Source organism: Falco punctatus (assembly GCF_963210335.1).
Source record: "Falco punctatus genome assembly, chromosome: 2".
In the NCBI taxonomy this organism is placed as follows: Eukaryota; Metazoa; Chordata; class Aves; order Falconiformes; family Falconidae; genus Falco; species Falco punctatus.
In genome coordinates, this window is record NC_137581.1 from 101,557,127 (window position 1) to 101,629,215 (window position 72,089).

The window sequence follows — 72,089 nt, forward strand, 5'->3', positions numbered from 1 at the left end:
AGTGGAGCCAGTGTGTGCAAAACTACTAGTTTGTGTATAGCAGTAGTATTGAAAATATACCGTATACTTTGAATTATGAAGCATTGGAATGTGATTCCAAACCTAATCCAAACATTTCCTTGTTCAGTTATCCTGACTTGGAAAAGTTAATCATAAGGAAACAACTCCCAAAATGGGCTCAGCCAGTAGCTGTCTTCTCAATAGGCTGTACAAATGGTGTGAGATGTGATGTTGGCAGCCCTGGCTTTATATGTCTTAGCATTATGACTTAAAGTAAATAACTCTCTCCTCCTTTTTTTGCTGGGTGGAACAGAAGAAAATGAAGCAAAAAGTGCTAAAAGCCACATTATATACATTTCAGATAAACATGCAAGGCAACCAATTTTTACTTTTAAGTTAATAAAATGAGCATAAAGGAATAATCTTCTCCAACAAAGTTCTTTAAGAGTAGTGTGCTTTCTCTTTTATGTTCTCCTCATCCTTCACATCTCTTTTTTCAATTTCTGCCACTCCACGGTACAGATAGGATTGCCCTTTGTTTTACTTATGTATTGACTAACCTTTTTATTCCTTCACTTACATCTTGATTCCCATTTTTTTCCTTCATTGGGAACTCTGGTTCTATTTCCTCTGGTCTCAATTTCTCTGGTTTTTCTTTTTTCCTGTTAATGGAACGTGTCTCACCGTCAGTGTTTGCCCATGCACTCATCCAGATCTGGCTTCAAATATTCTTTTTTTCCCCTGCTGAGGGCACAGAAGATCCCTAGGGACAGATTTATCTGTTTGGTTTTCCTGCAGATAGCATCCAATTTCTAGCTGTCCCCAGCTCTTTTCATGTTGTTAGGGCATGGTTTGTGCTATGCTCTTTGTGTCCATCTTAGATGGTTTTAAGGTCCCTGTGATCTTTGGCTTTACCTGCTTTCTTTGAACATAGCATTCCAGCATCCTGTATCCCATGCACTTTGGCCACCTTCCTGTAGAAGCAGCTGTTGGGGGAAAGCTGAGCTGTGCCAGCTCTGATACATTTTAGTTACAATGGGAACACTTTCAAGAAATGCATGGGAAGCATTTGAGAAATAAAGCTCTTTTCACCTTATTGCTTACAAATGCTGTTTTTCACTGCCAAGCAAATGGGAGCTGAAATCCAAAGCAGGTCTTTCGGGATCTTGGATCAGACCTTTTCCCAGTACTCTGAGAAGCAGCCATAATAATGCTCCACAATAATGTGGGGAAGTTACCCAGTTTGGCCCAGTGAGGTTAACTCCTTAAGGAGGTAAAAAAAGGATCTGTAAAGAGGCACTTGCATTTAACATGAACCCCACAGTGTTTCCTAAGTTAAAAAATGAAAAGTATCTTGGCTATGCATCTGAATGAGGGTGGGAGGAAGATAGTGTTTCAAGAGAAGTGTGGTTTTTTTTCTTTATTTCCCCGTCTGTGTTATAGTTATTAAATTCTAATAAACTGATCTCATTTGCACTGAATTTGGTTCTGTTGAAACTCTCATTTAAACAGTTAAACAGATTTTGTTTTGGCAGCAGTCATATAATTCCCAGAAAGAAGGATCTGAAGCAAAGCCCGATGTGTAATAATTTCAAGCAACTGTTTTAAGAAAACCCAATCTCCCTTCTAATCTATAAACCAGATTCCTTGTGACATTTTTATACATCTGAAGTTTCCTTTAAAAAAAATCTGGGAGTAAATTACCTTTTTCACCTTGAAGCAGAAATCACTCAGCATGAAAAGAGAGTGGGTATATTGTATGCTGCCGAAGTCAAATTTCTCTGTATGTACTTAGTCTCTTGGCTAAAAGTGCAAAAATAAGACGGTGGAAGCTTCTTTTCAGTTTTAGATTTAACTGTCCATTTGCACCTCTGTCACACATTTGCACTGTCATTAGAGGCAAATTCTCCTCCACAATGAAGGCAAATTCCAGCTCTCTGCAGGAGTCTAATCTAAGGCCTGTCACACAGCCTAAATCCTGTCTAAATCCACATTGTGAGCAAGGAATTTTTTTCAATAGACCTTTTATTTGCCCACTGAATTTTACCCTGAGTTGATACCATGGGCCCGGGACTGCGTTTTGATCTAAGTGTATAGTAGCTTAAAACTTTGTATGCCATGTACAAAGTGTGCTACAGCAAAGTGCATAAAAGTACAAATACAAATTCCACAAGATATTTACAATATTTACAGCATTTTCACGTATTCTTCCTGTAAAGTAGTGAGAACTGAGAAAAAAGGAAAATAATTCAGCTGCTTCTCAGCTGTTAACTCCAGTACATATAGACTATTATACATGTATTGGAAATGATCTTGAGGAGTTGTGCTAGCACTTTCATGATGTCCTTTTTGAATAGTTGCAAGGTAAGGATAGTTTCACAGAGAAGTTTTTTATTTAAATACCACCTTACTTGTTTGTTGTGCAGTTTAAGCTTAATGCTTCTCTCATGCACGGTATCTTTCTGATTTTGACAGCACTTGAAGCATACTCACTCTTTAGTGACAGAAATAACTCCTCTGCTTTATATCACAGATTTATGCACCATCCAGGTGCTCTGCTACACAAATTCAGTTATCTAGCCAGGTACTCCAGAGCACTATGATTGTAACATGCATTGACTGAAATGTTTATCCCAAGTTGAAGAAAACATGACAAATAAAAAACCATAAATGCCACAATGCAAATCCAGGTAAAGTCAATGGATTCTCTTTAGTTTCAAGATGTTTCAAATAAGAAGAAAAATGCAATCAGTGTATCTTAAATGAAATTATGACCAAAGCTATGTTGAAGGTATTGTTATAAACTGATTTTTAAAATAAAACCTTTGTGTTATGTAATACTGGGAGTGCTTTACACTTTATTGTGCTCATTTTTAATAGCAATTCTAGGCAGAAATTCATTGATGCAATAAGATTTTCTACAGTTAGTACAGTGTAATCCCATTTTTTGGAATACACAATCTACTTAGCAAACTGACTGACATCACCATTAAATTAACAATTTTACAACATAGGACCTTGACTGACACATATTGTCTCCCTCATATTTTAGAAAAGTAAAAGATTAGTAACTTTGCATGCTCATCAACAGGTTAATATAATTTATATGGGTACCACAAAGCTAAGAGGAACTAGTATGCCAAATTCCCTAAAATAAGAACTAAATCAAAATGCTGGCCCACATTCTTGGTAACTTTCATGTTGATGTTGTTGTTGCTGCTTTGATATTGAATTACATTATTTTGTTAATTTTTTCTCATCTCATAGGAACTCCTCAGGGCATTCCTTTTAGCCCAGTTTTATAAGGAAATTAAGATTTTTTTATGATTATGCTGTACACATGTTTGTGTATGACCCGTGTTTTTGTGTATCTATATGTGATTCATTCTCCATTGACTCCAGTTTCCATTGGTTAGTTTTTAATGAATTTGATGGATATGTTTCAAAACTGTTAACTGCTTCCAGGAAAAAGCAGGCTGTTAAGGTAGTGAAGGGACCTGCAAGCACAACCCACAGTGAGGGGAGGCTAACAAATGTACATTTTATAAGCACTGCCCAGAAATCTGCAGAATGTAAAACCTGCTGTTCTCACAATTGTTTTTCTTATTATAGCAATGACAGAAAAAGCTGATAAAAGCTATTTGCTGTATTTTCAGAATAAGAGACATCAGAAGGTTTTGTGGAGCTGAAAGTGGACAATACTAAGTCAGGTTTCTTCATATGCTGATGGATTTTGAGTGATGCAGGTGGTCCACTGGAAAAAAAAAGTCCAACAAATCTTTGTTGGGAAACTTTTAGTATGTGTTATCATGATGACACTTGTATTACAGTTTGATATGACTGAATTGTTCTAGTCCAGAGGAATCATACACAGGCTGCATGAACCCTTTGCTTCAGGATCTGAAGTTCATGAGATGTGTTAAGAATCTTTCCATTGACTTATCAGTCTTTGATTCAGGCCCTGTTTATATTATATATTCATAGATTAGATTCACATGTGGATTTTCAATAAATGGCAAAAATGAATACACGATCTGTTATGTTCCAGGAGTTAAAGTGCTATTATATCATGACAAAGAATGTCAAAATAGATGAACTACATACACCTAGCAATAGTACTGCAGTAATTTGTTTCCAGATAAAGATTACTTAGGTTTATTTTAAAGGTTATCAAAACTGAGTTTAAAGCTAAACCAACACCTTGTGTGGCTTTTGCAGTGACAATGGTGGCAGTGTCTGGGTAGCGTGGGGATCCATTCACCACCCAGGAGAGTATTCTTCAGCTCAAGTTTGGGAAAAGGTTAGATGTGTCAGATGGAAAAACTGACAACGGGAAGGACTGGGAGGAGGCGAAACTCATGGTGCAGGTCTTCCCACACTACCACAAGAAATTCATGGCAGAAGTCCTAAGGTGGTGGCGACAGCTCAATCCCCTCAAAGCTTTTGAAGAGGATGCAAAGATTGCGCTGTCCTTGAAGAAAAGCTTGCAAGGCTCGATTGCTGTGTCTCTCAGGAGGAGTTTCTGTAAGTGGCAGGGCCAGTCAGTCCCTGCCCTGACTCAAAGAGAGTCCATTCTTAGGCCACCCTTATTCTGTGACAGGTAGCGTATGTGTCTTCATTAGGGTTTTGGAAAAAAGGAATTGCTTGTGTGCAGATTGTAACTGAAAGGTTATAACAGAAACTATATATATATATAAATATATAAACCAGGAAATATGAATGTGTATATATATATATGTATATATATATATACATATATATATAAACTATAACTGAAAGATCATAACAGAAAGGTTTCATGTAGAACATGCAGAGACATCTTATCATTGACTGTTCTCAATGAGGCCTTGAACAATGCTGTCCCTTAGCAGACAGGTACCGATGATACAAATGTACCAGTCATTCCTAACACAGCAAAACACAGTGCATGTAAGTATGCTGGCATTTATGAACCAAAACCAGAAATGCACGAGCCCAGAATGCAGATGGGGCCAGGACTGAACTGCTTGAGGTCTGCCTGCATGCTCAGCTTTCCCCATGCTGGCATCCTGCTGTGTGCGCTGTGCCATTGCTGTAGCAATATAGACTTTCCCACTACTGGGATATTTCACATTTTTTCAGTATAAGGATTTCAGTACATCATACATATAGAGCCATGCAGCTAAGTCACATCTCATTTAACTCTTCCCTTTAAAAGGGGATAATTTATTAAGGATCTGTTTTGCCAGGCGATCAGAATCTCCTAGTTTTCAATTTTATATGTATTAATATAAAGTGTTATCCCAGTTGAGTAGTAAATTAGAAGTGATTATGGTATGTAAGTTGACAGGTACTGTCTAGAGAGAAAGACTGAGCTGACCAAAAGTGTATTTCATGCAATTTAACTAAAATGCAAAGAATCTCCTGTATAACTTTTTGGATCTGGTTTTCAGCCACTGAATTCATTCACAGTAAATCTACATAAAAAAGCTCTGTATAAGAGGAAGGTAATTTCCAAGTGACTAAACTGCATTTGTGCAGAAGTCTTTCTGTGTCTATGCCTGTAAAATGATAAAAAATATACACTGTTCAACATCAACACCTTGCATGTAGCTGGTGCACATTTGGTTTCACACCTGTTGGTATTCTACCAGATTCCTTAAAAAATAACTGAAAAGAACTCATGAAAACAGTGTTTGGGACCTACTGAAGCAGCTTCAAATTCACAGCTTTTAAAAATGTGAAAGAAAGAGTCCCATTTCCTTCTTTCTTCTATTAAGAACAGACTCAACTGAGAAAGAATTAAATTTCCTTTGTAATTTAAGAAGACATAAAAGTAATTCAATACCTGTATGCTAAAAAAAAATCTATGTATTAATATATATATTCATGTAAACGTATTTATGTATCTATTTAAATCTTTTTTCAGTTCTGTCCTGGTCAACCTTCTCCTGCTCTTCTTTGTTAACACTACTTTGTTTGAGGGCTTGCACAATTCCTTTTTTACCTCATGAATTTCTAATATGCATTCCCATACGTCATGTTTCTCTAGTAATAGTACATGAAAATGTTTTATCTCAATGGATATACTTTGTCCATCTTTGCTTTTCTGTCTCTGTTTGAAAACCACCTGGTAGAAAAATTACTAGAGATTATGATTTCTATCTTCTTTAACTGGACTTTTCACCACTAATCCTTGTATTTCAGATCTCAGGTGAAGTCACACAAATTTTTAGCCATCTGCACCTGGAGATGATCCCATAAGGCTTAAAAAACTATTCAACACAGAAATGTCAATACATGATCATGCTTTGAGAAGTTTGAAACTTATTTTAGTTCTTCTTGGTAAGTCATCAGGTAAATGATGAAAAATCATACAGGAAAAGATTAGATTCCTCTGCTGAAGATTGCCATAACATATTAGTAATATTTTCTGTTTAAGTTTACTCCTGTTCTGCGGCTGTAGTGCCATCTTTTGCTTCTACAGAAGAAAACCAGGATCAAGTTTATTCTTTGCCTTCTTTCCTGTGCTGGAAGATTTAGCATTGACATGTGTTAATTGAGTTTGTTTTACTTGTGCTGACTAGGCATGCTTTTCCCCCACAATGTAACAGTTTATGTTTCTTGTTATTGAAATAATAATGAGTAGTTCTAAAGCCAATACGTATTCTTTTTTGTAATAAAGAAGGATAATGAGAGCCTGATATAGCACATGGTCAGTGTGGGAAGAGTGGTGGAAGAATACAGCATGTTAGCTGGATTGTTCGAAAAACAGTGCTGTCCACACGTTCAGTTCTTTGCCTTTAGGGCATTTGGTCCATGGTATTGCTAGCTTAATATTATCATCAAACACTTTAAGTTTGATAAGCCCCTAGGTTGCAAATGAAAAGTCAGGTTTGAAATACTGTGCTATGGAAGTGAATTCATGCCATCTCCCAAATGTTAGGCAGTGATTGCTTCTCCTGTTTAAGAACTGAGAACCCTTGCAGAGCACCAGTGGCACAGTGGAAAATACTTCCCAATTGCTGCTGGATTTTTATTGTTTTTTTTGGTTGACTGGAAATAAATCCTGGGAAGGATAACAGCATCAACAGCAATTATACTTATTTAAAAACAAAATGGAAAAAAAATACATTTTTGAATTTTCAAGGAATTTGGAAAAGTCAACATGACCTTTTGTTTCATTGTATAACACATCTCTAAGGCTTACCAAGTAAGGAACTGGACAGTTGGAAGAGTGAGAGCTCCCAGGGATGCTGAGGCCATGGGCTCCAAGCAGTCTGCCTGGCATCCCTCCCGCAGCCTTCACATCCGGATGCCTGGGGAGCCTGGGATCCCAAATGTTAAGGATCCAGGAGCTTGGGACCTAGGTCTCCTAGAAAGAAGTATGCTGGAAGCCCAAGCTAGGCATCCCAATGTGCTTCTCCAACTTCAGGGTGCTGGAAAGCTGTAAACCCAGGAGACCTCATGGTCCTGAGAGGTCAAAAGCCACAATTTACAGACTCCCAGATCAGGCAGTGAAGGAAATGGGCACCAGGAGAGCTGGCCTGCTGGGGTGCAATGAGAATCTGAAAAATGTTCTGCTTTTGATGAATCCTCATTTGCTGATGGAAAAGTGCTTTTTGGAAAATTTCTGAGCAGCTGTAACTATTCTGCTGATGTTGTCATTTAAGATAATTTTATTTTGAGTTATAAAAGCTAAAAGCTGAACCTGTGTTGATTTTGGTCTGAAGGTTGCAAACTGGAACAGAGAAAGATTGGGAAACCTCATGAAAGAATGCATTTCTGCCTTGACCTTGTATATAGATGTCCCCACCAAAATCAGTTGGAAGTTTAGTGTTCAATGATATCAGCACTAAACTATCAATGGAATATATGTCTGCTGTGTATCAGTAAGGGTGGGACTGAAGGAAGGTGACCTGGGCTCACTATAGGAGAGGTTTGAAGAGTTGCTCCTGTTCCATTGCTGCAGTTACTTTTTTTGGTGACCACATGCTTACCTGTAGTTAAGCGTTACACTAATGAGGATGCTCACGTTGGATTTAAGCAAGTGTACTGTGTTTTCAGGTTTAAGGTTGTAAGGGGTATCCCAGTTTCTTTCAAGGAAACAGATTGTGTCAAGTCATGTCCATGAAGTGCTTTGAGATATTTCTATGGGACACTATAATCTATTTACTTTCTATTATTTAAAAACAAATGATGGAAAAAAATACATTTCTGAATTTTTCAAGAAATTTAGAAAACTCAGCATGATCTTTTGTTTCATTCTATAAAACATTTCCGAGGCTTACCAAGTAAGGAACTGGACAACTGGAAGAATGGGAGCCCCAGAGATGCCGAAGCCATGGACTTCATTTTATTTTGGTAATTATTAATTATTTTTCCGTTCTTCATTGTTGCACTGTCTTGAACAGAAAAATTACCTGAACTCATTTTAGCCACGGTCTTCATTTGTAATTAAAAGTATGTGTACATATAGTAGAGGGCACTGCTTGACCCATTTATGTCTAGAGGTCGTGCATTTTGATTCTGGGACATAGAGTCACTACATTCTATTTATTCTTTTGGTCTCTGGTATTTTTGCTGCTCCAGCTTATTTTTTAATTTTTATTATTTTTAAGTCTCCAGCGGACTGGGATACAAACTCTGCAAATTCACCAGTTTATAATGGATGGCCAAGAATGATTAATGTCATGTGTTAGTTTTGGAGTGGTTTTGGATGTAGATATACTGCAGACTGTGGTGTTTTGTGGAATTTTAGATTGAAGTGCAGCCTGTCCGTGTCCTCCACATATTGTTTGATGGTTGTGGCTGAGTAATCACATCTATTGCAGCTATCACATTAGGGGAATTTGAACAAATCATGGACTTCCCCCCACCCCCCCACCCCCTTTTTGTAGTGCCAAAATCCAAAAATATGTTAGAACAAAATGTTCATTTTGTCCCTTATGTGTCTTAGAAAGGTAAGGTTCATTGACTGTGTTTGCTATTAGTACATTTCAAGTTGGACAAGTCTAATAACTATGTTTATTCTGTAGGCTTTACCTATTCTATGAAGGGCAAAACCTGCAATCCTTATTTCCTCCTGAATCCCTATTCAACTTTATGGAGATACTGATGCAACTGAAGGAATTATATTAGATTTTTAGGCAGAACTGGGGGTAGAAATGGTGCCTATGTTTTGGGTGAAGCATTGTGTGCAAGCTGAGGTTCCCATTTTCGTATCTTCTAGATCTTCTTTGCTTTCTCTCTTACTGTATATTAGATGTGGTTGTTCTTCCTTTTCCAGTCATTACTGTTACTCTTGTTTGCCCAGTAAATGTTTATGTGGAGCCACAGGTGAATGCTTCTCACTATAGTTAGATCCTATTGTCCTTGAGGCAGGTGGGCAGGCATCTTCCGTGTGTCTACTCATAGCTTATCAGGTCAGAAGAACAGGCAGTGGAAGAATTTACTGCTCCTGTAGAACAAGGAAAAAGTATGGGTCAAAATTTCCATAACTTTACTTCTGGTAATTTCCTATTTCCATATTTAAACACCTTAACACCAGTGATCTTTTTCAGAGATATTGGGTCCCTTAGCTCCTATTGGCACCTATGGTACTATGGGGAGCTTTTATATATTGATACTTTTATATAATGAGTATACAACCTGAATTTTAGACACATTTTTTAAAACTCAGTGTCCATGATATTGATACTTCAAGAGAATTATTAAGGTAGGGCAGACATTAAGAAGTTTGTCAAATTAGTTCTTGCAATTAGGAGAAATTTTGTGAAGTCAGATTTTTGTTTGTTTCTCTGTATTTAATATTTCTGACTCTGACAATGCATCAATGCATTGCTTTGGTACACAACCCAGGACTTTTCTCATGGTCCATTCCTCCTGTTTGCTGTAAGCAGCGTAAATGATAAGGAGCACACAGAGCTTTATGATGTCTTCTCTAGTTGTCCCTGTTATTTTAAAATCCGGAAAAGGAATGTATTGTAAAAGACCTTAAAGGGTATTTGCACTCCTATAATCAAGAAGGTCTTGCTTTTTTTCTAGATTAGTGGCTTTATATAGATGCATCTAGAACTGTAGGGTGACATACTGTTTAATGTTCACATGGCTGTCAATGTGAACACATGCAAAAGGAAGGGGCAAACAAATAGTAGCAATTAAGACAATAAACTCCTTACATTCAGCGAAGGGTCTTACAATTACTATTGTTTTTCCATATATCTAGTTTTCACCCTACGTAAATTAACTAAAAAGACCTATTCTGGAATAAAATTAAGCATAGTTTTGCAGTACAGTCTTGCAGTACTAAATTTTGTCTAATGTACAGGTTATTGTTAACTTGCAGCAGAAAACGTAAAAATAATTTTTTTCATTTGAGATATTTTCACAAAATCTTCTTGGAGATATTTTTTTCCAAGTGGGAGACACATGACTTTGCGACCTTAAGTGCCTGGTAAGGTATTCTGAATGTCTTTTGATTCTACATATATAATTACTTGCTCGATCAAGCCCTTATATTTCTATATTACTTTGAAGTGATTCGTTCATGCATAGGCACCTTCTTGTCTTGAATCCCAAGATCCTTGTTATCCCATGAGCATGGTATAAGCAGAAACTGAATAGTGAACAGATTAATTTTCTTTCCTACTCTCAGGACACCTCTGCATTCCTAGTCTGTTCCTTGAATCATGTCTTAAGATATTTTTGACATAGCCTGTTCCTCCCATAATCCCCAAAATTCTATTTTTGGACCTCAGCATTGCTAAAGTTTAAGCAGAGTCATCACAAGTAACAGCAGTAGGATGTGGTATATATTGTTCTAAATTCAAGTGAAATCACATTTTTAAAATATTTTCCTTAGTTATTTTAGGTATTTCTATTTCACAAACAAAAGGCGATGGATGATATTTTAACTGGATGTGAAATGTCCTCCTCATAGAGTTTGGCTTTATGCCCTCTATTTGAATCAATTATTTTGAAAAGAATGATGAATGGTAGCAGTCCTATTTACTGATCTACCAGAGATTTTTAAATTTGGCTTCAGTTAAGATGTGTGAAATTAAATTTTAATGGCTTTTTAGATTAAAAGGGATATTGGAAAAGAACAGATTATTTGTACTGGAACAGCTTTACTCCTCTTTTCTGGGAAACACCCCCTCACCAATGCTCTCCAACACTGGATAAATCCTTTTTTTTCCTTCCCTGTTTTATGAACTACCTCCTACATATTAATGATTGCCTACACTTTTCTAAACTTGTGTGTTATATAAAGGCAGAGGTTTTGTATAGGTTATAGGCTGCTGTAAGGCTGAACGTTTTTAAGGCAAGTATTTCTTAGATACCAATATCCAAATGTAGGCATGGCTGTCAAGAAATTATCAGGTTGTCAAGAAATTATTAGGTTGTATAGAATGCTCAGCCTTTTAGTTGGTCAAAGACTTGAACGTATTGACTAGAATACATTCGAGCCGATAGGAATATGCAGTCACAAGCAAATATTTGGAAAGGTTAATTGGAATTATTTTGATTTTGAATGTCCTGTTTGACAACACTGGAGGGCCTCGATTTTCAGAAACTGCATTCTGTGGAAATGAGGCTTCTGTAAAAATGTTTCAAAAGGGCATGTGAGGTCCATTGTCAGCAGTGAAATTATTGGCTGTTGGTTTTGTCCAAGAAGTATTTTAAACTATTGTAAATGTAAAACAGTACTATGATATTTGTAAAGCTAGCATTTATTTCCATAAAGATTAATGACATAATTTGCATCTGCTCTTGCAAATGAAAACCAGCTCGCCTTTTGCCTTGAAAATCTCACTTTCTCTCTACATATGAAATCTTTGTAATGAAGGTAAAAGACAAAGAAAGAACATCATTAGTCAGAGTCTAAAGTATCAAGATGAGCAAATTATCTCCAAAGAAAGAACTTAAATAGTGTGATTTCTTTGGTCAGTTTATTTTGGCTTATTCTTTTGAAAATAATTCAGAGTTCGATGACGTCAGAGCAATTAACTGAATTAACTAAAAGCCTATGAGTATTTTTATGTTCATGTATGTATGTATATATGAGCTTAGGAATGGGGGTGGGGGGTGGGAAGGAAACTGATTTATTTTCATATTGTCATTAAATGCTGGATTTTTAAGACCTTAGAAGATTAGATCAATGCTTAGTTAAGATCTCAAAGATTAGCAGTGAGAAGTGTGAGTTACATTTTTCGGTTTTCTGCCCAATATAGTTGGAGTCAATTGCCAGTGGCCTGGCCTCATCCCTTTGTGGTTTTTGATCTATTTCCAAACCCACTCACTGCACAGCCCCACAGTCTTCGAACTATACCCAGCCCCAGACAGTATTAACTCCTGCTCCCGAGCAGTGAAGATGGTATTGTGTAAGAACATCTTGCTGCCTCCAGATAAACAATACCTCCTAAGTCCCCCAAAGAAGGATACGTTGTGATGACTGACGTAAGAAACAATACATTAAAGTTTTAAAACACCCCAGGGATTGCTGGAAACCCTCTGTGTGTAAATTCTAAAGCCCATTATACCTTACAGAAATGACAGCATTACTCTCTGTAAACTCAGGACTCTTGTTTATCCTTTAAATGCAATTGATGTGACCAAAGAAGGATTAAACGTGTCTTTACCTGTGTTACTGTTTCAGATGTTTTGGACTGAATTATCTTTTAGCAACATTGAGATATACTAGGACTCTCTGGTCTCATTTGTTTGATGATTCGCTTGGTACATACCTTTGTTCTTTTTTTTTTTTTTTCCACTGTGTGCTTCTTATTAAGTTGTCAACAACAGAACTCCAGGAGACATCTGAAGGCAAGGACTTTTTATTTTTTTGTCAACATAGTATTTCAGGGGAAAAGAAAGCTATATCTTTGTTTATGATTAATCTTTTTTCCCCCCATGATCAGCATTAAAATCCCTGCAATTTCAGAAAGAAAAAATGAGAAAAGTTTAGGCTTCATGTCATTATTCAATACCAAAATTGCCAGGGTTTAAATTAATGAATGAGAATCTTTAGGCTAGAAGTGGTTAGGAAATTCTGGTGAAACATTTTTCATTGGAAAATGCCATTTTAGAAATTTCTTCTTAAAGCCCCAAAGCTTTTCATGGAGATGTATCCTTGTAGATGAAGCTTTCATGGAGAAGATTTATGGATCAAATGAGAACAAGGAAGATTGCACACACCGTTACCATAACTTATTCAGTAGGCTAGTGACCTGAACGACACAGGCCCTAGAATATTTCAGTGTAAGACTCTCCTTCCCTCACTGAAAATGCATAGGGACTCCTGATTTTTTTTTTTTGTTTGTTTGTTTCTTATTTTCTTCCTTTTTTTCCCCCATAAAATTTGGAAATATCTCAATGTACATCTCAGTCATGGTTTCCATGACATTATCCTGATTTTTCCTCTCATGAGATTCCCTTCTCAGCCTGACTAATAAGCTTGAGTGAAACATTCCTCTAACAGGGACACACCACCTCCATTAATCATCCTGACTTCTTCAGCGGTAGCTGGGTAGCCTGTCTGTCAGTACCCTGTGCAGAACAGTCATGTCCTGAGAGTACAGTGCCTTTTCCAGCTCTGGACATCTCCTGGTCCTTTCCTGTCGTTGTGTGCAGCGGATGCAAGGCAAGTTCTGCTCACAGTATTTCTGTGTCAATGTATTTCAATATAATTTGGATGCTCATTTCTTGTTGTTGACTCTGTCATTGGCATATTTGAGATTCAAGTGTTTTGCAGTCTGGGTCAAGCTGGTTTCACAAGAGTGAACTCCAGCAGCAGCCAAGAGCTTGTGCAGCCATATCCTTCTTCCCTAACCTGGGTCCGATTAAGCCCAAAGTAGAGTTGTCAGATGCTATCAGTGAAGTCATCCTTTGCCATCATTCCGTGTCAGGGGAGGCAATGCCCTGGCAATGGCTCAGCTGTAGGTCATGTGGACATATTTGAACATGGGGGGCTGTTTCATTTTGTTGACATCAGGAAGAAGAGTCTGGCCACATGGTACGGGATGTAGCTCCCACCTGTTTGCTCTGCACCAGCACCACAGGAGGGATCCCTCCAGCACAGAGGCAAGGGGCACAGCACTTTTAAAGAGCTGAGTAATACAGTCCCCTCTGCCCCTCATCCTCCCTCCCATACCCCAGCAGCTCAGGATACTGCTCCTCTACCAGCAAAGCAACAGCTCTGGTGCTTAAAGCTGAAGCCTGTTTTTATGCTCAGAGGTAAGAAGATGAACAAAACAGTTCTGTGGGCAAAAAATTCCTTCTGTTCCCCCAGCTTTGTCCTGAGCTCATAGTTGAGGGATCAGTCTACCTGAGATGTAGGTGACTTATACAGTTGTATTAGGATAGCCATCCTTTGTGCTGTGTTAACTTGCTTTGCGGTTTGGCTTCTGACCACCTTTTTCTCCTATTGAGACTTGTTTTTTTCTGTTTCAGGATTGGGTGAGCATACACTGCAGACACTTAATCCCAGAAATACACATTTTAACATCTCTCTAATAAAACTGCCGCAATGGATGTTGTGCAGTACTTCAGGAGCACTCTGACAAGTGGATACATCTTACCTGCATATTGGAGTTGAATTAATGACTGTCTTCTTACTGCCCTCAGGGATTGCTGAGTGAGATATTAGCAGAATATGCACTTGTTCCCTAAAAAATTGTGACTTATACTTGTATGGCAGTATCTAAGGAGTAAACACTTGTGTTTTTATACAGTCTCTGTGTTACCCAAGAGGAACAGAGCCTCTGTATCCGACCTTGGGGTTCTGACATGAACTTCAGAAGAGACGTTCAGATGAAAGGGGGATACATCTTAGTCAACTAAGTTTAATGTTTAAATGTGTTTAATAAATATTTCTTGATCAGGAAAATCAGTTGATCTAGTTTTGTAGCTGGTATTGAAGAGGGTACATTACTGTGATACAGACAGATGAGGTAAATCAGAAACATAAAAGAACATGCAGTACAGAGAGTGAGTAGTTTTTTTACATTATGAAGTGAAGATGTACATCAAATTCACATCATTAAGATATTTATCTTTCTCCCTCTGTAAACTGAGTACTGACAAGTGCATGCTTATTATTATCTGAATATCAGTAGTATTCTCTCTTGAAATCCAAGTCCAAATATGTCTTTCTTCATTGCTGTCTTGTTCGCACTGCCGTGTCATGAACTGTCCTTTTAAAAGAGACATAGGGCTCACATGGGACGATATAAAGAAGTATATAAGGAAGCGCGTCTTTTTACATGACCTTTAATGATATAAATTTGGTAGGGCCTACATGTAGTGGGTCTCTTTACTCCAGGGATTAGTGACTTTCATTGTGCAAACAGTGCAATGCTGAGAATCTGAGTCATTGAGGAAATAGGGCAGGTTTTGAAAACTGATCCTTTGCCATTGACGTACATGTAGGAATAGAAATGTTTTTGTTTTACGGGAATAGAACATCTTAATGAAAGGATTCGGAAGGAAATCAAACACAATCAGTAGTACACATCACGTTCATTTTTGGTGTGGCTGTTCAAGGAACTCAACACATACCAGCTATTTTAATTATAAATCAAGTGCGCCATTCAGACCATACTCTGTTACTTACTGAAAACTGTATGTTCTGAGATGCACCCCTCCCACTTTCTTTCTTATGAAGGAGGAAAATTAGGTCACTAGGTAGCAAAGACCACAACCACATCTTCTTATCTGACTGCCTGTGAAAAATGCAGTCTTCTATGAAACTGCATTTCTACCAGTGAGGGTTTCACGTTTGCCAACAGGCTGGAAGCATAAACAGATTTTCTGGGAGGAGATAGTAATACACACAGCAGTTAGTAGACTCTTTTCTGAATGGGATAGCCAATATGATTTCAAAATATGAATATCAGACATTACAATACTAATTCCCCTTTCTGTATATACACTCTGAGGAACTTTGCAGCAAAAGAAAGGGAAACAAAATAGCAAAAGACTCTTAACAAAGCCACTGGGAAGATTCAACAGCTTTGAGTTTTTATCCCCAGTTCAATGGAGAACTTAAGCACATGCATCAAGTCCACATTTTTGGAGGAGGCAACTGGAAAGCATGGCATCCCTTTGCCCAGTTCTGGTCAGTCCTTCCCAAAAGTACATTCCCAGTTGCAGGATGTGTAGCAACAGTTTTCAGCTTCCCCAGCTAGACAGTGCTTGAGAATTTTGTGCCAGCACTTGCAGCAGCAGCAGTGTTTAGGTGCTGAATTGTCACTGGATGAAAGATACAGTTTAGACTGGCAGAAGTCTGCCATCAATATGCAAGTTAAGATAAAATATGCTTTACAAGAACAGCTAGGCAAAGAATAAGAGAAGAATCAGATACTCTGGATTCATTTGTTTAATGACATTAGACAACGGGCCTCTTTTGCTTCTTTCTTTTTTCCAAGGGCTTAATTTAAAAGCTTTTAAAATCATTGAAGGACTTTCAGGGATTATTTTTTTCCTTCATATGGTAGTGTGAAAAATGACCAAATTGTCTCAGTGGTTTGGTACAGTGAGACACAGCCTGAGACTGCTGCAAATACTTGCCAGAAGAAAAACATAATTTCCCCCCCCCAGTGCTTTGTACTCCTCATGTTTTGTTAAAAAAAAAAAAAAAGGATTTTTGCTTTTTTGCTTCCTTTTCTCTTTTGTAGAAATACAATACTTTCATTGTTATCTCTACCTTATTCTGTACTGTGCAGCATCCAAATCAGATGATTTTGGATTAAATCTTATTAAGATAGCTATCTGTTCCTGATGGTTTTGTCCAAGCTTGTGCAAAGGAATTTTTTTCTATTTTAGCTGCTCCAAAATATGATTTGGCTACTAAGTGAATAAGGTAGGGAAGCACTCCCAGTTTGCTTTAAGGACCTTGATGTGGGATATGCATGGCCAATGGAAAACTGAGATTGCAGATGTGACTTCATGGGGCTGGTAGACTTCACGTGGATTTCAAATCCTCTGTCACTTTGCAGACAGGCTGCAGCCTTTCAATCAGCTAGAAGGGCAGTGCCAGGCAATCCCTCTCTCCTTGCATGGGAATGGTCCTGGCTCTGTGGCTCTGGGAGAGGATCTGGCCGTGCTGGCAGACCTGCTTACCAGATCTCTGTATCCAGCAAGGCATGAAATAAAGGGGGACTTTTCACAAACAGTAGATCAGAACTGAATTAAAGCTATTTAGCTACTGTGGAACACAGGCAATGACGCTGACACCCATATGTTAAAACAATAAATATTTATAGACTTTTTACTGTGATCCCATTGACATTTCAGGTGCAAGATCTCTCATACTGATATTCAGAAAGGGCTTCCCAGAGCAGCCCAACCCATTGTTGGCTTTAATGACAACAGTTTATGGAAAGCTGAACTCTTTATTGTACTCTGAGAGCCTCATCCAAGGTCCATGGAAGTAATTTCTCTCCAAGGAATCATAGAATCACAGCATGGTTTGGGTTGGAAGTGGTCTTAAAGATCATCTAAAGATCATCACCCAACCTCCCTGCTGTGGTCAGGGACACCTTCCACTAGACCAGGTTGCTCAAAGCCTCATCCAACCAATGGAAGACCATTAAAAAAAAATAGTACCTTAGTTTCACCTTTTCCTCACTTTCCTTTTGGGTCTTGGCCTACATGATGTTCAGGTCCATTTCAGTAGAGGAACAGACTTGTTTTCTAGATCATGTGTGCAGAAGGAGCTTATGGTAAAGGTGACTTCTAATCTGTTGGTCCCTGTTTGCTAATTAGCTCTGAGGGATGGGTTTGAAAAGCAGATATGAAGCCAGTAAGTGGCTTTTGTAATTTTTTAAGTTGTCATGATAATTGAGAAGGAATTCAAGAATGGAGGGGTGTAATGGGAGAGAGAGGTTGTGCTCCTCTTAACATGAGAGCAGCAATAGCTGGCAGTTTCTACAGAGTATCTGGCTAAGCAGGGCTTGGTCTACACAGCTTGTGGCAATGTCTTCAAGTAAGATATTGTATTTTTTTAATAAAGACATTTATTACTAACATGAATTAGGGACAAGAAAGACCTTGGAAAAAGCGTAAGACTTTTAAATAAATTTTACTGCTAAGCCTTGCACTACGTAGGTGGACAGACTACATATTTATATATTTATTGCTTATTTTTAGTGATGTGAATCTGCATAATGTATCATGGAATAAGATTGTGAAAGTCTAGAATGATGGACACTAATTGTCTGCAGTCTGAGATAATGTACCCTGAAGAAACAGAAACCTTATCAGAAACAATCTATAGTGGAACTAGAGCATTTCTGAGACACACCACCCCCACCCCCCCCCAACAAACAACCTTGGCCTTGCAGTTGCTGCTGTAGGCTTTTACATTGTATAATATTTGTGTAATGTGTAAGGGATGCAGGTAAAGCTGATGGCTGTCATGCTAAGAGGACAATATATTTCTTCCAAACAGTGAAATACCTAGACACTGCCTCTAACCTGAACATAAAATCCTCTTCTTCAGTTATGAGTGTCTACAGAAGCATGTGACCTAAATTCCCCTTGAAAAAATCGTTTTCTCTTGAGATGGCTATGTTAATGTTATTTCACTACTCCACTCCAGTGATATCTCGTAAAAAAGATTTCTGCCTTACCGCATTATTTAAAAGCACATTATATTTTGTTGGTAAAAGCAAGCTCCTTCCTACCCTACAGGGAGGAAGGAGCTGTTACCTGCTTTTCCAGCCAAGATTCTTGAGCACTCAGCAGATGTTAATACTGCAGTTGGTTTTGCAAGCCACGTCCCGGGTGGACATGCAGGAGCTCTCTGCCATGCCGCTGCCCAGGAGGGTTGAACCAGCCACGGCTGCTGGGCTCCTGTGCTGCCTGGGAAGAGGCGGGTGCTGCTGGTTCCGTGCCGGCATCGAGCAGCCGTGGTGCTCATGGCTGGCGTGGCTGTAGCTGCAGCAAGCACTGTCTTGTGGGCTCAAAAAGGAATTGATCCTTTCATTTGTTTTGGCCTCCTGGAATGCAAAAGAATTAATTAATTGTAGTTTAAAAGTGCTGAGCTCTCCTGAGACTTACAGAATTTGCTTTTTCATCTGAATACTTTCCCCTTTAAAGCCTCTTTTTCCTGATAGCATACACATTTTTCAACAACTAATATTTTCCTTTGCATAGCTATATATACACTCTCTCTCCATGTGCTAAAGAAACACGTGCCCAAATGAAACCACACATACCATTTAACTCAAAATGCTCTCCTGTGTACATCTGTTTCTCATTAGTTTTTCCCTCTGCTTTATACATAGACTTTGCTTTAAGAAGTGTCATTACATTAGTTTGCATTACAGTATTATTTTTCACTCGGCTATGTACTAGTATAGTGGCCACATACTTCCCTTAGAATTGCATATGGTTTTTTGAGGGCAGAATATGACCATTGCATTTGTATACAGCATGTATACAAGTGTATATTCATTCATTAAAGAAACTAGAATTTTAAACCTACGTTTTATACAAATATCAGGAATAAAATATTCTAAACATAATGGATATGTGATGCGGTTTGTACCTGTGGGTATTTAGCATGCAAAAGGTTTCTTTGTGTATATGCAAGAGAGGGAAACAAGTACAGTACCTTCAAGCTGATGGGACATCTGTGTCTGCTTGAGCTCTGCATCTGCCCCCAGATTCCTCTTCATCAAAATTTAAGCACTGCAGTTCTGCAAACACCTGCACAATTGTGGCCACAAAAGAAACTACAAGAGCAGCATTTCCTCACTGTTCCTAATATAATAATTTTCTGAAATCCCATATGGCTTACCTAGAATGTGGAAAAAAAATTCCTGTATAACAGCAATGAGTTTAGAAAGGTGACCAGAGGACCACCTGACTAAGAAAATCAACATACTATTTGAGGGAATAACGGTAAATATCAAAATACAGTTATAGCTTACCAATTCTAAAATATTGCTTAGAGTCTGCAGGCCTTGTATGAAAATAAATATTGTATTTTATATTTATGCATGTACATTTTAATATACAGATGCTCATATGCAATTTAATTACATTTCTGCAAAATCTTGCTCATGATCATTTCCTTGTTTCTCCTTCATATATATAGACCATTCATACTCCTGTAACTAATTATGCTCTGAACCTGCGAGTTCTGATTTACATCATGATGATATAATATACAATCCTAGATTGCACAAATCCATGTGACAATTTTAACAGAAACATGCTAGCTTTATTCACCCGTGTGCCCAGTTCAGTGATGTGCTAACCCAGTGCTTGTGTTACCCATTTGTTTCCTGCAAACCTATCCTGGTACAGTCCCTGGAATACGCTCCAAATGGCTACGCACTGATTGCTGTACCAGGGGAGGAAGGGTGCTGGGGGATGCGCCTGTGCTTCCCCAGCCCTTATTCCTGCGGGGCTGTGGCTGCTCAGCAGCTCTCTCTTGGGCTACACCACAGCCTGGGGAGGAGCTCCCCTGGGGTTAGTTCTTTGAGTTTGGGGGTCCTTCCATAAATCTTTGCAAAGCCTCCATTGCCTGGCCTCGATTTCAAGAAGGCTCGGACCACAGGTGACTCAAGCTTTCACAGTCCCCGGGAAGCAGCCCCGGGGAAGGGAGGGAGAACAAAGGAGCTGATCCCCATTTACTGCATGCCTGGCCCATCCCAGATAAAAGCAGCAACGATGGGCATGTACATGGGTTAAGGACAGTTAGAACACAGTGTGCTAACTTTTCCCACCACGGCCATGCCTTATATGTCAAAAGACAAGAAAAGAAATTACAGGAAATAATTATGCTTGCCCTCCAGTCTCCCAGGACATAGTGAGGGAAGTCATGCTGCCTGAGTAACACAAGAGTGGAAGAAGGCAAGAATACACTCCAAACATGATTATTGAAAAAGCCCTGACCTTTGTGAATAATAAGTTGGCCTTTAAGCAGAAAAGTCAGGAAAGCCTTGATTTAAAACATCGTTAAAAAACTATAATATGGTAAGTAACAGTGTCAGGATGCGTGATGGCATTGTATGATTATATTCACTGATTATCTCATCATCTGCATAATTCATTATAGCATTGTTGCTTGTACATGAAATGGGAAAAGAAATTGTAAGAAGGCACATTTAGAAAATTTTTCTTTAAGGTAATTCTTTAGGCTTTTCTACCAACAGTAAGGATTTGATTACCATTTATGTTTGGATCTATATTTTCATGAAATCAAAGAGAACACTTTCTTATAAACAGTCCAGTGCAAATTTTGAATATAGTCCATTTCAATAGCTCCCTGCTCCTTAGGAAATAATTTGAATACAAGTTATTTCAGGTCATTTTGAGGTCTGCTTTAAAAAATAAAATTGTATAATGAAATTATTTTTTCTGATGTTATTGCTTAAATCTACTGAATGTACACATCAACCCAATGTGTTATTTGAGGATTTGCCTCAGGATTGTTAACTTGTTAAAAAAGAACATATTCTTAACAACACAACTGAAGTTTAAAAATAATGTTTGATGTTCGCTATGTATTTCTGCAAGAAAATAAATATATCTTTAAAACAATATAGTAAACTAGGGATGTATTTGCCAGTGTTTTCAGAGTGATTTATAATCTCTACCTTTTGCAGAAAAATGTTGCTGGTGAAGGTCAGCATATAAAATTTTAAAGCGAGACTTTTTTCCCAGTCATCTGAAGAGTTAATCCTTAAGTCAAATAACATTTTTATAACCACCGGACAAAGCAAACTGTTTTAGTTCTAAATGAAATTTCAACCTTTATTTATAAAATTTGCCACAGTCTACCTTTGCAAATTGAACACACGAAGCAGCAAGATAATTTCAACTAAATCTTAAACTGTTTTACATAATTTAAATATTTCAGTAGGTGGTGCCATAAAACCATGTACAATAGTGCTATGGCAAAATACAGTATAGTAAAAACTAATGGAACATTAAATCCAAATTTATTGTGCTCTGCAGTATAGATGTTTATGAAAAAACAAGTCCACAGAATTAATTTTTGTGGGGGCTTTTGATATGCAGAAACTGCAGGATCTTGTTAGGGTAGTAGTCATTAGCCTGCAGCCTAATGTAGTTTTACATAAATGTTTTAGAATGTTTCCAACTGTGCATGCAAATGCTTATTTATTTTGCTGAGTGAAGACATGAGACGGTAGCAGATTCAGCATTTGCTTAAAATGTGCTGGCTCAGAAGTCTAAAAGGTTTTGAACAAAGAGCATTCCTTGTTATAAAAAGTATATAAGAAGACCACATGGCTTTTTATGTATGGAAATAGAAGAAAATGATAGTATGGCACGGTTAAAGGAGGAATAAGACTATGTTTAAAAGGCAGTGAAGATCAGCAAGAGAATGGACTAAACAGGGTGCTCAGAAACTGCAGAGAAAGCAAGATGAATGAAGTATATGGATTTTCTTAGACATGTAGCTGGATATCTTGTCAAAAGCTCTTGAGCTGGCTTTAATAGTGTCAAAATCTAGTGGGTACTTGATACCTTTGAAAATTCTACTTCAGATGCAGAAGAGATGGTATGTCTATGCTCTATACTCTGTTTATTCCTGGACCCTTTTCTCCTGCATTCTACTAAATCTAGCCATCTACCTATCTGTCTATATTAATAGGTAGATGCATATATATATGTATGTATGTATCACATACAGGTATTTGTTGGGCTGTAAAGCATGCCTCTCATACTTGTGGAAGCTACTTCAGCCTCATGCGGGGTGTGTGGAGAGGAGTGCCTGCATGCTGCAGGGGATGGGTGTGAGTTAATGTATGGAAGGGGTTTGTTAACACATGTTTTTAACATCAGCTACCCAACAAACACCACTTGGTAAGATTTCTGTGTGTGACCCAAACTAGCATCAGCAGACCAGTAAGAGTACAAAATGAAGATGTTTAAGGATTTCTACTCTCAAGTTTGGCTTTCCATGCTGACCTGCAGGAGCTGTGAAGCTAATCTGTGGTTTTTTTTTGCTAGGACTTTCGTTAGTTTATTGCAGACCACTGTGAAGATCTCACTAGTTCAGTCCCCTGAGTAGGTGGGTGGAGAGTGTGCTATTATGTGGGCCACTTCCCAGCTTCAGGATGACAAAAATGGGTCCTCCAGCAGATTGGTTCTCATCCTCCTCAGAGGCTTAATCTGCTGGGAAAGATCTGAAGCCCATTTTCCCACGTATTTTTGTAGGTCCTCTGGGCATGATATACCCTCATCATGGCCCAGAAGCAGAACTCCTGTGTGTTCCAGTGTATATTTGGGGGAGGCAGGGAAGGTGAAATGTATATGTACTCTTACATATATTGGGGGAGTCAGCATATGGACTCTGGCAAATAAATGTAGAGGTTATGCAAGGCCAAGTACCCAGATAGTGGCTGCAAGTGCAAAGGACGTGGCAGATCAGAACCTTCTTGAGCATGTAACCCTCCCCAGCAGCTCCTTCTCAAGGGGCTGCTTCCTTAATCCCTTCATTTTCTGGAGAGCATTAGGTACCCCATGTAGTTACAAGTCGTGGAGACAAGCTCCACATCAGACACAACTGTTCTGCCCAGAAACTGAGTGCATAGTGGCCTCAGACATTGCAACACAGGCAAAACATGCTTGACTCATTAGCAATTTTTCAATTTACCGCCAGTCAGTTTAGCAGTCAGTAAAAAGGAACTGTGCCCCAAACAGGTCATTTCTGACACAGGAGAAAGAGAGAAGCTTCTTCTATCCTGCTGTTGGTCTTCTGTTTTCTTTTACGGGTAATCATCTGAATGCACATCCCAGCACCACGCAGGAGTGAAGTGCCCAGCTAAAAGCTGAAAGTCACAGCTGTCTAAGCAAGGCAGCATGACACCGAGGAATAAGGGTTATGCAGTTTTGTCCACAGTAGTTTTCAATCCTGGTGATGGTGATGCCTGTCTGTAGATGGGTTGTGAGTGCTAATTTAGGAGAATCAAGTATCTGAAGGCATCAACATTACAACCCTGTATTATGTTTTATATTAGCTAAGTGTCCCTGCTAGACCCCCAGGTCAAAGTTGCTGCAGTATGGTTACTCTTCCAGTTGCTGAGCTGTTGGAACACACAGCAAACTGTACAGCTGTCCCCTCCAGCCAGAGAAGCTGTACTCTGAAAAGCCCCCGGTGCTCTCTTTGGCCACAAATGGGACAGGCAATAAGCCTGGTGTCGGGACAGGTTTCTTTTACAGTTTTTCTGTGAGACCCCTGTGGACAGTGGACTTCTGCACTGAGATGCCTGTCTGCTGCACAACAGGTACATCAGCTGGTCACACTCCTGACGGGGTGACCGCATGCTTACAGCACCCAGGTGGCACAGGGCTGGGTGGGCTGCTGCAAAAGCGCAATGCAGGGCTCGTCAGCCAGGCTGTTTTTTTGAGAACAAACCAGAATATTTTGCTTTATGAGCTTTATTTTTGTTTTGAAGCATTTTTTTACTACAAAGTACCTTTTAATTTCATTTTTTTTTAAAAAGTAATTTTTAAAATTGTCAGGATGAAAATGAAACATTTTGTTCAATCCAAAAGTATTTATAAAGCTCTTTCCTTAGAAATTTTGAGAGTTCTGGTTGTGGTCCAACTAAAAATTATTTTCTTTCTGTTTTCTTAGAACTGCCAGGAAATCAAGAAGTGCACAGATATGCCAGTGCTTTGGATTTTTAAATAGTGTATACATGCCTGAAACAGAAAAGAAATTAGCATTTAATGAGATTACATGGAAATAAAAATGGCAAATCAATAAAATTCAGTGAATACCTGTATGCTTCACAGAGTATTTAATGAATAGTGAGTTTGTGCGCTGGAATGCTGCGGGATCAGAATTACATGTCCTTCCAGTGGCTGTAATGAGAAGGAAAAATTGGATGCTTTCTATTGCCTGGATATTTTTACATTCTTTATACTGACTTGCATCCTATTCTTCCATTGCATTGTCTAAGGAAAATAAATAAAGAAATAAAACCCCACAAAACCAAAACATAGCTACGATGAGCATGAATACAGAATGTTCCATCAATTAGAAAATATTTTTCTCGCTAACTACTTGCAGACACATGGACAGATCAGCAAATCTAAATAGCCTATTTTCAACTTGAGTCATATGCAGCAGTGGTGTAAATAGAGGAGCAGCTCAGTTGCTTCTGGATGTCAGTATTACAGATTGCAGTATTTCCTATGCCTTCATTGCTTAGTGTTTTATTTTTCTTAGTGTTTTTTCATTGCAATGCAATGATTTTTTTTTTCTGTAGGTAACTTTTGTTCAGGAGGTGAGGGTTTCTCTTCAAAGAAAGGAATAGAAGGGAGTCCTAGCTGGAAATTCTGTAGTGTGGGTACACCACAGATTTCCTATCATGAATCTCTCTTTTATTAAGTCTCCTCAAGGTGAGTCATGATGGCATTTCATTTACTACAACAGACAACTGGAGGTCTCCATCATCATCCTGCTGGAAAAAAAAGCAAATACTTTGGGTAATACTTATTTTTAAACCTTCTGTCCTTTATTCTTGCCATTTTTACATGTTGCTTCATTTTTGTTATCCAATTAAAAAAATAATTTTCCGGGCCTTATATGTCTCCAACATTGATACATGGATGTGTGTCATATGCTGTACTGATAATGTGGAAGTAGGCATTCACAATTTCTCCACAAAGTAATGTGAAAACAGAATTGCTTGCTACCTTAAACGTTTGTGAAATGTGTATTAGCCACAGTAATTTTTCTGTTTCATCAGTGAGCAGGAATTTTTGAAAGCTCTCCAACATACCTTTTTGCAAACAGGCTGTAAAGGGACTTTAAAAATACAGTTCATTCTGGATATAATGTTAATATATTTCTTTTTTGAATAAAATTTCTGGCCAGTTGTACTAAAGATTTGGTATCATTTTTTTTTTAACTGCAGAAAAAACTACCTTTGTGTGTAAGAAGTTGTGCATCATATCTCAGACTTCCAAACCTTCCCATAGCATCTTAGATTGGGTGGTGTTTTAACCAAGGTAAGCACCACTGTGGATAAATGAGCTGCCCATTCATTCAGCACAACCATCTCCATTTTATTTCATCCTGATGTTTTCTGAAGCTGTCAGTCACTCTCTCTTCTAGTAGTCTGGCTTGGTCCTGACAGGCCTGGTTTTAGCTATTTATGCATGAAACAAAGATTTTTGCTGTAGAAGCTTTTCCATTTTAGCAAAAAATGGCAAATGTCTGTCTGATTGTAGAGGGGAAATTTAACAGGATTTTAAGTAAGTTACTATTGGTGCTAAACCAATCATAAATTTTTTGGACAAGATTTGAAGTTAAGGACATCTGGGAGGATGGGTCTGTAGTTATGGTGCTGAGGTCCAAAGATACATATTTAGTTCCTTAATCTGACATGTATTTCAGAAATGATTTTGTGCAAATGCTTTTCTGTATAATTCAGCATCACGCTATGCTACACTAGAAACACTACAGATTAATTACTCTGAATCTCCAGCTTGCTAAATTATCCCCCTGAGTATATCCATTCTGGACTGCGTTATGCAGTGCAAGCGTTTTTTGTTTGTCATATCTGCAAAATTTGGAGAACGCTACTGCTCTGCCTCACATGGGCTCCCTAAAAATACCTGTATGAGTGACAAGATCACCACTGTTACGGCACTAGGGACCAGAAAATATCCATACTGCCTGCAATCCCATGCAGGTAGTTGGATCCACAAACATTTTTCAAGCTAGCTCCTAACAAGCATGGGTTTATGAAAGGCAAATCCTGCTTGATTAACCTGATCTCCTTCAATGACAAGGCAACCCACCCAGCTGATGAGGGAAAGGCTGTTGATGTTGTTTACTTGAACTTGTAAAGCCTTTGACACCACAGCATTCTGTTGGAGAAACTGACTGCTCGTGGCTTGGGCGGTTGTACTCCGTGCTGGGTTAAAAGCTGGCTGGATGACTGAGCCCAAAGAGTGGTGGTGGAGTTACATCCAGTTGGTGGCTGGGCATGAATTATGTTCCCCAGGGCTCAGCATTGGGGCTGGTTCTGTTTAAAAACTGTATCGATGATCTGGATGAGGGGATCAAGCGCACCCTCAGTAAGTTTGCAGGCGACACCAAGTTGGTAGGAGCGTTGACCTCCTTGAGGGCAGAAAGGCTCTGCAGAGGATCTGGACAGGCTGGATCGATGGGCTGAGGCCAATTGTACAAGGTTCAACAAGGGTCAGTGCCGGGTCCTGCCCCTGGGTCACAGCAGCCCCAAGCAATGCTGCTACAGGCCTGGGGCAGAGCGGCTGGGAAGCTGCCCAGTGGAAAAGGCCCTGGGGGTGCTGGTCGACAGCCAGCTGGACATGAGCCAGCAGTGTGCCCAGGTGGCCCAGAAGGCCAACAGCATCCTGGCTTGTACCCAAACAGCGTGGCCAGCAGGACGAGGGCAGTGACCATCCCCCTGCACTGGGCACCAGTGAGGCCGCAGCTGGAATGCCGTGTGCAGTGTCGGGCCCCTCACTGCAGGAAAGACACTGAGGGGCTGGAGCGTGTCCAGAGACGGGCAACGGGGCTGGGGAAGGGTCTGGAGCACAAGGCTTATGAGGAGCGGCTGAGGGAGCTGGGGTTGTTCAGCCTGGAGAGGAGGATGCTCGGGGAGACCTTATCGCTCTCTACAACTACCTGACAGGAGGTTGCAGGCAGGTGAGGGTCAGTCTCTTCTCCCAAGTAACAAGTGACAGCACAAGAGGAAACAATCTCAAGTTACACTAGGGGTGATTTAGATTGGATATTAGGAATAATTTCTTAACTGGAGGGGTGATCAAGCATAGGAACAGGCAGGCCACAGAGGTGGTGGAATCACCATCCCTGGAAGTGTTCAAAAACATGTAGATGTGGTGCTTTGAGGCATGATTTAGTGGTGGACCTGTCAGTGCTAGGTTAATGGTTTGATTGGTAGTGTTAAAGGACTTTTCCAACCTAAATGATTCTATGTTTCTAAGATTTTTCTGTTTTGTTGGCCCTCCAGTGCCCCTCTGTTCATCCAACCAAAAAGGACACCTGCCCATGGGCTCTGCAACTGGAAAAGAAGTAGATGAGAGAAGAAGGTCTCAGAACACCCTCAGAGAAAGTTCCTTCCTAGGGCTCATGGAAGATTAATATTGGCTACAGAGAAATACATGTCTAATGGAATTCTTCTCATATTGCTATTTGCATTTAAATCTATTCTCTTAGCTTGGAGTAGGAGAAACACCAGCTTTCTGGGTCTTTCAAGAATATTGAGTTTGGTTCTTAGTGAGGCTGTAACTAAACTTCTTTTTGCTGGCGGTCACTAAGTATGTGCTAGTCTGATGCCTGCATTTTGTCCTTTCTGTAATGTGATCTGTACATAGGTATTTTATCACATATGGTGTAAACATGTGCTTTTGTGTAGAAGTACAATCAACATTGTAAGAGTGCTAACAGCAAATTGCTTGGATTTGCCTAAGCATGTGCCTCTGACTCAGTCCAAATACTGACAGCGACAAAGCCATAATCATTTGCAGGCTTCAGTTCCGAGCAAAGGGAATTCCACTCTCTTGATTCTAAAATATAATGCTATTGGACACAGTGCACACAGAGAAAACACATTACAATTGGTTCTGACACCAAACAATTGAAAAAGCCTGTATCCACACGTTGGAGCTGAAATGGACATACTGGTTTGACAGGGGGGCTGGGGAAGAGCTGCTCCTTTGTACTGAGAATGCAGACTGCTGTTCATATGGAGGCTCCTTGACAGCTCTTTGATAGATAGAGTAATAAATAAATAAATAGTGTGTACACCAATAAATCTAACTCATATTTTCCTAGTAGAAATAAACCCAAACCTTATACATTCCTGTGCTACCACTGAAACAATAGTGAAACCTTTTATGTATTAAGCGTAAGGAGAGAATACAAGTCTCATTGTTTGCATACTTTGGCAGATAGGACATTGTTGTTCCATGCCCTGAATGTACCCATGTTTGCATGCAACCTGCTTGTGCAGTCTTGTTGCTAGCCAAGTGCCTGGTACCTGCTTATGAAATATTTTTGGAGTTGTCTTTATATGCAGGCAAATGATGCAATACTTTGATTTTTAATAATGAGAAGTGAATGACTGATAACTTTCATGCTCTGATAGTTGCTGGCACGGTAGTTGCCATTTCATCACAGCCTAGGATGAAAGTGTTACTGTCATTTTCTATAGTCTATATCTAAACTATATAAACAGCAGTTATCTAGCCTTTCTTCTGACATGAATAATTTTTGCACTTAACAAAGAAAAAAATGTATCATAATACATGAAACCTTTGGAACTACCTTTGAGTCAGTTTTCCTGGAGAGGCATAAGCCATATGAAGGCCATAACATCTCAGCCATTTTTTTTAAAAACTCTCTATTTAATCCTCTGAGAAGTCCTGCTTACAAGTAATTGGGGCAATATGTTCATAGTCCACAAGCCATTATTTACTGATAATTCTGTGACCATGGGCTAGGATTTTAAAGGAAAGATAAGAAACTTTGATTGCCAATTCCTGTTCAATTAGAGTGGAAGTTAGGCAACCAGATGGCTTGTTCCCATTGGAATGCTGAGTCTTGATACTTATGTTCAAATGTCTCTGAGTCACTATTCTCCCGTCAACTTCTCAGTCATAATAGAAAGCACCATGTCAGTATTCCTGCTGGCTCAGTAGTCTTCCTTAAAAATGTGGCTAAATCCTCTCCTTTCTGCTTCCTGCCCATTGGGTTGTTCATCCAGGTGTTTTCCTTTCTTATTTTCCTTCTTTTTTATTTAAGAAAAGTAACTTAAAAAAATGGGGTGGATTTTGCACAGCTAGATTTTAACTGGGAGCTCTGTCAAGTGTTAGAGAAACAGAGAAGCAAAAATTGCCAAAATTCGCCAGGTGCGTCACATGCATGATTTTGAATGGGATTGCAAGGAGTGTAATGATGACAGTTCTGCAGTTCTGTATTCACCAAACACTTGTAATAAACAAAAATGAGTGTTAGGCTTTTAAAAATTTTGTTAGATCTAGTATCAGAGCTATTTAAGCTCTAACAATCCACATCATGAGAAAAAAAAAAGGTCGAGAAAGAAAGATTGACTGTCAATATGAGTTGAGAGTGGTAGAACTAGTGAAGTCTAAATGTGACTTTAGAAATCAGAATCTGATTCTAATCAGAAAAAGTTGAAATCTCCGCACAGAACTCACAAAAATGATTGAGTTTTCCTGATACCAGGAGGGGCAAGTTTCATCTCATTTGACCTTGGCTGTTTACAAAGTAGATGTCAGCATCCTAACCAGTAACTCTAGGCTCATTTAATGTCAAAGGAGAGATCCAGGCAACTTTAGGATTTCTCTGCCCTATTTTAGACTTTTACTACAGGGTGAAATGAGTTGTGGCCAATACTGTGTTGACTGTATTACATCATCACTGTCTTCAAAGGTACCTTAGATTCTTTATTCATTTAATCAGTTTAATTTTCCTGGAGGTAATGGCTAATGAATTTTCCAGTGAATAAGGAGGTTTTGTTTCTAAATTTCAGTACAGAATTGCCTAGTGTAATGACTAAGCTAGTTAAGATTCCAGTTTGCCATAATTTTGTTTTTAACTCAGTTTTGGTAAGTAAGATAAAACCAGGATCAGTTTCACTAGATTGCTTTCATCAGTGGTGACCAGAAAGATCCCCCCAAAACAGGTAATAACTTGCTCTTATACAGAATTTCTTAATAACTGGTTCCATGTTCTGAAAACAATAATGGTACTCACATCTTTGGGGAAGACAGAGAAATGGAAATTGAAATAAAAATTAAAAAAAATATTATTTGCTGAATCCACTGATGGTTCTAGTTTCATCTGGTAGCAAGAAATCTGGAGGTGCTTCTGTTGATGGCCTAGGTGTTATTGATTCACAATGAACAATGAAGTCAACGGAAGAAACTTGACAGTACCCAAATATCCTGGATAGGTGGTGGAAAAATAGAAAGGGAAAGGCATTGAAAGCCAGTTATAGAGACTGGGAAAGCCAACGTACAGGGTCACATGGGCACACTCAGACTTGGCTTGTAAACTCTCCTGTCAATGCAACACCATAGGTTGGAAAACCATGCTAAGGTATCTAATATTGCAATGAACTAGAAAAGAACTATTGCTGAACAGATGCTAGGCTTGCCAAGCCTACCAACATCACCTGTATCATCAGCAAAATTGGGCTAGCTTCTGAAAAGTTACATGGGCTATTGAGATAGTCAAGTCTCCTGTAATGAGTGAGGGCGTCACCCTGAAGCAGAGAGCAGTTCAGGGTGTCTGCAAAGGGTAATGGGGATGCTGTGCCATGTAGGACTAGAGAAAGAATAAAGAAGTACCTTTATCTTGAATAACTGTCATGGCCACTAATTCTGGCTAAATGGTAGCAACTGGTAAGAAAAAACACCCAAGTCTGACCTCAGAGAATGAAATCCTTAGTACATCAATCTGTGATGAAATATTTTGATATGGATATTGCTTTTACACATGTATATAAACTGTATTTTCAACAGGGAATAAAGAGCATCCCTGTAAGGCACTCATAAATTGATTTTATAAGTTTGATCTGAGTTTGTTGGTGAACTATACTTCTGAGTCATAACAGAACAAAGGCATGGGAATGAAAACAGTTACTGACCATGCAGTAACTACGGAATTTGTTGTTCTCTTGAAGTTGCTTTTATTGCATACCACTGGACTCCTATTTTCTCCCTATGTCTCTTTTTTAGAGGAACAGTTGTAAACTTGTTTTTTCCACTAGCTGTACTTTAAAGCTCTCTGTGTTTGAAAATAAAACAATTCTTTCTTTCCTGACTAACACTGTGGCCCCTTGACTTCCTGAAAAGCATAAATAAAGCCTTTGGGCCGAATCATAAAGTAGTTCATTTAACAGGAGACATCGTTTTAGTGTTACTCAGGGTAAGGTATGTTTGAAAGAGGAGACATCTATGATATGGTTGGTCCCTGCTTGGTTGCCCTGATTGCAAAGTCATGTCTTCTAGCTCTTCTGAGGGGTGACCTTAGTCTCATGTCAGGGAATGAAGTCACATACAGTGCAAGTGACCAGCTATGCAGAGGGTTTCTTTCTCAGTCTTTTAATCCTTTTCAATGGATAATACACTAACTAACTTCTGATAGCTATGAAGCACTTGTTACTGACTCAGAGCATAATATTGCTTGTCACTTAAGCTGATTTTGAGCTCTTGCCCAATTTGATGTATTTGGCAAGACAGAGCCTTGTAGCATAAAAAGGATGGTTGGTGGACAAAGGTACCCAGTACCAGCTGTATCACTGCTGATACAGGGGAAGGACCTGAGGGAAAGCAGTAGGTTTTGTAAGTGCTGTTGATCTTTGATGTTCTAGTAAACTCACAGAGATCTTTCCATTTGAGCTGCCACATATATGTTAAGCCAAGCTGTAAATGGTACTTACTTTAAGTTTACTAATTAAATAGTTCTTTAGTCATTCTTTCCTTCGTGCTTAGAGCTGATGTATTCCTCTGATGAACCGTGTACGCAAGAAAAAAGCCAAGCAACAAAATCTGTACACAACAGTAAAATACAAAACAAAACAAACTAAACCAGATAAATGGATAGTGTACTTCAAATGAAGCATCAAGACGTAATTTTTACTCTGACGAAGTTTCATCAGGCTGCTCCTTGAATGGCAGGCCCTCTTGTCTAATGAGCAGGTCATTGTACAGATAGTTGCTTAGAGCGTTTGTACAGTATTGCTCATACTCACAGTTTCTTTCCAAAGGAAGTGAAGGTTTACATTCTAGCGTGAAAGAAGGATTATTGTCACTTTTAACCCTTTCTCTGTAATGGTGCTGCTCTATTGTATGAACATGGAAGGTAAAATAAAAGTTGGGAAATGCTTGCTTATGGACTTTTCATTTCTCATATCACTTCTTTCCCTTTATCTCCCAGACCTCTCAACTTCTTTGTAACTATATACATATGGATATATGTTTCTCACTATATCAGCTAAGGTATTAGAGATCACTGTGATGACAGTGCTTAGAAGACTGATGAATCAAGCCAGTTTTAAACTATAAAACACAATTTTATCAAATTCATTTATTAACAACACTGTTTTTGCTAATGGTTCGTTCTTACACATCAATATTCAACATTTCTACACATACAAAAAGCTCAGACTTTGTAACAGTCATATTTTGAATTGGCTGTAAATATACGGTACTGTGGAGATGATGCCATACAGCAAGTGCAGGCAGCTGCAGTCCTTGGTGTTTCTTAGTCCTGGAGGTCCAGGTCGTCAAGCTTGAGATCCCTCTGATGAACATCAAAGTGGGTTGTCTTCTGCCTTCTTTGTCTTTCCTCTATGAGCTTTAAGGTTTTAGTGTTTCCTTGCCTCCCTCCCCAAAAGGGTGGTCTCCTCTGCTCCTGATATTGTGTATTTTTTCATCATGCCAGTCATTCTTATTGTGCATTTGGCAGGATGTCCTGTTTATTTACACTCCCTTGTGCTTATCTTGTCCTTCAAGAACTTTTTGCGTCTTCTACATGCAGGTACACTCATTGCTTTTCCCTTTGGTGGGCAGGCTGCTCAGATATTTATGTGCCATCACAATATTATGAAGTGCTCATACACTGTGTTGGTCAAAGTATTTTACTATACTTATATTCAGATTCAAGATTAGGTAGTATTTACTATATCCTGACTAGTATACTTTGAATTTATAAGTGCCACCGTGTGTGTCAGCTATCAGCCCCATCAATTCAGCTGTAGGGATGGGTCACTCTGCCTCCTTGCCGAGGCAAAAACTGGATAGTCATACCTGAGTTTGCATAAGCCCTGTCCTACCACATTGCTTAAGGCAGCCCAAAACACAGTCTAATTTTGGATCTTTTGTATTGAGTCTTTTATGCTCCTTGGATTACAGAAAATACTTACAGCAAGGTGAAGGACTGGACTCCCTCCCTCCAGTGGAGGAGGGATGTGATGTGGGAGATACTCACTGGAAAATAAGAGGTAGCCCTTTATCATCTTTGTAGCTGCCTCCTCTTTCAAAAACTCCTTACAACACTTCTCCTAGGAAGGCGGGCATCCTCACTGCTGTTGAACTGAGATTCTGAATTTATCACCCACCTCAGGACAGAAGGAAAATATGTGGCTGGGGCAGGAGCGGGTGCCAGGTCTCCTGGGTCCCCAGAGCATCGCCATACAGCCCACACTTGCACAGGCCCAGTGGGCTGTGAGCATCTTCCCAGGGTGACATCTCCTATTGATGGACGACTCAGCTGACGGCAGAAGAAGTTGTGCAAGCACTGTAAACTTCTGGATGTCTGTGTCTGCAGATTGCTGCAGACTCCAGCATTTCCTGCTTACGTGCTGCACGTGCATGCGAGGATACTCTGAAGTTACGCTGATGCAAATAAAACCAGATTTGGTCTGGTATCTTCTGGGAAGGCTCTTATCCTGAAATAAATAACAAAGTTCCTTTTTGTGGTACTTTTCTGGACATTTTCTCGAGAGGTCTGTCTTTTGTGGCAGTTGAAATACCTGAAAAGATCGAACAAAACAAATCAAATGGAGATACAATGGCTGTTTATGTAGTGAAATTCAAGCTAGTATGGCCAGAAGTTGTGTGCTTTTGAAAACACTGGAAGGAGCCTCTTTCTTCCTTGTCACTGCATGTGCTCAAGGGTTACCCATTGTTTCCTCAGATCTGCCTGGGACAAGTGACACAAATGGGACTGCTCTGGCACTTCAAGTGAAGCTTGAGTTCAAGTGAGAAGCTGAGTTGGGTTTGGGTGCCCAGCTGGTGTAGACGAAAGCATGAAGGTGCCCAGTTTGTGGGCAAGAGGCTCAAAATCACTAGGAAGGACACTATAGAGGACTCATTTGTATGCTGCACGTTCAATTTCCAGTCAATGTACAGTATCTACTGTGCTTGGACATTTCTCCAAGGGTAAAATAGGCTGGCAGTCTAGCTTTGCTCTCTGTCAAAGATGGGTTCATGGCAGATTTTTGCTTTTAGAAGGGAAAACAACCAAAGAACTAATTTAGTGCATGCTAATGCTGTCAAGTTGACTGAGAAAGCAATGGAGAAAAAAATTTGGGAGTTTGCAATGGTGACCTACAGAAAAAAGTGCTAGAAAAATGCGATAACCCTTATCCCTGCTTCATCAGGAACCTTGACTGCCCAGAGCTGATCTTAAACAACAGTGTGGCCAGCTGCTCTGGCAGAAGACAACACAGTTGTGTCCCTTCAGATGAGGCTGGGTGAGAGTCTCAGCTGTTTGCTGGCTGTGTGCCTGTCCCTCTCAGGCAGGAAGCTGACCATTCAGTTCTCTGTTGCCTTCTTGCAGGCTTTGGCTTGTCCTGTGGCTGCAGACTGACATGTGTTTTGTTTTTGGTTTTTTTTTTTTGTGTGTGTGTGTGTGTTGGTTTTTTTTTTTTCTTTTTAATCTGTGATTTGTCCTCTGGAGCATGCAGGCATCACATGTACCAGATTAACGACAACGCAGTCATACCCTCACAGCTTGCGCTAGTGTTGGGGCTGATCATGTTGCAGCTCTGTCATGTGCCACTTTTAAACACCAGTGCATTTGTTAATCTCCTTCTCAGACAGGAACAAAGACATTAGGGAAAATATTAGAGTCCTGAAAGATGCAAAATTAAATAAAATCGATTATATTGCCTATGATACACCCCCTATCTCCAAATACTTACATCTATGTATAAATTATTAAACCCATGCCAGATTGTTTGCAGATTCTTCTGCAATTGGAAGAAAAATTTTCTAGTGCATGGCAATAGCTAGAAACTGTTTATTCAATTGGTGCTTGCCTTTTATTTTTTTTTATTGGACATTAGTAAGACATTTCAGTAAATATTGACACAAAAAAAGAACATTATCAACATTCCTCTTTACCCACATAAATCTGTCTTGCTAGTCTCCCTGAAATGGACAGCTTCTTAAATTATTCCTAAGCACCAAGTACACTTGATGTAAAATGTCATTATGTGTGACGCAAACTATGCATTAACAGAAAACTTTAAAAGAGCATTTGGCACTGAACTTACGTTCCAGAATAATTGAAGGACTGGTGAGAGAGATACACTTTCTTACCCCAAGAATCCTTAATAATCCATGCAGATCCCCAGGACTCAGTTGCATACACTGAAATATTTTTTCAAGGACTTCTGCTTTGGAGCCACTCACTTTTCAGTTTACTCTGCATTTCCTAGATACAAAGTAATAGCACATTAAGCTGATTGGCTTCCCTTGAAAGATCTTGTGAAGGCATGTGACAAAATATAATCAAAAATCTGAAGGAGGACTCCTTCTCACAGGCATCATTAATTAATTCAGCATCTAGGTTTGACTTGTGCCGGTTCGAATATATAAAATGAAAGTAATTTGTTTAGTCTGGGAAAGACATTCAACAGTTTGATCACACTGATATAAGGAACAGATGCTCATCCCTTTTCTGCACTTCCTGCAACCTGCATATACATTACACTTGGACATTTTAATGTCTCACCCTGAGACGTTGTGTACACAGTGACCCCAGAGCGATGCTCCCACCCACCCCAGCTCCAAACTGAGAAGAGTTCAGAGGGGGTTTGTATGTAGGAAGATGAGGTGGAGGAGTGTGTTCAAAGAAGAGGCCCAAGAGCAAGGTGCAATTCTATACCTACATCTTTCAAGAAAAAACAACCTGAGACAGACTAGTGCTACTGTGCCATGGAAGAGATCAAGGTGTCCAGTTGTGCCCCCATGTTACCTGTGTAATCTGGAAGGGGCTTAAAGGCTAGGAGAGATGATTAGTAAAATGGTTTTTTGTGCACTTGTCTCCTTTTGATCTCAACCAGCAACATTTTGGATTGTGGGGTCCTCATGCTATGCTGGCACATGGCAGGGAACAGTGACAGCCCAGCGCAGCACCTGCCTGGACTGGCAGGGTTAGCAATTCCTCCCTCCTTGGGCCATCAGTGGACAGAGTTGATCATTGGGTCCTGCACCCTAATTAAAATGAATCTTTTCCCATTGATTCCAGGAAGATTGCAAGTCATACCTAGCCTTCCAAGGTCCAAGTCAACTAACTTGGCTAGGCAAGGTAGAGTTAAGCCCAGCAACAGCTGGCCATATTTTAAAGCGGAGGTTGGGTGCCTTACAAATGGTACTGTTCTTTGCTGCCTCTGTTCCTTCTTGTAAGTTTTTTTGACCCCCTGGTGAACACTCAGCTGCATTAGCTTTCCTCTCCTCTTCTTGTCCTGACATTTAATTTTGCTGGAACACTGTAGAAGGCTGAGGGAAGATTTCGCAATACTTATTTTATAGCAGTTTATGGTAATTGTTCCCACTGAGACATTCCCAGCTGATAGGAAATATTTATTAGTTATTCAGCATTCTGTGCAGAGACAAAGGAAAAAAAAAACCCAACCCACAAACCTCATCTCTGACTTTGTAATTCATAGATGAAAGGTGTTTATCTCTCTAGTTGGTATCGATATTTCAGGCCAGTGGCAGCCATAGGCAGTGAAAATAGAGGTGGCAGTGGGAGCAGCTGCAGGGGCATGTATGTCACACTAGGCAGTACTAATGCTGAAGCTTTGGTTTCTTCTGTCATGTCCTCTGCATTCACTAGATGAATCCATGTCCTTTCACAATTTGCAGGTGGAAAGGAGAACTGGCTTGAGAAAATCTGCCTGACGAACAATAGCTAGTTTTGGCACCTCCAGTAACAGAGCTCACAATTTCCCTTAAGCCCAGCTTCTCAATTAAAGAAGCTTAGCAAAAGCTTAAAGGACAACTGAGCTCTTCTCTAGGTGGAGCCAAGCTCAGGAAACCGAGCTTTATGGAAAGAAAAGCATCTCTAAATAACCCAGCAGAATCTATGCTGTGTTCAGCAGCCAAGAAGCTCAGAGATCACAGATGTGTGTTCATACTTCGAACATCCACAGCTGCTGGGAACTTCATATGGGTTGAGTTTGCAAGAATAGTTTGCATTTTTCTTTTCTAGTCTGATTGCTGATCAAACACCTAGTCTGCATTGTTGCTTCCAGCAATGGCAAATTTACACAGATCTGAAAGGAAGATGAGCAACTTTCTGACTATGACAGGCTTCAGCCAAAGCTCAGGAAAATAAATACAAAATGCTTCATTAACAATGGTGGACTATGGATCAGACCCGCTGTCTATTCAATTATACAGTGTTATTAGGAGAAAAATTGCTTTGTGGCCTCCCTAGTAGGTAAAATTTAAGCCCTGCAGCATGAAGTTTTAGCCTCCTATTTTACCATAGTTTGCATAGCTTGCCAGAGCTTGCGTTACTTTTTATGTTATTGCTTTCCAAACATTCCAATCTGGTTCTTAAAAATCCTGCTTAAATAGTAGTGTTCCTGAACCTGTGGCTTCCAGGTTACATAAAGCACAAAGTAATCTTTATTTCAGGAGGACTTAGTATACATTCTCCAGGTGTTTTTTTGTTCTCATTCTGGAAATATAAAAAGAAAGAATGTTTATAATTTTACTGCTGTTGTTCTACATATTTCAAAATTGAAAAAAAAAAAAAAAAAAAGGCTCCTCTAACTAATTCACTTGCCTGGATTTATATGGTTGAAATCCAGACTGTGAGGTTTAACCTTCTTGGTCAAGTAAGCCACATAGCAGAGTTTACTCTTCAGATGTTTTCAGTGACATTGCATGTGTGAATGTAAAGGATTTTTAAATGATGTCATTGTAAGTAATTTTGCAGAAAAAATACTCTGGCAAAACTAAACAAAAAAAAACCGGTATGTGGGATATGTATGTGATCCTGCAAATATTACAGCTTAAAATAATCACTGTGTGTTTTTTCCCTGTTAGTCATTTGCCCATAGTAAGTTCAAATTCTTTCTTAGAATACAATCTCATTACAGAACTTGTACAGATGATCCACATGCTCCACTGATCAATTCCATTACCAGGATGCCAGGTATAAATGGGTTCCTTATTCTTCCCCTTTTTTAAACCTATTTACTTATGTTTCAATAACTTTATAGGAGTATTTAAATAGACATATGAGAGGGAAGCTTATTTTCTAGCTAGAAAAGCTACAGGCCACCTGGCACTTACTGGGTTTCTCAGTTTTGTCCACTGGACACAAAAAGACAGACTGATGGTGTGAGAATAAATATTTCAAAGATAGTGTAAACGACAGTGATAGATCTGTATGTCCTGTCTGTCCCCCTCCCACAGGCCCATTAACTACTGCAATACGTGTGCTCTTTTCTGAGTGGAAAGGAGACAATGCAGTGCTCACAATGACAACATGGAAATGGCCTCAGATATTTGCCTGGAGATCACAGAAGGCCTGGGCCAAATCTGGGAAGGGAGGTCTCTCAAAGAATTGTCTCCTGCTGTAGCCACTGGCTCATTCATGGTCCCCGCCAGCCTTGTGACTGTACAGCAAGGCAAACAGGAACAGTGTGGAGGAGGAAGGTGGGTGCAGGCAGGAAAAGCTTTTTCCTGCTTCAGCTCATCTTTATACTTTATTGATAGCTAACAGCTCTGGAAAAATAATTTCTGGAGAACATAAAGTAGCATGAACCACAGAGGTATTAGCAGTAATGTGTCCCCATTCAGGACTGGTGCACCGATGACAGTTCTTTGGCAAAACAGAGGACCCCACAGAAACCTGCATTGGCAGCTCATATTTTGTGTTACTACTGTGTCTCGATTTTCTGTGGTTTGCAAGTCCTTTTAAAAACTTTCAGGCAGAGTATCACTATATTGTGTTGTATTATAATATGAAGATCATGTGTATTATTTTGAGAAGAATTTAAAAGCTCAATCCACCAGTAATTAGTATGATTTCCCTAAAATATATGAATGCCAATCAAACTTTTATGGATGTGCGGTCTTAGTGGGTACATCTTCAGTGAGAACAAGGGAGTTCTACTGTTTCCTTCTGGACTCTCTCACTGTGGGTTTTACACTCTCATTGTATTTCTCTCACTGTATTTACATTATTTCACACTCACACGGGAAAGTATTTTCCAAGGCAGATGGTTTGCCAGTTAGCACAAGATAAAGCATGGTAGCAAAAAAAAAAAAAAAAAAAGAAAACACGAAGAGCTAGTAGTAGAATATAGTACAATATCACTGCTGACATCCTGCTCTGGCTTTGCAAATATTCATTTGCCTTCCCCTAGAGATACGAGTGAGATTGGATGTTTGTGTGTTACTCACAGTAGTGACTCAAAAATGGAGTGGATAAGTACAGTGATCAAGCTGGTAACAAGAGGAAGGAACTTCAGATCATTTCAGGGATGGCCTGGAAATAAAATTAATTTAGGGTATTTGTATTTTTTTATACTTACATACTTTAAGTACATTATAAAACTCTGAGTGTACAAAATCTTGGAACTAATCCTTGTCAAAATAAGACTTTTATTAAGCCATTTTAGTAGGCTAAAAGATTCTTAAGCTGGACAAGAATTATGATTATGTCCATCTACTGCTAGAGTTGACCTGAAGTGTACATAAGAGCTCAGGTCTGTATGTGGCTAAATACTGAGAAATAAAGGTTGCATTTTTCAGATAGTCATTACTAATTTTAAATAACATTGCAGAGAAGTCAGTGTTACTTTGCCCCATTGCAGAGAAGTCAGTGTTACTTTGCCCTGAAGGATCTAAAAAGCCTGTCAGGAACAAATTTGTAGTACACTCAAATGTGTATTGGCAGGCTTGTTTTCAGTAAGATTATAAATGTCAGTTGCTGGTCCAGAACAGGTGGCACTATAAAAAAATTGGCTATGGGAAATTAATACCGTTTACAAGGAAAATATCCACTTTCGCAGATTGGGAATAAGAAGTGTTGCACAGCTGATCTGTGAACTAGTGTACTTTTTAATGTGTTTTCCTTAAAATTGCTTTGAGAAGTAAATGGCTACAGATTTTCCCCTGTTACTGTTTGTTTTTATGTTTCTTTTATTCCATAGTTCAGTGTATCAAAGCTTAGAAAGTGAGACCTGAAATATTAAAAAGTCTTTGTGTGTGCCATCTTGGCACTTGGATCAATGATGGGAACAGTTTAATACTGCTATTACCCCGTTAATCACAGAGGAGTTACTGTGGCTTCAGATTGAAACAAACATGGGCAGGATGGGGTCTGCAGCCACACAGTACCTACGACAAATGATTTACTCATTGGTTCGCATCAGAGATCTCTCCTGGCCTTGTCCTTCTTGTTATTTTATATTAGTAATATATGAACAGTAATAGGCTGATTACTGAATTTTATTCATCCTCTTTTCCAGAATCAACGGTTTTTCTTTAAATTGGAGAAGGTGAATAATAAACCAAAGCCCTGTACTTACCATGATGGAAAGCCTCTCTTCCAGGAATTCTTCAGATCTCATAATTTTATTTTTAGTGGCAATTTACCAATATGGCACTGCCTTATGAAGGTCAGAGAAATGGTGTGTCCCCAGAGTGCTGCAGATGATGCCATTGCTCCCTTTCTATTATATGCTTCAGTCTGTGTAGCAGAAATTGTGCTCCAGAGGACACAGGTGAGTGAAATAGAAATAAACACATGAACACAATGAATGAGAAAACCATTAATGCTTTTTGCCATTTTTTTACTGCTGTGGAATCTGAGTTCCTTCTGCCCTAACTGATCGTCTCAGAGTATGATGCAGTTGCCCAGTTGAGACCAGTCTGCCTTCATATCAGTGAAAAATGACAAAAGGTTTACAAGACTCCTTAGCTTACTGAGATCTGAAAAAATGGCCACATATTTCCCTGGCAAAACAGGCCTGTTGTACCTTTCCAACCCAGAACTGCTCACTCCCTTAGCATCTGGGGGATATCTCTGTGTTGCTGTTACAAACAAGAATTCATGGTACCACAGCTGACTTTTTCTAGCATCCTAACAGTTCATAGCATTTCCTTTATGAATCAGAGGTGCCTTTTTTGAAGCTGTGACCAGGGATTAAGTGAGGGCAACTCATATAGCAGTTTCTCTATACCATTGCCATATTTCCCATGAGAATACTTCTTCAGGACCAGAGCAATCTCCCACACTGCTACAGAGTACATCACAAATCCATTTGTGATATAAGTAGTTACTTTTTCAGCATGAAGTAGGACAAATCCTAGATATTTGGACATTTAAATTACTGTCCTCTCCTCTTTTTCTTACCTGAAAAAAAATAAATTAAAAACCCCTTCAGTTGGTCATTCGGCCTTATACACTTGCCATAGCAATTCAACAGAAAGTGGCTCAGGGCTACAGAAGAAAGCTACTACTCACGCTTTGCCTGTTTCAGTTATGCATGGCTGGCAAGGAGTCTTGCTAATTGAAACAGCTAATTCATGTACGCTATTCTGCACCTTCCTTCCCTTCCTTCCTCCACGTCCTCTGGGGGTGAAATGACATCTGGGGTGTGGGTTCCGTGTCACTGCTGCCAGTGTGCTCCAACCTGCAGCAAGATTTAACCTTTATCAGGTGCCATGCTTGAGGTTAATAACAATAAAAAATAGTCCCGGCAGGAGCACTGGGAAAGCATGTATATAATAGACCTCAAAACACCCACAGTGGGCAAAGCTCAGGAAATTCCTGAACTTAAAAATGGCCTTCTCAGTTTCTTATAAAGAAAGAAAAAAAAATAATTCTCTCCCAGGCATTAAAAACAAGATTATGAAATTTAAGAGTAGATTGAGTTCTTTCCTTTCATTCAATTGCCTTTGTTGAGTAGTGATATATTCTGGTTCCTAGCAGCATACCACTGTTTACACTGGTTACTAAAGGAATAAATTGTTCTAAGGATGCAGATGTCCAAGTAGTTAACATTACAGCCTACAGTGATTGCCAAGGAAATAGGAAAACCTGAGTTACTCTCCTGCAGAACTACTTTGTTAAGCTATATTTCTTACTTATGTCATCCTTAGCTTTCTCCCTTTACGCAACATCCCTATGTGATGTTGATGGGTACTGAAACCTGTGTCCAGAGGTCACAGCTGGTGACAGAGCTTTTGTGTATTACAGGATGTAAGCAGAAGCTCTTGCCTAAGAGCTTCACAAATGACTGCCTGTAGAGGTCTCCATTTTTATTTGCCTGGCTTCAACACCTTAAAAACGGCTAGATTTTAAGTTTAGCTACAATTTCTGAAGGTGAAACGTGCAGCTGGGCACCCAAATCAGTACTTCTGTTGAAAATCACTGATGGTCATATAAAAATAATTTTAAAATCATACCACGTGAGGTTGGCCTCTCTATTCCAATGTTTTATTTAAAGGCTTCTGAGCTCAAAAATTATATAGAATTTAAATATGCTAATATCTTATATTTCTGTGCCTTTTAAACTTTTCAAGTGTATGAATTATTATTATTTTTTTAAAATGGAACCAGACACATTGTGAAGAAACAACAAAAAAAGATGCCAGTTGACTTCAGAGGATATTTTACTCACTTCTCAGGAAGTTTAGGAGCGTAACAGTTGAAAGGAGACATAAGATAAAGTGTACCATGAAAAAATATTCAACTTTTGTGGTTACACTGTGCCAGTTTGTGCAAAGGTCTTTGACATCCTCAGTTCAGTTTGTTTGATGGTTGTTTTCTGTGGATCACGTCAGGGTCACCAAATGTGGTGACGCAGGTCGAGGTGGACTGAAAAAACACTACGTCTGCGTGGCTGGGCTCGGACAAAATGGCCTTTATTGTTTATACAAATGATTTATATATCTTAGACAGTACATGTGTCAGACCCTGATAGGTTTTTGTGTTCTTCTTCTTGCTTACTATTTGCTGTTGCTGTAGGTGCCCGTGTGCTGCAACTCTAAGTTCCGGTTCTTCACATCCTGTTTACATACCTGACAATTTGTGGCTGTCTTAAAGGTACACGACTAAGTCTTTGAAGTCAACTAACTTGTCTGCAGACCTGCTGCAGACCCCAACAGTTTTCAGTTAATGTATATGATACATTGACATTATCTAGATTTTTCCAATTAATTCCAAGTTCATCTGGCTAAGAACCTCAGACACCATCAGCTGTTAATAATTAAAAAGTATTTACACTGATTTTTCTAATTTTTCCTTTTAACAGTTGCAAGAAGTTTGCAGAAGCCTTTGTATTTTTATTTTATAAATGTAATATTTACCAAGTATTTTAACTGATGTTTTATACATCAAAACTTTATTCACATGGTCACTCATTAATATGATGCTGTTATGCACTAGGAATGTTCCTTACCCTCTTCTGGTCACTGCGAGTAACATATTGTCAAAGGTAGGAAAGCACACAGCAGGTAGACTAAAACAAAGAAGAATTTTGTCTATTATAAAATACTGTAAAGGCAGGAAATTTAAAGTTGAGTCTAATATTAAAATATAAACAATCAGAAAGTTAATATAGGTTTGGATCTCTGTGAAGTGTATGTACTGTTGGAAATGAGGTATGAAAGGAGGTTTGATTCTACTCATTTCTATACCGTCAGAACCAGAAATGGTCTTGGTGTAATACTGGCAATGTAATAGGAAAATGGGATGAAAAAGACTAAAAATCCTAAGATCAAGACTCTTCAGGGGTGACCAGGAGAGAGACAGAAAGCTGGGAGTGCTCAGTGCTTCCCCTGCTGTGGTGGGCTCCTGGCTTGCATTCCCTCCTTGTGGAAAATAGACGTGCCTCCGTGCCATCTTTTGGATTCTCCTCATCACCTGGGCTCCCTAGAAGCTCATGCAGGATGAAGGCAAGGCTCTGATGTGTGCAGTTGAGCAGTCTGCCCATTCGATCACTGGCACCAGCATCTGCCCACCTTTGGTCAGTCACCATCTCTGACCCTTGATAACCTGGACTCTGACAGTGGCTCCCATTTAGGAGTCCAGAGATTCAGCTAGAGAGCTGGAAACCTTTCCCAAGAGATCTTTACTGTGTGGTACTGAGAGGACTTCTCCGGACAAAGCAGAATATGCTAATTCTTATCCTTTTAAACCAAGGCTGCCCTTTTAACACCATGGAGTCCCTTGTTGAGCTCTGGTCATTCGGCATCAGTGCCAGACTGCACGAAGGCCTCCAGGCCCAGTGATAAGACACTTAAAAAGGACATCCTACCTGTAAACTACTTCTGGGGTAAAGTTCAAGGGAAATATTGATTGAATTTACTTCAGAGACATTGTCAGAGGGTTTTCCAGCCCTCGCTGACAGCAACAACCTGTGGGAGAAGGAGAAGTCTCAGATGACGCAAAAGCCCAAGGATGTAGGCCTCCATAACAGTTTATTCATGGATGTGTCATTGCGGCCACTGGTGTCAATAGCTCATGACTTTCACAGAAATTTTTCTTCCAGTTCATCAGTAGTTTCCCTCCATTCCCATTTCTAACAAGGGAAGATTGAGCTGTTTTAATTGCAAAAAACACCCCACTTTGCTGCTACTCACAGCACCAAATAATTGCTGAAAAAAATTATTTACAAGATGGCTTATAAAGCCTGGGTGTGTTGCCAGATACCTGCTCAGATGGACTGTGCATACTTTCTCCCACAAGATGGAAGAGGTGCAGTCTTATTTATGTGCCATTTCCAGTTTGGGCTGGGATAGGCACAGTTGACTGGGTGCCTTTATTGCTTAGGAAGTCTTTTTTGCCTACTAGTGCTGAATTTTCTGTAGATGTACCTACCAGGTCACATACTCTGTATGGAAGAGCAGGCCAGTAACTGCTATTTCAATGGCACTTTGTCAATCACAAAATTAGACAAAGCATAAATTTTTTTAGAGAATGGAGGCTGACTGCCATAGCAGCTGGTTTTGCTGGCTTGGATCAAAACATGTTCTCCCTTACATTCCTTCTTTAGACTGATGGTCTTCTTAATGGAAGGGTCAACACCCACATATAAGGTGCAATGAAGGGGCTGTGAGGACTGAGGTATGATGTGTATGCAGTAACACAGAGACTTTGCTGTCTGGAGTTTCCAGGTCATGCATCAATGGTGCATTCTGGTAGATATATACAGACAACCATCTCTTAACAACCAGTTACTGTGCCTCTGGAGCCATGGTTATAATGCCAGCAACCTAATACTCTATTATTCCTCAGCATTAACTTCAGCTCAAAGCAGCCATTTTCTTTTATTTTATTGCTTTGGGGCTAGAATTACTTCATCCCAGACCACATGCTAAGAGCACTAACTTCCAAGGGCCTCTTCTGCTGTGAGTAGCTGAAAAATGAAGATCCAAGGCTTCAGGCCAGGTTTTGATTTCTGTTGTGCTGGCATGAATGGAGTCACTCCAGTTTTAATGAGCATAACTGAGGAAGGAGAACTTGTGTCTTCTCAGAGCAAATTTCTGAGTGTCACACTGGAAGAAAATGTCTGTCACTCTGCTCCCTATTCTTTTCTGGATTTGAATGGTCAGTCAGAATTTTGTAAACTTGTCATCACTGATTTTGAAATCCTGAACAAAAAGTTAATTTCTAGACTTCTGTAAATATAAGGAAAATTTACTGGCGTGAAAAATAGGTATAGAAGCTTCACTTAGGGTGCTCAGAGTAATGATGGACATGATAAAACATACTTATTAGGAAAACAATATTACCTCATGGGCTAAATATAATTAAAACCTGTTGAGTATCTTACTTGAGGATATGAGATGAAGGACACTGGCTAACTTTCACAACCAATGTTTGACATACCTTCTGCTGTAGACAACTGTTTTTGAATTCATCATCATTAAGTATTAGAGTAAATTTTGGGAGGTCACATAAGGGATATCATCCCATAGCTTCATGGCATAATGTATATGCTGTTGAAAAAGCTGACGGAATGGAGCTTGGATTATTCACAGGTCATTTCCCCTTAGGGAAAGGTTTTGGAGCTATGACTGTTACTTCAGATTCCTTCTTCCTGGTCATGTGGTTTTGCTTAACACATAGCTCATTTGTTTTGGTAGTGCCTTGGTTGGCAGAATATATCTTTGAGCAAATGTTATTTCCAAAGTGGAGGTCATGATCTTGGAAGTGCAAGTGGAAATGGGGTCATGGGAAAAGTTGAGAATTGCTGGAATGTGGTGAAAGCAAAGTAATCTATAAATGTTTATGTTGACAGCAACCACAGAATGGTTCCCTGGGGAACTCAGATGAAGTTATCACAGGGAGCAGCAAGGTAAAACTGACATTAAAAGCTCAAGGTTTGGGCTTGCTGTTCTTAAAAAACCTTTAGGTAGTTCAGCTCTCTTAAATCTAAACCATGTGCTGCGATACTCCTTTAATTTCAGAAATCAGGCTTTGTGGGGACATTTCCTTTGAATGTACATGGAATATCAATGCTTTCTGGCAAACAAGAAGCTTCCTCTCCCGACAGTGAGAAAACTTTCACATATCATGTGCCACAGACATCAAAGACAATTTTCATCTTTGTTTATTAGTAAAGTAAATATTTCCATATATGCATATGTTTGTTTACTTTTCAGCAGAGGGCTTTTCCAGGCCTCAAAGTTTACAGGTGGGAAGACTAAAACTAGAGGGGGACTTTTTTGTCAGAGGAGAAATCATGGGTTTGCTTGCTGTGTATAAAACCTTAGCAGAAAGTTTTTCACGGACATGGTTTTGTGTACGAGGAGCTTAGTGCAGTACAGAGTGAAGTGTCTATGTTGCTGCAGGACTGGAGCTGAGCTATGTGATTGCCTCAAAAAATCTGGCTGCTACAGGCACCTTGGCAACTGGCTTGAACACCTGGGTGCCAGATACGTTTGAAGGCAGCTGCTGTGTTTATCCTTCTGCATTGTATGACGCATGGCAATTACTCTGAAGGACTATTGGAGATCTTAAGGCAAATCCATAGCATCATTACAGCAGTTCTGTTTAGCTCTGTTCAGTTTGATATTCTCTATCCCGCACATGGCAGTGATTCTGCTGACTGACTGCGTATGATGGAGCCCTTGGCTCAACTCAGCAGTAACTTTCTGATCATTAATGAAAGTCCTAAACCCTTGATCAGTATTTTGTTCAGGTGGGATGCGTGCCTGAATTAAGTTTAGTATTAATATTTTAACTTTCCCATTTTGGTGTCTCTTCACCCTACTTATATGAATGGCATTAAACTTCTCAAACAAATCTTTGGTCAGTCCACTTAGTAAGTGGCTCCCTCTCCATTAGATTTTCAATGGATATCACGATTGAACATTAATGAGTAGTAAACAATACCTAAAATTAGAATTTCAGATGCAGACCACAGTTGTGAAAACAAGCCTGGGCTTGCTGAGTGTGTGAATCCTTTTGTGTTGCCTTTTGAGAAGAGAAATAACTGTACAATTCTGTTAAAGGCACTGATATTTGTCATTAAAAGGATATAATTTGGAGTTGGCATTTCTGTCTCATATGAGCCACATAGGAGGTAGCTCTATCAAGAAAACCTTTTCCTAACATTTAGAAGATTTTCTTCACAGGTAACCTTCAACCTCCCCTTTTAAGTGAAATGTACGTTTTGCTGAAGTCACTAACAATTCCCAAATAGGGCCAGAAATCCTCAAAACTTGCTGAATTTCTGTATGGACAGATTTTAGTGTGTAAAGGTGAGAGCTGCCACAACTATATCTCCTACCTCTGTGCTTTACAGTGCTGGGGAAGTAACAAATACAGGTAGGAATTGGGAAAACCTGAATAGCAAATGTAGTGGGTTTCTCCTTCCAAGTTTCAGGGAAAGCCTAGCAGAAATGTCACACAGCACTAAGCAAAAGCATCATGTACTTGTGGCTGTTGTTAATTTTCCTTTGCACTGTAGAAAACAGAAGGATGTCCTTAAAATGACCATGTTTCAGACCAAAAGAAGATGCTGAGCCCCAACAGGGCCCCATGATACTCCTGCAGTAGATTCCTCTTACCCTATTCTTGTCCAGATACCCTTGGTGGGATGCTTCTGGGTATGCTAGGCAGCATTGCCTGCTAGAGGACTGGGAGGTGATTGGGGTGTGGGGGGCAGAGGATGAGGAGGGGGAAAGAGGTTGGCAGTTTGTAATAGTTTGCAGGTTTTAGAGAAGTGCTTCAGGAACAGTGCAATGTTCCTGCTGAAGTGATCAGGTAAGGTTAATTAGCTATTACAATAGCATTATTATCCTATCAAATTAATGTTAGAGAGATTTAAGACACCTTGTTTTCCCTCTGATTGCTTTTTTCAAGTTATCTTACAGCCCTGTGACATAGGAATGCTGTTTCCAAATAAAAACTTATTTGACAGAGCAAACATTATTCAAAAGGAGGTGAGATTACATGATAGTCCAGATATTAGACTTTTTAAACTATACTATTCTTAATATCTTCCAGCTAAGAGAAAACGAGTGTCTAACAAAAAAGTGCAGTCATTCCTTTTGAAAATAAAAGTTCAATCCTTAGTTTTGTTACTTTAAAAATGCCTTTATTTTATTTCTGATAATATTAGAAATTTAACATAAACCCCCTCTATCTTGTATTTCCATTTAGATGTAATGATGTCCACAACAGGCAAAAAGACCCCATATTTCCTTTTTAAAACATTTTTTTTTTTAATTCTGATGTGCCAGACTGAAAAATCATCAGTAAGTCAAAAGTGCCTGCTTTAACCAAGTTACCTTGTGCTTTGTAGGACTGGCAAATACACATGGGGCACTGTTTAAACTGTAACCTTTTCTGCAGATTCAGCCTTGCAGCCCCAATAGGGAATTAAGCAACTGAAACTCAAATCTAACGCCCACAAGCTCCGGGAAGTCACATAAAGTGAAGTAAGTATCTGAGAGACTTTCATGGATAACATTGCCCTTGCCAGGGCAGGGGCTATATTTCAATTTTAAGCTGGCTAGCATGTGAAGTGGTCTGGAAAACAGTATGAGCAATAATATACGCAAAACGAAAATGCTGAACTCTGGTACTAACCCTATGAGGAAACTCAGCCAGTGCTTGCAAAAATTGTCAGCAATGGATTCCCATAAACTAGGCATGCTGGCCTGTGTCTATGGTAGCCATCTCCCTATCTCACGTTATCCAGGTGCTTCATCGGTTCTTCCACTGTGTGAAGCTGAAGTACAGGCAGTCATTTCCACCAGTATAATACAGGTCATGCCCATATTAAAGACAGATATACTTACCTTCAGTGTTCCCTTTCCCATGCATCAGTCAGGAGTACAAGGGAAGAAAAATCAGGATCATCATGAAGATCAAACATTGCTCCTTACTATTTCTGTAAATGTCATATGTCAAAATAAACTGAGGATTTTCTAACTCTCCTGAAATCCTGATGTTCATTCCTGAATTTGCATTGTCCTTGGCTATCCGTTCCTGCCCTGGCTTATATCTTGACTGCACTAAATCAAGCAAGGTCACATTCAGCGAAACCATGAGTTGAAGGCCAACGATGAAATTGTATCTTAGAAACAGACCAAATAGCAACATGACTGTTCCTCTCTGTTGTATGTAGCTCAATGTGTCTGACAGGAGATGTGACACATTCACACCTTTTCAAGCTATGGAGACCCGTTCAGTGGCATATAAGCAGGCTGGTGGTCCTCCCTGCCTGAACTGAGGTGCCAACCGAGTCCACAAAGCCTGCCATCTGCACCAAAGTCGAGAGGCAGCATACACAGTTCCAGATCAAGAAATGCACTTAAACCCAACTGTAACTTAACTGTATTAAACCCAGCTCTAGACACCAAGGACTTCACCGTGTGGAGAAGCAAGCACTGGAGGCAGGCTAGAGGAGAGGTCTCCACTGGATCCAAGCCCACGTAACCATGACATGTATTCTCGGAAAACTCTCACTTTTAAAGGGCAAAAAAAATCTGAATGCTTTTTTTGTTAGTATTTTAAAGCTTATCTCTGTGCTTGGCTGATTTGACCTTTCAGTTCCTAATTACATAATTAGTCTTTGAACTTGTATATCACTTCACAGCTCCTCGCTTTCCCAGAAAGGCACTGGTGCACAGTGGTATTTCGACCTCTTCCTACTTTTGTATGCACATTTGAGCCTCCTCAATACACAATAAACTCAGCCAACACAAGCATACTTTATACCAGCTGAGTGGGCTTCAGGTTAAAGCTGAGGAAGTGCTTTGATACAAAGTTATGATTTTAATAATTTTTAAAATATTTTGTGGGAAATACAATTCTTTTTCAGTTTTCCAGTTACACTTTGTAAACCAAAGGAGAATAGTTTAAACTGCTAAGGTATTCCATTTAAAACATGTTTCTTCTTGTGGAATAAGTACAAAATCACTCAAGGTTAATTGACTTCAGATCAGGTATCACGACTCAGAACAAAAATCTGGATACTTTTACTCAATCTTTCTTTTGGAGAAGAATTCAGTAGACATTGTGAATTTTTGTGAAAGAAGGTGTATGAATTACTTCCTCATGATTTTTATGAAAAATACAAGGGTAACTGTGACAGATGCTCAGAACCCTATGCATCCAGAAAGATAAGACAGTGCTATCTACAAAAAAACCATAATGATATACAAAAGGCATGCAAGAAAATAACCTGTCCTATCTTCTGAAACTTCTATTTATCTCCTAGATTAAAACATGGAGGTACAACCCTTCTCATAAAGGTCTGAGTGGTCATATGACAACAGACAAGGAATAAGGATTGGTTGAACAGTGCATTATTCAGAGGCTCCACATCAGGAAAGCTTTTAAAAATTGCTATTCAGGAAAATGTTAAACATAGGTACATACATAGTTGAAAGAAGCCACATATTAAAGGGAAGTTAATGAAGTTTTTGAACTTTTTTCAGATCTTGCCTGATCATAGACTCTGCAGAACAAGGCTGCTGTTGTCTAGCTACTCTGCAGCTCTCCTTTCTGCATGCCCTGACAGAGCAACAGCCTTTAGAGATCACACAAAAGAGTTGTTCTGGGTTTCTAAGACAAGAGGAGGCATTTTGTTGAATTTCAAACTTAACTCCTATCACATCTATGTGGTTTACTTTGGAGGTTGATTTTGTTTTAGTGGAGGAGGGAGAACCTGGATGACTAGTAAGTCATATAAGGTATTGCAAATATTGGCAACATACCAAAAAGATAGATGACACAGAGATGGTAGTTGTGACATTTTACACCAGAAGCTCTTTTAAGACTAACTCAGTGTTACCTTTGGAAATATCTATGTTGGCCCAACAGGAATGGTATGAGCTGTGCTCTATGGCTGGGTAAAAAGGAATCAAAATAAAGTTGTCTTCATAAGTGAGAACATACTCCCTGAATCCACTTCCTCTATGGTGAATTCTGACTGGATCACTGGACACAATGAACACTGTGATTCTGGATCTGCTCCATTACATCACCAAAAGCATCATGAGATAAGAGTAAAATGACACCCTGGAAGGTGCTGTTGACTCTCTTGAGGGACAAGAGGCCTTGCAGAGGGATCACTGGGCTATGATTAAAGGGATAAAATTTAACAAGTCCAAGTGCTGAGTTCTGCACCTAGGGTGGGGTAACACCGAGCACAAGTATAAACTAGGAAAAGAGTAGCTGGAGAGCAGCCGGGCAGAAAGACATCCAGGACTGCTGGGGTCAACAGCAGGCTCAATATGAGTCAGCAGTGTGCCCTGGCAGCCAAATGGGAAACCTCATCAAAACCAGTATAACCAGCTGATCAAGAGAGGTGATTATCCTGCTGTATTCAGCATTGGTGCAGCCTCACCTGGAGTACTGTGCGCAGTTCTGGGCCCCACATTTTAAGAAGGATGTGAAGGTCTTTGAATGTGTCCAGAGGGCAAAAGAGCTGGTGAAAGGGCTAGAAGAGATGTTCTATGATGAGTGGCCAAGGACTTTGGGCTTGTCTAACCTGGAGAAAAGGTGGCTGTGGGGTGACTTCATTGGTCTCTACAGATTCCTGAGGAGGGGAAGTGGAGAAGGGAGGTGCTGAGTTGTTCTCCCTGGTATCCAGTGATAGGGCACATGGGAACGGTTCAAAGCTGCACCAGGGCAGGTTTAGACCAGACATTAGGAAGCATTTCTTTACCGAGAGTGGTCAAACACTGCAACAGGCTTCCTAGAGAGGTGGTCAATGACCCAAGCTTGGCGGTGTTTAGGAGGTGTTTGGGCAATGCCCCAATATATAAGATGTTTTAACTTTTGGTCAGCCCTGAATTGGTCAGGCAGTTGGACTACATGATCTTTGTAGGTCCCTTCCAACTGAAATACTTTATCCTATTCTATTCTAAAAGCTCCTTCTATTCCAGATAGTTTCTGAGTCATTAACAGTATCTTGTATACTATGCTTCCCTCATGAACACATGGCCTCAATTTTATTGACCCTTCCTCCTGCTGAAAAAGATGTCTAAATTATTTTTAGTTATTTATTCTTTGAGAAGAATAAGTCACTTTCAGGAAAACTTGGTCTCATATTCTTTTCAGAATTCTTCACACCTAAGTGACCAAGAATTGAAGCTCATTAACAAAAATGTATATGCACAACGAATAAAATAAAAAGATAATTTTTTTGTTCTGTTTCCTTTTTATCAGGCTATATTTCTGATGATAGAAACAGACCAGTAGAAGCAGAATTATTAGCTCCGAACAATAAATCACAATTCCTTGTTACTATATCACTGGTTGATTAAGTCAATTCCTCCTGCTTTTTCTCTTACTAAGAAAGGTACCTCCATTTTTATGAGTAAATTTAAAAAATAATGGCATGTACTGGACATGTACAAGCACAAATAGTACTAAGCACTAATAGTTCTAAGCTATGCAAATGAAAATTCTTTGACATTGATAGCTAAAATCATACTTAAGATATATATAGCTTAAGATATATATTTGTGCAACAGAGAACATGCAGAGGAATGAAGCTGGGTTAATTAGCATTGATAATATACAACTGTGGGCTGGCTTCAGGGGTGTGTGGGGGTTGGCCAATGTAGATAAGGTGCAGCTGTGGCTGGTGCTGTTAAGAGGCAGAGTAGCCAAGGAAGAAAGTGGAGGAAGAAACAGAGAAAATGCATGTCTGGGTTGAGGTGAGATTAGGAGAAGGCAGCAGAGGGACTGGTGTGAAGAGTATGTTGGTATGAGATGGTGAAAGACCTTGCTGCAGCTTGATAGTTTGGAGAGTGTTGTGACAAGAATGGTTTCTGGTTTGTCTTATTTTGGGGGGTGGTTTTTTTTTGTTGTAATTGCTCTCATAAAAGTATGTTTAATTGAACAAACCAAGTTTTCCACCCAAAATGACAAATTCTAGATATAACTGCTACAATAGCCACAGTTTCAAACTTGGTGCCTCTAATAGATTTTCAAGTATGCAACATTTTTTGATGTGCTAACCCAACTGACATTTTGATTTAAGTGGCTCTTTCCATATTTTAGTACCTTTGAAAACAAAGCTACTTAATTAAGTCTTAAAATATGGCATAAGGAATCTAATTTTAAGCACAAAACCACTTACCTTTCAAGGGATTTGGCTCAGGACCTGATTCAGATCAGTTGGTATTTGTAGATTTAACCCCAAAAGTGTGGTGTGGTTCACATTTAAGTAATAAGAATTTCAAAAGAACCTTTCATTCCAGCATAGTTAGCATCAGAATGACTTTTTTTTTTTTTTTTTTTTTTTTTTTTTTCAGCTTGGCCTTTGAGCCAAAAAATCCTCATTTTTTCCTTGTTACTTCAGTGATTTCACTGCTTATAACTGTTTCATTTGTTTCTCTGTAAATAGGTTATTTATGAGTTTCTGTATCAGAATTCAAGAATAAGTCATGTTTGTGAGAAATGAGGGAAGTCAAAGGTACCTGTGGAATAACTGCCATGATTGTATGCTTATTCGTAGTATATAGTTTAACCACCCCATGTTTCTATGCCCTGTGGGATCTCGAGCTATGTGGAAGCCTATTTGCCACCACAGCTGTTATTTTACTGCTGTTTCCTGTTTATTATTCTATATATAGAACATATGATATATGAACATTTCCTGTTCTGTTAACAATTCATACTAATTTAGCAGTCTTTTATGAGCACACATGTTAAAACCCAAGCTACGGTTTAGCAAAGTATCTGAATACGTGTCTCAGTTTAAGAATGCAAGTAGCTTCAGTGCTGAGCTGCCTTAACTAATTATGGCAGATATAAGGAGAATCAGAACGATGAGAACATCCTTTAAGCAAAAGAAAGATTAGGGTTTTTATTGGAAGCTACTGTACCTCACAACAATTTCTGCAGACTGTTGGCAGTTGTTTAAAGTATTTAAAACCCAGCAATTTTTCAGTAATGGGATTTTACTTTGGAACACTTTATTTTAAATTAGCCATATCCCTATCAATAACAGCAAGCAACCTACAGTCATGATTCCAGCCTCTTTGGTTTATTTGAGAGCTATGTGCAATGTTTTTTTCTCACTTGCTGTCGCTCTCTTGTGGTTGTTCAAATTGTGCATTGACTGAAACAGGTGAGGCAGAATATACTTATTTCATTAACCTGCAGGCAAAATTGAAGTTGTAGTTTTAATATGTACAAAATGTGCATAAAGATCAATAATCACCTATGTGTTCAAAACTCGCTAAGTCCTCCTTTGGGATCTTGTTTGTTGATTAAAAATTTTAAAAACTCCAGATTTTTATAGATATGTATCTTTTGGTGTGGGTATAAAATAGGCTGTGTTTGAAGATATGCATACTTAAAACATATACATTATTGTTTAAAGTATAGCATATATAGGTGTATGTATATATATAATATTTATTACTTATAGAACATTGGCAGTCAGTATGTAGAATAAGTTGTCATTTGTAAGCCACCTCCAGTGCTAAGTTATAGTATTAATATATATGGGATTATAAAAACCTGTATTATATGATACTTATTATATTAAAGATAGTGCTATGTTTGACATAAACTTAAACAACTGAGTTGTATAGACATCAACATTAACTAGAATTACCATGATCATGAAAATGAATATTTAAAATAGACAAAAGAAATACAGAGAAGGTAGATGAGGCATCTTTAGGGGAAGAGTACTTTCCATTTCCAAGATCAGATCATCCCTTTTGCCAGGTCATATGAACAAGACATGAAAAGCCATAAAAAGTGTAAGCAGGTTTTGTTCTGCTGCTTAGTGCTTTAACCCCTGACAGGAAACAAATTCCAATGGAATAGTCGAAATACAGTTTAGATATCAGCTCTTACTTACTGACATTTTCACTATGTCAGGAGAGACAGTGAAAATAAAGTTTGCTGTCTTCTCAGCTGTCTGGATAGCCTCTAACAGTGTTTGTGTGAAAATCAGAGTATCCTTTCAGTGCATTACATCTTGCATGGGTTTTTGAAGCTTTTAATAAGACTATTACATCATCTGCCAAACATGATTCATTCCAAACTTTGCAGCCTTCTCCGTCAGGCTTATTCAGTTCAACAGTCCTACCAGGGACTTCAGCCTAAACTAGCACTTCATTGTGCTCCATGCCTCTGCTAAGCATGAGGCAGAGTTCATCTCCCTACACTGCAACCCACTGGACTGAAACAGTGCAAACGAGTTGGGGGGGGAGCTTATACTGGTTTTAGTGTCCCAAATGCTCACTATTTATATTTTTGCTACATATTCATTTTATTCATTATAACACAAGTATTCTAATTTGGGGATATATTTCACTTTGTTCCACATTCTGGAGTACGCATGGACAAATTGCTACCTCCCTCCTGCCTTCAGTGCCCTGGAAACAGACAGGAGCTGGACCGCACAACAAGGGGTGTATGTTAAATATGTGACGGCTTGTTAGTATGGTGCCAATAGGAGCACAAGACTTGAGTAATCTGCCTTTGTACCCCAAATCAAGCAGAAAAGATGGAGGGTGGTTTGTATGGTTTCCCAGCAAAGGAGAGACTCGCTGTAAATCAATGTGCAAACCTTTCCTTGTTTTCACTTGAAACAAAATACTATACTGTGTAACGTTGCAGTGGAAGACACTATGTAATAATCTGGTATTTGATGTTTAAAAATGCAGTGATCATTAATGACATATTCTACTAGAAGAGTGCGGTGCCATAGCAGTACTGCCAATTCTTGTAATTACCTACAATAACTTCTCTTTAAATACTGAGCAGCATTTTCACTAATGCAGAAAACTCAGTCATTTAACAGGTCTGTCTTTGTACTATGATTTTTAGACATATGTTAAATGAACTTGTCGTGACTATTTTCTTTAACAGCATTAATGACTTCTCTTAATTATTCTGCCTTGTTAAGAGAAGGCGAAAATTGTTGGTGTTTTCTGAATTAAATATTTTATGTCCTTAGTATCAGATTAGTAGCAATAACCTCAAAGCAGTGCCTAAAATCCTGCAAAAAAATCTCTCACTTTTATCAAGGAACTGGGAGCTACACAATAGAAAGAGAAAAACAGTCAGGCTTTCCCATCCTCTAGGAGTGGGGTTTCTTCATTTGTGTACTTCTAATTTGGTGCTGATACCCAGAAAGCACTGTAATATTCGGCTAATTCAACTCCTGGCCTCTTTAATATTGGTAAATTTATCTGTAAAATATGCAATCTACATCTTCAAGTAAAAATAAAATTTACCAAATGACTGTTTTTCTCATTTTTATAACAAAATTCCAATTCTCTAATCTATTGTATGACAGCATATAGTCCATGTAATAGACTCCATCTATTTTCATATATTTAAAAATGTACATATGAATAAGTATTTTGGTTTGTGTAGTTACTACTTATTTGTCCTCTTCCCTTTATTCAACCTTAATCTGTTTATCTTGTCTGGGAAATACTTCTTCCTGAAGGAGATGCATCAAATTTCTGCTAGTAAGTCTCTTTGCTTCTCTCTTGCTCTCTTTCTGCAGAGGAGGCTTCAGAATTCTAGTTAGCAGTGGGATTTTTTTAACCATAAATTAATAAAAATTAAAAGCTATGATTAATTTCAATCCTTGTCAGAAAGAGAGAAAATGAGAAAGAGGAAAAAAAACCCAAACCCAAAAAGTAAGAAATAAAACCAGACAGAAACAAAAAAGTCACATTCAAAAATTGAGACAGTTGAGAACACATAAAAAATGAAGTTAAACTCTAAAGCTCCAGTTACACATGCAACTGTTCCACCAATAAGCTAAAATTAAAAAAAAAAAAAAAAATAATTTGCTCTTTTCCCTACATTCTTTCAGTCATAAAAGATTGAGCTTAATTTTAAGCACATGAGTAGGCCTCTAAAACTATTGGGACTTCATAATGCTTTCAGCTAAGCATATGTGAACTGTTTGCAGAATTATGGGTTAATAACACATTTTTACAGAGAGGTGTCAGTCCTATTGGTGAGATGAAAAAAGTATTTCACCGCAGTCTTGGGAAGTTTTCCTTTATTATAAATATTCTTTACCCTTACCAGACCTTGAGATGTGTTTAGTAAAGTCAGTACCTCAGCAGAAAGCAGCATTCTGAGGAAAACATAGTAGGTTTAACCATTTTAGATAGGCTTAGGATGGAGAGAAGTCAGTAAGTATTAAGAGTTGTATTAATGAAACACTTAAGTGTTTGTGTAATTTTAAGCAAATAAATGTGTTGCCATTTAAAAATATTTACAAACTACCTACACCGATGAATTATCTTTTTGTGATTTTTCTTAAAAGGCATAGGTAGCTCTTTACTAGATTCCTTTTTTTTATTTCTTTTTCTACCCCCCTCCCTTGCTTTTCTGTTAATAAACAAACATGGTCAGGCCTTGCTAGAAGGAAGGGATGAATCACGCTGGTACTAAGGTTACTCTAAACTATGCTGGGGAGGATTAACAAAAGTGTTTTAAAAGTAGTTTAAAGCCACGCCTGCATACATCATGGTTTCTGTGAAGGTGAAACTAGAACTGAAAAAAATTGTGACTTTCCCAAATGGCTCATACAACCTGAGGCTGCTTGTTACTTCACCTTAAGTGGCCTGTCACTACTAGCATGTATTAACAGCAGGCAGACAGAAACCTCTCTTCCTCTTTCTCTGCTTTCCTCCTTATTACTGAAGTAGGGGTTTATTTTTAACTGTGTCTAAAAAATAAATTAATCTTCCATATTAACAGATTAATCCTCCTTGCCTACAATAGAAGTGCATGGTTGCACATTCCCAGAAGGCAGGGCTGCTGGAGTGACATATGGATAAAGTGTCATTTATGTTTGTCTTCCTTGCATAAATCAGGAAGCCAACCCACCCTCCACATCAAAAGGTGACTGCCAAAAAGAATAGCAAGGAAACTCCTCCAGTCTTGCTGAAAAGTATCCAGAAATACAGGAAGGCCAAAGAAGTGACAGTCATGAAATTAGCAGCCTAGTAGCTGGGAATATTGTTCTCAATATTGCATTTTTAGGTTTTAATGAAAAGCTTTCCCTTTCTTCTTCCTTACAATTATTCTTTCCCTATTTAATATCTTGGCTTATCCCACAAGGGAAGCAACGCATCCATGTTATATTTTAGGGCCAGAGGTGCCTTGTGTGGTACTTCAGCCTTGCTTCATGCATCAGACCAGAGCACTGATAGTTGTCTGCATGTCGCTAAACATGCTAAATTTGTACAGATACTGAAACAAAGGCCCTGATGTTTTCTCCTTTGTATTTACTGATGTCTTTCTTCTCATGCCAGCAAGCTAACAAGCTGCCGTAAGGCACAGAGCTTTGCATGGAGGGGATTACCTTCGTTGGTGGACTGCCAGCCCTGCAGGACTGCCTCCTGATCCCTCTCACACAACATGGGGACACACACAACAATTGTCTATGGGATGTGAGCTAGAGCTGCTCTTGGTATACCAGCCTCCATGTTTGCATGTGGCAAGTCCCCCAGTTTGGTATCTTTGCTTGCAGCAACGTAGGCAGTTAAAACAATGTCTAGAGTCATATCTAAATTTGGGGACTTAATAAAACAATCCAAGACTTCTATTCAGGGCAATAACTCACCCTAAACCACATCCCCAAAATGTTCCAAACTGCTTTATGGATTTATACCTAGTATGAATCATTTCACCACAGCTGCTGTTTCAGCAAAATTACATAAACGTTGTTTTTAGGGGGCATCAGGGAGAGAAGGGTCATTTTTTTCATATTTTGCTCTCTTTGATAAAAATCACTAAATGGGGAATTTCTTCCTGATCCCTTGCAGGATTTCTAATCGAGTGACAGTTTTGAAATCTGCCATGGACTGCAGACATGTATTTATGTCTTCAATTCATCACTTGAGAGACTACTTTGACAGTAATGGGTAAATGTCACCACATGCTTTGAATAGACAGTTCTTAATGCTGGAGGAAGATGAGGTTGGGGAACACTTGCTTTTAAATGTTTTGAAAGAATTTGACGTTGACTTCCTATGCTACTACATCTCAATGAATATTTTCAAGACAGCCACAAAGAGCTAAGTGGAGTGAACCTCACAGGATGAGAAAGTTTTAAGGTCACACAAAATAAGTACTTAGTAACTAAGGGAGAACAAAGGGGTTCTTCTTAAAATGGGGAGTGGTTATAAGTTTAGATCATGTGGATCATAAATGTTTGGAAGAAACCTGCAAATGGTTATAGTGATGGTTCAGTGTGCATGTCCTAATGAGAAATGAAGCTTCAATTTTTTTACCATCCACAATAAAAATAAATTATTTTAATGAGTTTTTAAGTACTATGTAGATTCAATATTCTTAAATAACAAGGAATTAATAGAAATTTAATTTTGTAGCACTAATGATAAATGTATGTTGCTAGGATAGGCCTGTGATTCTCAGGTTTGCTGGTATAGCTTTGTTTATAATAAGCTCTGTAACCTAGGAACAAACCAAAAGAAAAAAACCACAAAAAAACGCAAACAAAAAATGTTTCCTAGCAGTTGAATAATTAATGAATATTGTCTTTTAAAAATTCAGTTTCCATCCTTTTACTACCAAAAGCAATAGTGGTAACTGGGCTAAAGGTAATTGGGTTGTTGTTGGTTGGGCCTGATGTTAGTGGAATGGGAGGATCCTAGGGCAGCACACTGAGCACTGGGAGATCCTTGCGTGTGGTTCATCCCTCTCCTCTGCTCTGTGTTCATCTAATCCTAGCCCCTAGCAGCACAACTAAATAGATGCTATAGCTAGCAGAGGTAACAATGATCTTTCTTCATTTTCATACTGTGGCTGAATCATCATTTGAGAGTTTTAGAGCCAAATGGGTGTTGCATCTGTCCATGTGCAGTAAGTTGATACTCATGTTAAAGGTAGCTCACAGAGAAATCATTCTCCAACGTATGCAAAAGGTGCGCTTGAACAGAGAATGGTTCTCTAGCACAGATATGTCTTTGACCTTAGTTTGAGATGGATTTGCCCCTCACTTTCTTCTAATGAAGCTATAGAATAATTCTGTAGGAAATTAATGAAATGTTAATTAAACACGTAACTGCTATGCACTCTGTACCTTTTTATATGATTTTTCACTATCCCACGTTTTTGCTAGGATCAAAGAAAAAATCAAAAGCAAAACCAGAACTGACATTCTTTCTATGCTTATCTACCATGTTACATCATTTCAGTGATGGTGATAAACCACTGTAATGAACTATTCAGCAAAATTGACTTGCCCATTGGTTGAAGTCTCTGAATCCAGGCAGATGCCATTCTGGAAAATACCTGTTATGCAAATCCAACATTATCAAGCTTAAAACAGGCATCATTTGATGAATGTTTCTGGCTTTTTTTACACAAGAGTTGGACTAACTGAGCTCAGGGTCTCCCTAGATTTAAAAATCTAAACCCCAGGATTAATTTTACCCCCATTTAGACATCAACACTGCAGAAGTCTATGCTGGAGTTAGTTGTCTAGGATCCATTTATAACTGTTGGGAGATGAATAGGCACCTCTAGGTCACCATTCATTGCACTCTAATGTAGACATCTGAAACGGTGCTTATTTTTCTCCACCAAGTATAAAAAGAGTCTAGACAGGTGGCTCAGACATAAATGTTATATTATATGCATCTGAAGTTAGGCAAAATGAAATGAAACGATAAATCCAGCTGTCTTGATGACTATGAATCAAGTGAACAGTCTTTAGAAAATGCTTAAAAAAGCTTATGGTGAACATTTTGTGTATACCAACAGCTTTGTTTTATACCTAATACCTGACAGCCTTTCTGAGGTAGTGTGTATGGGATCTCAGCTTTCAGCCCTGTGGTCTAGGGGGACTAATACTTGCTCTGTATCCTAGGCCACTGTAACTCTGAGGAAGAAATTCCCCTTGCAGGCGAATGGAGGATTCAGATATTTGCCAGTCCAACACTTGTATTTCTCCCCTTTTCTGCATCTCTCTCTTTTTTTTTTTTTTTTTTTTTTTTTGTGTGTGTGTGTGTGTAAGACCACGCATATAGCTGTTTGAACATATTCAGTTTTTTGAAAAGTGAGACAAAATACTGTCAGCTGTTGGTCCTTAAACAGGGGAAAGTGTCAGTGATAAATGAATGAAAAAGTTTGTCTCTGTTTCCCAGAGAGATAACATAGGCCAGAACACATAAGCGGTTCTGACCATGCGCTACCAGCTGTCTTGTTGGCCGCTGTTTCTGTGAAGGCTACAAGGAGAGCTGGGCATCCTCGGAAAGCGTTTGAGCTGCCACTGCAGGGATGAGAAAACCAGATGAGGGGACACAGTGCTAGGACTAGCCCCTGCCTGCCTGCTGAAGCCACCAGGTAGCTTTCAGGCGGGGGCCAGGGTGCTCAGCAGGGTGACATGCTTCCTGGGAAGGAAACCTCGGCACCTGCCGGGGGAAAGGTGCTGTGGGCTTTACCCCTGCATCTGCTGCTGAGCCTGCCTGCCCTGCCCTTTGGGGGCATCCTGGCTGCCATCCCTGGGCATAGTGTGTGCATATATACACGTACTCACTACATACATACATGCACTATGCAGAGTGTATATATAGAGTATGTATACACACAGCATTTATATATACTGTATAGTGTATATATACTATATAGTCTATATACAGTATAGTGTGTATGTATAATACAGCACATATACTGTGTTTATAGTAATAGATATAATATATTTTATATTATATATATGTAATATATATACAATATATTTTATATATGTAATATGTACACCATAGTATACATATATACACTATACTGTGTGTATGTATTATGTATATACATAAATGCAAAAGCACATACATGCAATAAATACTACATACATATATACACAGTGTATGGTATATATCATATATTTACTATATATTATATACTGTATAAATAATATATTTTGTGTATAGAGAGTATATACACTATATATGCTATATATGTGCACTATTATTGTATAATAGTAAATATTTTATATATGGCATATAAATGTATACTATTAGTGTATATGCACTATTAGCATATGTACAGTATTAGTGTATATATATGGCATGCATCTATATCATATATAATGTATATACTATGTATACACTAAATATACTGTATATACACTGTGTGTATATATATACGATGTATATATAACGCCTATATATGTATGCGCTACACACATACACAATGTGTATACTGTATGTATGTAAATAGTGTGTGTATACGTATACATAGACTAAGACAGGCGGCACGGGGTTGACCTGACAGCTACCAGGGGCGGGGACGGCAGAGGGCAGGAGCGCGCCCGGCAGCGGCGGTTGGGGCCCGGCCCGGCCCGGTCTCAAAATGGCCGCGGGGGCTCCCCCGCCCCCCCCGCCGCCGGCGCCGCGGCTCCTCAGCGCCCCCATGCCTGGCCGGGAGCCGCGTGGGGGGGGCTCCGGGGTCCTTCGGGGTGCGTTCCCTACGAGCTGTTGCATGTGGTGGCGTGGGGCTGTTAAACGCACAGACCAGGCGGTGCTGTTTGCTGGCCTTGCTTTACGTAACGGTGCAAGTGCGGACTGCTAGGAATTTCACGCAGAAACAGACTAAAAATATTTGGGCTTTCAGCATTCATCTGCAGAGTAGCGAGGGAAGCTATAAAGCAAAATTGCTGCCAGCACTTGGGCACTTTCAGTAGCCTGGTGGTGACCTTACAGCGTTCTGGCCCGGGTGTCACCTTGGCAGAACGGTAGGGAGGGTGAAGAAGGGTGAGGGTCCTGAAGGTGGCCATCGGCAGGGAGTATTTCCATCTCCCCTGCTGAAATTCTGCTCTGAACGGGAGTTTGGGGTGCTGGATGGTTTGTCATGCTGGATGGTTTGTCGTGCCTGCGTTTCGCTCTGGGCTGGCTGCTCTCCAGAACTGCTGTGTGGCTCCAAGGCCCTTTAGGAGCGAGCGCAACAAGCCGTGAGGATGGCTGACCTCGCAGATGTAACTCTGGCCTCTGGGTCTGTTTCTCCTGGTGCTTTCGAGGGAAGCAGGCAGCTTTCTGACAGCCAGGCCACTTCTGCGTCCCAGTGACAGCCTGTGGTCCCCAAAGCTCGCGTAAAACTGTCTTGTTCCTGTGCCGAGGTGCTTTGGTGAAAGGAAATTTTCCTATTTTGTGGAGGCTAGATGGCAGTATTGCATTTCTTAAACAGTTTAGTTAGTGGAAAGTAGGAAGAACAACAGCACTCTGAAGCTCTGAAAAGCAGAATGCTGTCAGAAATGAAAGCTCAGATAGACTAAATAGTCATATAATTAAAATATTATGTTTACTAAGGGATTGCCTGGAACAGAAGATACATTATACTTTCTTCTTGGCCGTGTATATCTTTACTGCTCATGTGAGTTAACAGTTGATAACAGCACTGCTCATATTTTATGGGTCTTCAGGATTAGGCCCACGATATGTCACTTGTGATTTATAGCACTCATGAAGAGCAGCGCACTTGTGGAGGGGGTGGGTGAACCTTTACCAGCTGACACAGGGATTTAAATCTGGTGTGGCTCTATCACAACTGAACGATGCAGACTTTGTTATCTCAGTTCACGTATTAGTGGATAAGCATCCACATCACCGAGTTCTTGATGCAGAAAAGCACTTGAGCAAGTATTTAGCTCTAAGCATGAGTAGTTCGTGGTTTTAATAAGGTTACTCATATGGTTAAGGTTTGACAGACAATTAAGGGCCTTTCTGGATCAGGGCCTAAAGCAATCATTGTACCTTGTCAGTCTTTCTAGGGAGGCCCAAAGCTGAGTAACTTCGTGGAGTGAGTTGCCCTCTCACTCCTTGGTGTCCATGGTGGCTTCAGGTTAGGACTGATACTGCGTGATAAATTGGCAGTGCAACTGGACTCTCACTTGTGTCCCCTGTGCTAAGCAACAACCTTTAAAGCTGTGAATACAGTGGCTTCATTTAGCAAGCTGACCCTGAAAAAGAATCTGAGTTCTCAGATGGGTCTGGTTAGCCTGATCCCCAAGTGGTGGGGCTCAGGTTGAAGGGCTGGCAGTCATGGGACCCACCTTGTTGGTTTCCAAGCTTTGAAGAACAGCAGTGGTGGAAAAGGAGCTCTCAAGTAAAAGAAACAGATTTTGGCACAGTTGGGGGTAGAAGAAAAAGCTGGTTGGTTGCTTGGGGGTAAGCAGCTCAGTCTGATGGGGTTCTCCAGCTGGAGACTGGTGTTAAATGATGGTTTTGGATCCCAATCCCAGCCCTAGGCACTGGGAAGCTGCGCATCTGCCTAAATTAACAAAGGAGAGAGTTCAAAAGGAGCTGAGAGATGCCAAAAGGGTAGGAAATCAATGGAAGATCAAAGTCTAAAGATGGATGAAGGTTGAATTTTCATGGGAGTGTTTGCCTTGAAAGAGAAGATAGTGGGAGAGTTGCTGTCTGTGTCTTTTACATTTTATTGCAGTATCGTGGAGAGGATGAACTCTGCAAAAGGTTGAAAGGTGAATCGTCCCTGTCCTGCAAAGAGCAAAAGTTCTCCTTGCTGTAGCATAAGGAGGTGTGCCTGGGATGGTGATGTAGAAGGATGTGGAAACGGAGACAGTAGTTGGGTTTATGAGCCTGGTAAATTTTGTTTTCCACAGTAAATGTGGTTCCTCTGAATATTCAATTGAAAAATATGAGGGGAGTCATAACTTCTTTCATTTAAAATAAGATGAGCTGATGCTGTACAGTCTGTGAGGTTTTATTTTGTGGGTGTAATGAGTAGGATTTACTGCTTTATTGTCTTGTGTTGCAGCAGGAACACATAGGTAAATGTAGGCTTCACCTGGGAGCAAAAGTTTAAATATACATAAAATAGGAAAACCTACATGAATACAGGTTATTTTTCTAAGAACAAGACTGTAAAATCAGGCCTAAATGTGAAATGTGTTCTAGGGCTCAGCCTTCCACTATGTGACTACTACAGAGACAGTTACTTCATGTTATTAAAGTCAGACTCTAATCCTGTGACAGGAATGCTGGTTTTATAACTGGCTCTGGTGTAAATTATTAGGGAATAAAACCTGTAGCCTGGCTGCAATATTGATACTCTGTTTGTCACTAGGTGACTGTTTTATATTTAGTGTCAAATAAGACTTGATCGGTTTTATTTACAGTCATTGAAATAGATTTATAAAGTAAAACTACATATAATTCTTGTGCAGAACTCATTTTTGGAACAGTTTAGTCTCTGATAGCATCAAGTGATCAGTACTTGAATTGGTCATACATTGTTTGGTCTGGCTTTATTTTAGTTTTCCTTTTTCCCTTACCATGGAATATTCTGACGTTTGTTGAAAATCCCAAGACTTCCAACTTTCCATTTGGAAATTGATTGAAGCAACATAGTTTATTTTCAGTAGAAACTGAATTTAAGTATCTCAGACTGCATGTTTCAGGGCTGCTCTGATGCCTCCTAGGAGTTACCCTTCAGATAACCCCTTCTCCCATCTGGGCAAAGCTGGGGTGAGCTCTATGTAGTTTATGGGGTTCATGTCCTTCCTGTTGTCGGACTTGCCTCATTCATGGAAATTGTTCCATCTTATAACACTTGTTAGGTGCTATAAATTACTGAGTTTAGTTTTTTGATAGCAATATATTTCATTTTTTGGGAAGTAAGAAACCTTCAGCAGAAAGCAGTCATACCTTTTGCAAAAGTTCATGAAATTGATATCCTGAAAATATTCTGATAGAAAAAAATTGATCTAATAAAACAGTCCCTGTAAAGAAAGCTTGTTGAACTCAGTTAAAAAATACAAACCTACAATGCATTGTTTCTTATTGTACACCTGGCATCTCTTTAGTTGTAGTCTTTGAATGGTGAGTTTTGCAATGCTGTTTTCTCATTGAAAAGTATCAATTAATACTAGAGATGCTTGACTGTATTTTCCATCAACACAATGTCATTAAGAAAGTGCCTAGTTAAAATAACATTCACACCCAGGGCTACTTCAGTTCATATGCTTTGCCAATCAAGAAAACACAATTTTGTTTTACATATGTTTACATTTTTTACATCTGAAGTTCAAGTCTGTACAGTGCACATCTCTGGTTTCTTTAGCTTGCATATAAGCATACAAAATCTGCAGGCATGCTTATGGAGATGTCACCCAAATTTGCTATCAGCAAAATGCAAAGACAGTTTTTAGTTTACCAGCTGGAAGAGCTGAGCCAGAAGTCTTTATGCAGGCCATCTGAGGGATGCCTGGAGTTGTGGTTGCAAGTCAGAGTACCAAATAAGGTAATAGGGGATCAGGGAAAATCGGCTATGGGTTTTTCTGGTGATTGGATTGTAATAGTCTATGCTTGCTGATCGTGGATAAAAGGAAGGAAACCACGGAATATGTACCAGGGTGATGAACAATCAGCAGTAGAACTTGTAGGCAAAAATTATAGTTAGTGGGTTTGTTTTTTTTTTGGTGGTACAAGTTAAGAGCATGCATCAGAGGAACATGAGATGCAAGATGCAATAGGAAGCATGAAGACCTGGCAAAACTTGACAGTTTAATCTCCTCTTGTTTGCATAGCAGTGCATGCCAAAATTAGGAAATGACTGTAATTTTAAATTTCCCAGAGTGGCTTGTGCCTGAGCTGTTAGCATGTGTGTAAGAAGTTGGAAGTCTGTAGGGAAAGTGGAGGTTTAGCTAAAGGAACTCAAGGATACTTGAGCCAAATGGCAAAACTTTAAAAAGGGAACACTTAAAAAGTTGTTTCTCTTTGCAAAAGCTTTAATATATCTGTAAAATTACACTGTAATCACAGGTACGATGCCAAGTGGCGAGACTGCTTTTAATAGCAAAAATGTAAGTGGGATTTTAATTCTGCTTTTAGTGCAAATCTCAGTACAACCTTAACTACATACTTCAATAGCATATCAAAACAGTTATAGCTTGTTATTAATAATGCAGTCACTCTAAGTCATTGAGCTGGATTAAGACGTAGGGACATTGATTGTTTTATTTTATTTTTCATGAAGTATTTTCTTTCTGGGAAAACACAGTTTTTGAAGGGAAAATTTATCTTATTCTTTGTGAATATGAGTTTTACCTCTATTCTGAGCATAAGACCTTCAATTTATTCAAAGCAGGCTCATTGATTCTAAAAGGAATTATTGGAATAGTTGCTTCTCAAGTCAGCTATATGACCTGTTAATGTAATTCATTGCAACATACTTAAATTGGTGAGTTATAGGCAAGTCTTTATTACTAAATTAATACAGCATGTTTTGTTTCGGGGTGCTGAGGGACAGCTTGATCACTGGAGAATTTGGTATTACTTGCAGAATTTAATAAAAAATACCTCACACTTTTTCCCTTAAATTAGACCTGAATCTGTTGCATGAGTAAGATTAATTAATCCTTCGCCACAGGATGTGAAATAGATATGTCTCTAATATGGCTTATGTATTTCTTAATATAGTCCAAACACATAGCAATTATCTCTTGGGGTCTTACACAGGGAGAACATCAAGAAATACTTTTCTGTTGTGAGGGTGGCTAAGCACTGGCGCAGGTTTCCCAAGGAGTCTGTGGAGGCACCATCCCTGGACATATTCAAAAGCCATCTGGATATGGTCCTGGACAACCTGCTGTAGGTGGCCTTGCTTGAGCATGGGGGTCAGACAAGGCAACCTCCAGAGGTCCCTTCCAACCTCAGCCAGGCTGTGGTTCTATTATCCCGATGTGAGTGTATAGTGCAGGGAGGGAAGAGAAGGCATGGGAGAGTTGGTGAGAAAGAGGGATAATGGGAAACCTTTTTATAAATTTCATTAGACTTTTTGAATATTTTGATTGTAAAGACTGGCTAGCAAAGTAGTGTAATAAACCTTAATGATATGAAGTATAAGGCCAATGGGTGTTTGCTAACAGTAATGGAAGCCAATTTTCCCAGTTGGACAAACCGAAGATGATCTGTCTTGGGGCCTCTATAGGAGAACTACTATCAGTGGACTTTCCAACAGTAAGAAAAGTTTCTCCAAGGTTTTGCAGGCTTACCAAAATCCTATGACTCTCTTGTTTCTCTATAAACACTACTTTCCATCTGCAATTTTATTTTTAGTGATGCTGGAGGGGGTGAAGGGAGAAAGGTTGTCTAAATGTTTTCTCTGTCTTCTCCCTTGGATCTTCTTTTCCTTTCGAGAAATGAATAGGATGACTCATTTCCTAATGTGTGACTTGTTCTCTTGGGATATGGTGAAGCTTTAGAAACCTGGCCACTGTGTCCTGCAGCTTCCTTCCAGCTTGCATGCCCAGATTTCCTACTCGTAGGTGGTGGACATGGTGAGCAACTGTTTCTTACTATGATAGGGAACGGGGATGAGTCAGAGCATGAGCATGGTTGGGGAATTTGGGAAACACTCTGGGGTCACAGCTGGATCCCTGCACGTTCATTCCTGTCTTCCTGCAGTAGTTCAGAGCCCATATTTCTGGAATGACCATGTAGACAATTCCTCCCTTACCATGCTGAAACTTAGGTCAGAAAAGTGTTTTGGATGTCCTTGATCATCATATGTACCAAGGTGGCTCCCAATGCCTTTGCTCTCTATTTTTATTCAACTGATAGCATGATTGTCATCATATACAGCCATAAAACTCTGCAGAATTAAACTAGGGTGTTGGCGTTGTCAGTTTGTCAACTGTCAGTACATTGTTATTTTGCTTATTTTGGGGCAGCATGCTTTTTGGATATTTTTAAAACAGAGAGTCTTAACTCTTTTTAAAAATATTCTCAGTGGTCTTTATAGTATGAGAAATTTCTTAGCCTGAGCTAAGTATGAGGAATGAGGGTATTCTGGGGGCCACACAAGTGACCTTCTTCCTTCTCCCACTCCTACTTCCCATTTTCAACTTTTGACAAAAATTTTGTTTGGTGTTCAGAAAATCTAGAGTGGGATTCTCCTGTTCTCTCCTAGAGCCCTGTTTAATTAAGAAAAGCATTTTTAAATATTCTACAAACAAGAAATGTTGCATTAGCTTTTAAATTGGACATTCAAATACAAAATTAAATGAGATTGAAGTAATCTTTCTCTCTTCTCCCCTCCCCACTCTGCCCTCATCCCCTAAAACACATTTTCTGGCAAATAAGAATTTGTGTGACTTCAATGTGGCTCTTGTACTGAAATGATGCAATGATGCTACATGGTACTGACCCCTGACTATTTTATTTGCACTGCTAGAACGCCCTATTATCTAATTATTATTTTTTAATCTATTGAGATTGCAATTGCAGTAACGGCAACCACACAATCGTATTTCTACTGGATCTTGTGCCAATACCCTGATTCTGGCACTGCAAATATTTAACAAAATATCACATACTTATTTCATCCAGTTTCCAGACTTTTGTTTTTGCCTTCTTGTTTGAGAAGGGTGAGACATAACTCCTGAGCTTTGAAACTTGGATTTTATTTTTTAACCTATTTGTTCAACATCTTTGCCCTAAATAGAAGGATGTTCTGAATTAAAATTTCAGTTCTACTTGACATCTGGTACATTGCTGATGTGTGAGTTTTTATTTCCCCCTTTTTTTCCCCCTCCTGATCTTGCCTGCCTTTCCTCTGCCCTTTCCCCATGGTTACATTTATTCTTGTTATCAGATGTTGGACATTTCCTTCTTCTTGCCAGTCTTTCTGTTCTTTTTTTCCCCCCGCTTTTTCCTTCTGGCTGCCAGTCTCTGTTGTCCGTTCGTCTGTTCATCCGTGCCCACCCCCAAACTCCGATATGACATAAACCCTATAGACAGTAGAAGGGGAGAACGCAGTCAGGTGGTCTGCAAACTCAAATGGAAGCAGGCAGCAGGGCTGGCTATTTTCCCCAGAGCTATTTCTACATTGGGGATGTTTCTCACCATAGGCAATAAGAGGCATGTTAGGTGTGTGCCTGTAGTGCCCGAGCTTGACACACCATAAGGGGGCAGTTAGAATAAGCTCATTGCTAAACCATATGGAACATGTTCTGGAAAAACAAATTGCATTAAGCTAGGGAAAATGCAGCTGTGCAGCACTTTGGCACATGGAGCACAAGTCCTACACGACGCCAATTCTGGTTTGTGTACATACTGTACAAACTGGGAGAGAGCACATAACACAGCGTATGGTATGCCGGATTATCACCTCGTTCAAATCTCTAGGCAGAGTTAGCTACATGTACCTTGTCAACTTTGTACCAGGTCATGACCAGTAACAGGACGATACCTTGCTGGAGCCAGCTGTGTTGAAAACAAAGTCAATGTAGTATGTGTTGAAGCAAGGAGACAGGAGAAACAGTTTAGCCCATTATGATTTTTAAGTATAATCACTTGGTGAAGACTTCAAGCCTGACTTATGCTGAGGGTTGCTGCAACCTCCTTATGGCTACAAGGCTATCAGAGTAGTACAGAAAGGTCAGTAAGAGAACATGGAGTCCTTCAAAATAAATCATGGCTGCCAACCTAACATGGAAACCTGATATTTTAGAACAGGGCAAGCAAAATAGAGGAAAATATCCATAAAGACTGGGGGGTGGAGGGGACTGAGAGCAGCCCTGTGGAGAAAGACTTGGGGATAGTAGTGGATGAAAAACTGGATGTGAGCCTGCAATATGTGCTTGCAGCCAGAAAGCCAACCATGTCCTGGGCCACATAAAAAGAAGCGTGGCCAGAAGGTCAAGGGAGGTGATTCTCCCCCTCTACTCTGCTCTTGTGAGGCCCCACCTGGAGTGCTGCATCCAGCTGTGGAGTCCTTAGCACAACAAAGATACAGGCATGTAAAAGCGGGTCCAGAGGAGGGCAACAAAATTGATCAGAGGGCTGGAATACTTCAGAAAAGCTGAGGGAGCTGGGGTTGTTCA

The 72,089-nt window shown here is 39.4% G+C and overlaps 1 long non-coding RNA gene across 1 annotated transcript; it reads right to left on the reverse strand.

Annotated features, from left to right (window-relative positions):
• Positions 1-12,757: 12,757 nt before the first annotated feature.
• LOC308059362 lies at positions 12,758-24,293 on the reverse strand. Its single transcript, XR_013926220.1, has 2 exons — positions 20,221-24,293; positions 12,758-19,786 (listed from the first exon to the last, which is right to left on the reverse strand). It is a non-coding gene; the product is annotated as an uncharacterized lncRNA (long non-coding RNA).
• Between the last annotated feature and the right edge of the window lie 47,796 nt (positions 24,294-72,089).